This window comes from Miniopterus natalensis, chromosome 4, assembly GCF_054644295.1.
Source record: "Miniopterus natalensis isolate mMinNat1 chromosome 4, mMinNat1.hap1, whole genome shotgun sequence".
Lineage (NCBI taxonomy): Eukaryota > Metazoa > Chordata > Mammalia > Chiroptera > Miniopteridae > Miniopterus > Miniopterus natalensis.
In genome coordinates, this window is record NC_142084.1 from 98,654,553 (window position 1) to 98,723,833 (window position 69,281).

At 58.5% G+C, this 69,281-nt stretch overlaps 1 protein-coding gene across 1 annotated transcript; it reads left to right on the forward strand.

Annotated features, from left to right (window-relative positions):
• The first annotated feature begins 25,582 nt into the window (after positions 1-25,582).
• CARD11 (caspase recruitment domain family member 11) lies at positions 25,583-57,668 on the forward strand. The gene is made up of 24 exons (XM_087816198.1): positions 25,583-25,589; positions 28,656-28,865; positions 30,590-30,727; positions 31,663-31,988; positions 34,622-34,801; positions 35,931-36,083; positions 36,395-36,520; positions 37,143-37,340; positions 40,145-40,321; positions 41,168-41,219; positions 42,723-42,805; positions 43,809-43,909; positions 44,864-44,916; positions 46,680-46,812; positions 47,252-47,453; positions 47,861-47,987; positions 50,092-50,332; positions 50,936-51,032; positions 51,451-51,546; positions 53,069-53,204; positions 54,254-54,433; positions 55,594-55,718; positions 57,032-57,147; positions 57,323-57,668. The coding sequence occupies exons 1-24, from the start codon at positions 25,583-25,585 to the stop codon at positions 57,525-57,527; spliced, it is 3,462 nt and encodes a 1,153-aa protein (XP_087672324.1). The 3' UTR covers positions 57,528-57,668.
• Positions 57,669-69,281: the final 11,613 nt, after the last annotated feature.

Below are 69,281 nucleotides of genomic sequence, written 5' to 3' on the forward strand. Positions count from 1 at the left end.
TACAGGACGTGTTTCGTGGGTTGGAGAGAGGGCCTTCTGCGTTGTGCTAAAACCGGGAAAGAGCTTCACCCATTCACGTTGAGAGAAGCCGTTGAGTATTTGCGCCGACAGGTGCCCCGGGAGCCTCCGACTCCTCTTCACAGAGGAGGAAACCGAGGGCCAGGCTGGGGTAAAAGCCGCCCCAACGCCACGTGACCTGGAACAACAGAGATCATTTGCTTAGCTCGTGAATCTGAAATTTGTGCAGAGAGCTCAGCTACAAGGCAGATCTTGCTCTGTCGCCATCAGCTAGGGCAGCCCCCCGGGGCCCAGGCTCCTGCCCAGGATGGCACAATGACACGGACTCGGTGACGCAGAGATGGGCAGTGGGCTCCACCTGTTTCCATAGATCCAGTAGTTACAGATTCCAAGGGAGGAAACTTAGGCCCCACCTCGGTGAGAGGAGCAGCAGAGCGCTCGGGGATCGGGTTTTAAAACTCCACAGGTAGCCTTTAAGAGAACTGGGATTTAAACATAGATTTTCTAGCACAGAGCTCTCGCCACGATTCCAAATTCGAACTTCCCTCTTGATAGGTCCTTGGGGGGAAATTAGACCCTGTCAGCTTGATCCTGCATAGAAATAAAAATAACCCCATATTTTTGCTTGATGGTGTGAGCTGGGCGCCCGGGGCCTAGCCCATCATCGCGGTCCCAGGGCTGCCCCGGGAGCTGTCAGGCGGGGAGTTTGTTTTGCACAGCAGGAGGAGGTGACAGCCCTGCCGGCTGCACCTTGTCATCTCAGGACTGTCTCTCAGTGAACACAGTCCTGCCACGAGGCCGGACCAAACTCTGCCCAGCTCTGCTCCCCTGCGCCAGCCCAGGGCCTCGCCCCGCCTCCCGCGGGCACTGGGCTGCAGGGCTCCTGCACTGCCCGCCTGGCTCTCTTCTCCCCAGAAACAGTCCATCCGCCTGAGGTGCTGGTTTACGATGGGGGCGGTGTGGGCAGGCTTTGTGTGTGTTTGTTGTTTACTTTGAATCCAACTACAGTGGCCCCCTCATCTGCGGTTTCGCCTCCCGCAGTTTCCTTGCCCACAGTCAACTGAATTGTGAAAACATCTAGTGGGACCTCCGTTCTCAAACTTCGTCTGCTCCGAAAGGCTGTGGGAGAAGCAAATTGTTCAAAAAACGAATCGTATTTTCACCATTAGAAATAATGTAAATTGAATTAATCCATTCCAGACCCCCAAAAGCAAAAAAAAACAAACATGAAAATATTCACAGCACAGTTTCCCGAGATGTTAACAACACCAGGTTTGGCAGTAAACGGACTCACTCTCGCATTCTCTCCTTTGTCGCCGGAGAGACACGTGACTGGTCGTTCTGTTATCGGCATGAAAGGGCTGTTGGGTCAAGAACAGAAGTTTCATTCTACATCCGAGACGTTTTTCCCATGAACCTCTTGGTCAAGAGCCTAATGGCTCGAGATGGGAGACGTTCGAGAACTGAGGTTTGGCTGTAAAGGGGAAATTCCAGACATAAACAGCTCAAAAGTTTTAAGCTGCGCACGGTTCTGTACTCAGATCGTGACGATATCTTGCACCCTCCAGCTCCGTCCTCCCTTTGTCCGGCGTCCCCTCGCTGTGGACGCTCCCTGCCCATTAGTCACTGAGCGGCCTTCCCAGTTATCAGATTGACTGTCGCGGTGTCACAGTGCTTGGGTTCCAACGGCCCTTATTTTACTTACTAATGTCCCAAAGCCATTCAAGTCGCTTTTATTGCAGTCTGTTTTTATCACTGTGCTATTTTATTGTTAGTCGTTACTAATCTCTTACTGTGCCTGATTTATAATCATAGGTCTCTATGTAGAAGGGAGACAGCGTCCATAGGGCTCGGTACGAGCCGAGTTGCAGGCTCCCGCTGGGGGTCCTGCTGTGTACCCCTGTGAGTAAGGGGACTGCTAGAGCTCCAGCGAGCCTTCTGTCAGAGCTGGGATGAGAGCTCAGTTCACCCGCCCAAAGCTCTGTCCACCGCTCCAGACCGTGGCCCTCGTCAGTTCCTCCCAAAGCCGTCTGTCAGACAAGGGCTTGAACGTAGGTTGTCTGTCTGGGGGTCACAGAGCAGGGGAGTGGGTCGGGGAACAAGAGGCGGCCGAAAGAGAAGGGTGTGTTCTTAGGCCTGACGCCACTGTGGGCAACGGGAACTTAATTTTGTAGAGAAACTCTGGGAAACGGGCCAGACCCGTGGCCCAGAATTTCCCCACCCGAGAATCGAGGGCACTGGGATATTATCTATTCACCCGCCTCTGAGCAGCATTAGCTGAGGGTCCCGGTGGCGCACCCGACCTCTCAGACACGCAGGTGCTGTTGGACAGAGCTCTGGAAGAGAGGCTCGGACACAGAGGGCAGAGTGGCTGTAGGTCCGGTGGGGCCCATTCGGCCTTCGTTGATGACAACATGGGCTGGTGGCTGCTTTGGGTTTGGGCAGGGAAGGGGGAGCTAGCCAGAGCGGCTCTGAGACAAGATCAGACACCTGGGGAGCACCTGTCGTCAACCAGGTGGTGGCTCCACCAGTGAAAAGGCAAGTCTCCCGCCTCAGACAGGAGGAGACACGAGCAGAGCTCCACCCCATGTGACACGCGCTCTCCTCCAAGTCAGGGCTTGGGGGACGCGGAGGAAGGAGCCCCGTTGCCGCTGGGAGTCCGGGGAGCGCTGGGCTGGGCCCTGAGGGGCGTACGGGAGTCTCCAGGTGGACATGGTGAGGAAGGGCATTCCCAGCCCGGGGAACAGCCTGGGCGAACACAGGGGCAGGGGACCTTGGGGACCTTGGCATGCAGCTGTGTGGGCTCCATACCTTTTAAATGATAATATCGCTGCGCACAAAAGGACTGGAATCCTCGCTCTTTGCAATTGTCGTTCACGCACTGGGGCTGGAGCTTATCTGCGGCCCCGAGGACGCTCCGTGAGATGAGGCCGAGCCCTCGGGGCGTTGTTGGAAAGACCGTCTTAGGGGGCTGTTTGGCATCAGCACAGTGTTGTCCACATAAAAGGAGATGAGAGGTATCCCCCCCCCGTGGTTTACGGGAGAGTTGGTGGAAGATCAGTGTTATTTCTTCCTTAAACGTTTGGTAAAACTCACCAGTGAAGCCGTATGAGTCTAGAGCTTTCTTTTGTGGGAGGGTTTCTGACAATGACTTCAAGATTTTTTGTAGACAGGTCGGGCTAGCTCAGGTTGTCCATTTCTTCTGAGGTCAGTGTTGGGAATTCGTGTCTTTCGAATCACTTTTGTCCTTACCGTCTGTGTTGTAGAATTTGTGGGCTTAATGTTTTTTATGAATTTTCATAAAAATACCGTCTCAATGCCCAGAGGGTCTCTAGTTACATCTCATCTCCCGTTCCTGATATTGCTAATTTTGTTTTGTGTCTTTTTTTCTTAATCGGTCTATCTAGAGGTTTATGAATTGTGTTGATCTTTTCAAAGAACCAGCCTTTAATTTCACTGATTTTCCCACATTGCTCTTTATTTTCTTCTTTCCTCTACTTTGACTTTTCTGGCGTCTTCACATAGAAACTTAGAGCATTAACTTTAAATCATTCTTCTTTTCTAATAGAAGCATTTAAAAGTATAAATTTCTACCTGGCTTGTGTGGCTCATTGGTGGAGCATTGACCTATGAACCAAGAGGTCACCAGCTTGATTCGCAGCCGGGGCACATACCCAGGTTGCAGGCTCCGTCCCCAGTGTGGGGCATGCGGGAGGCACCTGGCTGATGTTTCTGTCTCTGTCCCTCTCCCTTCCTCTCTCTCTAAAATCAATTTAAAAAAATTTAAAACACCATCAACCAACTTGATCTAATTGACCTTTAAAAATAAAAAATAAAAGTATAAATTTCCCCCTAAGCATTAATTTAGTTGCATGCCACAAATTTTGGTATTTTGTTTTTATTTCTATTCAATTCAAAATATTTTCAAACTTTCCTTTCGGTGTCTTCCTTGATCGTTGGGTCATTTAGGACTGCCATTTAATTTCCCAGTATCTGGGGATTTCCTAGGTGCTTTCAAATTATCAATCTCTAATTTAATTCCCTTGTGTCAGAGAACATATTTTATATAATTTTAATATTTTCAAAGCTAAGGCGGACTTGTTTTATGGCCCAGCATAAGGTCCTGGTGAATGTCTGATGCGCCCTTGAAAAGCATGTGTGTTCTGCAGGTGTCTGCAGGTGTTGGCTGGACTGTTTTGTAAAGAGACGTCCATTAGGTAAAGGTGGTTGAGAGTGCTGTTTAAATCTCCCATCTCCTTGGTTTCTATCTATTTGCTCTAACAATTCCTGAGTGAGGAGTGTTAAAATCTACAGCTATAGCCCCGGCCAGTGTGGCTCAGTTGGTTGCCCGTCGCCCCGCGTGCACCGAAAGGTTGCCAGTTCCATTCCCGGTCAGGCCTCTCGCCCTGTTTCCGCTCGACCCCTGGCAGGGGGCTTGCGGGAGGCAGCCGATCAATGTTACACTCACATCGATGTTTCTCTCTTCCCCCTTTCTCTCGCTCCAAAAATCAATAAACTATTCTTTAAAAAAAGAAATAATTTAAAAATTTAAAAAATAGTAAAGAAATCTACCACTCTTCATTGTGGGTTTGGCCAGTCCTTCCAGTTTTATCGGTTTTTGCCTCACGGGTTGTGAGCTCTATAATTAAGTTCGGACACATCAGGATTGTTATATCTTGTTGCCGAATTGACTCCATTATGACTATTCTAACATCTCCCCTTTGGCCTCGGCTGACGCGCCTTTTCCTGAAGTCGGCTTTCCTAAGATTAATGGCAGATCCCAGCTCCGACGAATAGTGTTCCCGCGGTTTTACGTGTCCCTTATCTGTGTCTTTATATCTGAAGCGTGTCGCTGACAAACAGCATATTGTATGACTTTTCAGTCCACTCTGATACTTTCTATCTTTTAATTGAAGAGTTTAGTGCATTTACATTTACCCCCTAAGTCTCCGTTTCCTTTTCGACGGGCTGTTCTTTGCTTCGGTTTTTCCCCCTTTCCTGCTGCCTGGGGGTTGATCATGTTGTTTTTCGTTTTCCATCTCCTGTCCGCTGACTTGTTAGCTCACCGCCCTGTTTGGTCTGTGTGTGCGCACGGTTGCTCTGCGGCCTGTAGGATGCGTCTCTGACTTGCTCAGCGTCTACCTTGTATTTATATTGTGTCTACTTTGTAACTATGTTGCATCCACCTTGTTGTACGTGTCACTTCACATGCAGTGTAAAGACCTCAACGATACACGTTCATCTAACCTCTCCCATCCCTGGCCTTATTATTACCATATATTTTATTCCTATGTATTTTCTAAACTGCACAATAGATTGTCGTTATTTTTGCTCTCGGGTATCAATTATCTTTTAAAGAAACTACAAATAAAAGCTGTTTCCTATTTACTCACGTATCTACCATCTTTGGCTCTTCAGCTCATGCAGATCTGAGTTTCCATCTGGTGTCATTTTTTTCAGTCTGAAGAGTATTCTTTAATATTCCTCACGCTGTAGGTCAGTTGGTGATGAATTTTTTCAGCCGTTGGTTTATCAAAGACAGAGCCTTCGTTTCATCTTATTTTTGAAAGAGATATTTCCCTGGATAAAGAATTCCACGTTAGACGCTTTATTACAGCACTTTTAAAATGTAGTTCAGCAATCTCAAAAGTAAATAGAGAAAAAAGATACAGTCAATGCAAAGGACTGGTGATAAGAAACAGTTTATTTATTTCTCCTGAAAAACAATGTGAGGCAGAAGACAATGGAATAGTCTACTTTTAAGATTGCTCTTTATATTTAATTTGCAGCAATTTGGTTAAGATATACCTTATGCATATTGGGGTTTGGGGGTTTTTCCCCCTATAATCCATTGAATTTGTTGGATCTGTGGGTTGATATTTTTCATCAGATTTGGGAAATTTTTTAAAGCATTCTGTTCCACAATTTCGCTTTCTACTCTCCTTCTGGGACTCTAGTTACATGAATGTTAGACCACGTGATGTTGTCCCACAGTTTACTGATTCGTTGTTTCATCCTGTTCAACCTCCCCCCCACCCCCCCACCGTGTCTCAGTTGTATAGTTTCTATTGCCCCACTTTCAAATTCACTGATTTTTTTTTCCTGCAAAGTCCAAATGATTAAGCCCACCTACCTACTGTATTTGTAATTCATATATTCTAATCTTTAGGTCTAGAATTTCCACTTGGTTATTTCTTGCTTCCTATCTTTTGCCTTATTGTGTTCATGTTTTCTTTAAATCTTTGACACATTTATAACAGCTGTTTTAAAGTCTTTGTGGGCAGAGCCCAACATTTTTGTAATTTCTGGGTCTGTTTCTATTGACTGGGTCTTCTCCTGGTTATGAGTCCAGTTTGTTGACTTATGCACACATCTAGTAAAATACTATTGAATTCTGGTTGATTTGGATGTCTGAATTTCGTTATCTGTAAGTTGTGATAGCATTTGGTCTGGCAGATGGTTAATTTATGTATGAAGAGGCTTCATTCTTTTTCAGTTTATTTTTAAGCTTCGTTAGGTGCCTCTAAGTGGCCCTTTTCCAGCAGAGAAGGTCTAAAGCTTGATGCTGCGGGCTCCGTGAGGAGGGAGCATGGCTCACCCTGGGGCTAGCAGGTGCTTCCATTCAGGACACACACAGGGTGTGTGCAGAGCCGTGACCTCTGCACGTGTAAGGGACACATCCTCGCACCGTCCACCTGTGCTTGGACTTGGACACTATGATGTGGAACACACCACGTCCACGTGACATTAGTGCTACTGCACCACCAGCCACATGGACTGGGCTGGTCCCCGTCAGGTGTAGGAAATTACCAGTCGTGTTTTACCTTTAGCTCCTGGGGTAATGCTTGGAATAGCCCATTTCTTCTCAATAGGACTTCAGTGCTTAGTGAGTTCTGGACTTTGGATTTGGTTAATGAACTCCTGTAAGGATGGTAAAGCTACCAAAATTGAGCCCCTGCTATATACCAGGTGTGTGCTTTACAAAGGCTTTTAATCATCACGAAAATTCCACCCACAGTGGGGATCCTTAGTCCTATTTTACAGGTAAACCATTTACAGATTATTTATAGATTCCATGCTCGGAGAACCCGAGTCTGGGGGTCATGGGAGGAATATAGGTGGGGGTTGAGTGTCCTGTGTTTCATGAAGCGTGGTTCACCCACTGGTGTCCAGCATCCGGCAGAATAACCGGCTCTTTGTAGCGGCTTTTCCTTCACCTTCTTTGCTAATACTCTGGCTTCTTCCTGGTCCCTCCCTTCTGCCGCGGAGAATGGCAGGTGTCAATGGAAGACCAAGCCGGCCTCTTACAGGTCAGAGCCACTGACCCAGAGAGGGGACATCCAACCCACATGCGATTCTCTGCCTGAGTGGGGGTGTTGCTGGTCCTTCCCCACCAGCGGCTGCCTCCCTCCTGCCCAGGCTCTGCGTGGACTCAGAGGGCAGGGGAGGGGAGAGCGGGGCCGCAGCTCCGTTTTACGCGGTGGGCCTTCTCCGCCCCTCTGCGTCTCCGGGCTGCCTTCCACGGCGACTTCATTAGCAGCGAGCTGCTAATTAAATTTCATATTTATGATCAGAAAATAAAATCACTGGACCTGTTTGAAATAGGATTTTATGAGTTTTGGCTGCGGCAGCTGAGTCAGCAGTCGAGGCCCTCGCTGTTTGGAACTGGGGTTTTAAGGCGAAGATAAATAAAGCAACGCCGGAGGAGGCTGACGCCTGGGTTCTCTGGCGGGCCTGGTCCTGAGCGGGGGCCCGGCCTCGGCAGGGCAGACCTGGTCCCTCTAGGAGAACGGCCCCCTCGGACTTGGAGGGGCTGGGGTTTGGGGTGTTTCATCTCCAGGGTCTTGGGGCTCCTGTGGGACTGTTCTCATTGCAGAGCTGGCTGGGTTGGGTTCTTCTTGCCATACTAAGAAAATCCCCCTCACCCACAGCTCAGCCCCCAGCCCCACTGGATGCCACTTCCTTTCACGTGTGACACCCCGGCCGCCTTCTCCGAGGGGACACCCTTTCCTCCCTGGACTAAAGGGACGCCCTCTTATTGGCGGTCGCCGGTGAGAATCAGCTCCTTCTGTGCATGTGGTCTGTCCAGTGGGGAGCGTTTGAGAATCCCAGGGTTAGAAGGGACTTGGAACTTTCCTGGGTCTGGCATCCCTGCCCCCCGTCACCTTTCCCCTGAAACCCCCAGGACGGGGCAGCTCCCCTCGGCTTGCTTTCCGCGGGTTCCAGCTTCCCAGCGTCATCGCCATTGCCTCTCCTGCCCGAGCTGGAAGGGTCAGCTTCTTGGAGTCTGTCACCGGATGTAGGGCCCGCCCTGACCCCTGAAGGCCTCATCTTCACTTAGGTCCATCTACAAAGACCTTGTTTCCAAATACAGTCACATTCTGAAGTCCAGGTGGACATGGGTTTGGGGGATACCATTGAACCCGGTACGCAGGGCCAGTTGTAAAGAGTGAGAGGCCCAGGTGGAGAGAAAGGCTGCAGCCAGGTGTGAGGCAAGGTGTGGGGCGTGCCAGGGAAAGGGGCAGTGTCACTGCTCAGCAAGTAGAAGGCCTGAAATGACGAAACTTACCGGCCCCGTGTCACCGAGGGCGCAGGGGACTGGCTCTCGCCCGCTCCTGGCAGAGGGGGGAACGGTGGCCACTTTGGAAAACCGCGGGGCAGTTTCTCACGGGGTTAAGCAGACCGACCACGTGGCCCAGCCGTCCCGTTCCTGGGTGTTCACTCGGGGGGAACGGCATGTGCTCGGGCAGAGACTGGAACAAGAATTCCCAGTAAGTGAATTGGGAAGCAGCCCAAATGTCCGTCAGCAGGTGAGCAGGTCGACAAGCTGGAGCGGACGCCGGTGGAACAGGCTCAGGAAGAGGGAACAGACCGCGGACAGCGCACAGCTGCGCCGGGCGGGAGACGGCGGTGCCTCGGGCGGGGGCGGGATGGGACGGGCCACAGGGGACCTGTGTAGGGTGACGGCCGGGCCGCATTTCTGGATTGGAGGGATCTCATTTCGGGGGTGTCTTTTCAAACTCCAGCCAAAGGCACCTGCCTTGGTTGCAGGCCGGGTCAGGGAGCGCGTGGGAGGCAACCAGTCGGCGGGTCTCTCTCACATCGATGTTTCTCTCTCTCTCTCTCTCTCTCTCATCCCTCCACTCTCTGAAAAGCAGTGGAAAAAACATCCTCAGGTGCGGACTAAAAAGAAAAAAAGAAAAAAAAAATGCACCAGCTTACCCATCTTACCGAAATTTTTTTAGAAAAGGGAACAGTCGGCTCCCTCGTGACGGGGACCAGAGCGGGATTTGGCGGAGTGGTCGATTCGGGCTGCGTGTGGCGGCCCTCGGAGCGTGGGCCAGACACTAGCGTCCAGCTGAGCAGGACCCGGGGTGGGGGAGGCGGGGGCGAGGGGGGCTTCAAGGAAAGCGGGGGGACTAGTCTCGACCACCCAGGTGTGCGGGCCGCTGGGTCCGCCCACAGCGGGCCCCCGTGTCCCTCTCAGTGCTGTGCCGGCCTGTCCACCTTTGAGCTTCGGCACCGCAGGCCCGCCAGGGGCAGGGGCGATCGGCTCTGCTGCAGACCGGGGCCGGGGGGCCTGAGTTGTGCAGAGGAGGGGGCATTATGCTGGGGTTGGCTCTGAGCACCTCCTTGTGAGACTTTCAAACAGGGGCGTTCTCGGCCCCCCACCGGCCGCCTGCTTGGAGCAGCTCAGCCAGGGGACCGTGGTCTCCTGGGCGAGGTCCGGCAGGGCGGCAGGGCCGGCAGATCTGGGGCGAATGGCGGCTCCTTCCCGTTGCTCCCTCCTTCCCCTGGGGTGCTGCTGGCCCCTGCCTGGTCCCCCCTCCCCCGCTGCCCCAGGGACAGACCCGCCCCCGGTTCTCGGCGGCACCCGTGGGCTCCTCGTCTTCTCCCAGCCTCCCCCCTCCATGAAAAGTCACCCACAGATTCTGCTCAGAACAAAAATAAAAAGAGAAGTACACAGCCCACCCCAGCCCCCACCCCTGCCCCCGCTAAAAATAGAGGCGGCCTCTGCGCCGGGCGCGTGTGCTCTGGGCCGCCGCTCCTGCCGCCTCAGCGTTTTCGGGGGCCGGCAGGCCGTGCGCTAGAGGAGAGGGAATTCAGGAGGAGCGAGGAGAGACCCCGACCCGTCCCAGGGCTGAGCTAGTTTGCAGACACGTGAGTATGTTTCCCAGCCGGCCGGGCCTCTCGCCCTGAGGCACGCGTGTGCCGGGCGGGGGAGCCAAGCCCCTGTTCGGAGGGAATCGGCCGCTGTGTAGTCCGCCCCTCCACCCGCGTCCCTGGCGTTGTCCACACTGTGCGCTCTGACGGCTTCGTGCCTGTTCCTTCCCGTTCCTTAATTTCTTCAGCCACACGGTGGACCCTCACACCGGTGCCGGGCAGCTGGCGGGGGCTGAGCCAGAGGGCTCCCCACCCGTCCCCGGTCGTCAGTGGGGACGGGGGCTCCTGTTCTGGCTGCTGGCTTTCCTGACTCTCTTCTGATGAGGATGGTGCCGAGGGCAGCCAGGGTGCCCTCGGGGAAGGAGTGGGATGCCCTCGGTCCCAGCTGGGCTGGGAGGAAGTGGGCACAGCATCTGTTTCCAGGAGCCGGGGCCCTGGCCGTTAACGTGACGCTCGAAGCTTGCGGCCCCGCAGTGCAGCGCGCCCCCTGGGATTCCCCCCCCCCCCCGCCCCTGGGAGCACCCCTCCGTCAGGCCCTGTGTGCAGAGAAATAAGCCTGTTGTGAAATTCTGACCGTCCAGCCAAGGCCAGCCCTGCCCACAAGCAAAGTGGGATGAGAAAGACGCACTGAGTAGCCGAGCCAGGAGGGAGACCCAGATCCACAGGCCCAGGAGGCAGAGGACCGGGGCCCCGGGGAAACTCCCCCAACCCAGGGTCTCTGGGAGGCCACTGAGAAGGTGCCATGAAGTCCTTTGGCAAGTCCCACGGGCTGGAAGAAACTTCTCTGGCCCCGGGGCAGGGGTGAAGATGGGGGGAGTCTTGCTCACTAGGGACTTAGTCTTCTCTTGGGGTCACACGGACATCGCTGGTTTGAAGACGTGAACTCGGGCGTGGAAGCCTCCTTTAAAATCAGAAGCCAGGGGTAAATTCGTGGTGTCTCGAAGTCACCCAGAGGATAACATCCCCCGAGGCGGAAGTTTCACCGACGGTCGGATGCAGCCCCAGCCTGGCCTGTGACTTACCATGTGACGTGGGGCGGCCGGGTCCCAAGCCTGGCTTCCTCGAATGCAGGCAGGGAGACAGTCCACAGAGGCAGCCGGGCTGCTCCTCACAGGCCCCCCCGCGCCGCTCCCCGCCGTCCGGCGCAGTGTGGACGGTGCCGCGTTTAACTACTGGCGGGTTTATCATCGGCTCCACCCTCCCGCCCCCGGGGCCTTCTCGGGCACCTGATGCCTGAGCTTTCGCTTACCTGGAGAAGCTGGAGGTGATCAGCGAGCGTGAAGATTCCCCAAGTCCTCTCACCGTTACCTTTCAGAGGCTCGGTCAAGTTTCCATCGCGCGTGTGTGGGAAGCGTGAAACATCAGAAAAACACGGCGTCGGATTACTGGCGCCCGGTCATAGGGAAAGTGAAAAGCAGACACCCACCAGCCGCCAACCCCGACAACTACATTAAAGGCCCCTTCGCACAAATAGCAGGTTGCAGGACCCGCCGAGGAGGGGAATCGGGGTATTTCGAGAGGTTCTGAGACACTCTCCAGCTACGTGGAAAATGTGAGTCCCCGTGTTTTCGCGTCGCGGGCTGACGGCTTTCACGCAGGCGAGCCGCCTTCGGGAAGTCGGTCGGGGCCGGGCGCCAGTTGCCGCGGCCTCGGGAGCTGCCGGGAGGAGGGGTGGCCGGCAGGTGCCGAGAGGGCGCCGCTCCCCGCCGCGCCCTGCTGCTGCTTCCCGCCCCTGCGCCCTGCGCCCAGCGCCCAGCGCCTGCCCCCACCTCCCCGCCTTGACGCTGACTTGCTTCATCTCTCTTCCCTTTTCTGGGGGTGCACCTGGGCAAGCTAAATAAAACCCAGAGTTCCTGTTCCCTTTTCTCTGCCCCTCGCCTACCCTCCGCCCCACCTGCGTTGGCTGCCGAGCGGTTTCCTGGACTCAGCGGCCCGCGGCAGTCTCCCCCGATTCCCACGGCTTCCAGAGCCTCAGGTTTGAAAGCCACGGGAGAGCCACGGTGCCACGCGGGCGCCTGCCTCTCGGGGCTCCAGCGTGGCCTTGCCCCGTGTCGTCCTCTCCCTCCCGGGCCTGGATCTTTTCATCTCTTCACTTGAGTCGGTGACGCCCTGGCCGCAGGGCTGCCTGGTGGTTGGGGTTAGTGCTGGTTCGGGACCTGACACCACGCATGGGCTCAAGAAATTGCAGCTGCTTTCATTTTTTATTTTATTAATCGAGGTGACATTCCCACAACGTAAAATTCACCATTTTTAAGCGAGCGCTCGGTGGTTTTTAGTATGGTCACAACGTGCAAACGCCACCTCTGTCTGGTTCCAAAGCATTTTCATCACCCCCAGATAAACCCCGTACACATGAGCGCTCATCCCACTCTCCCCAAGCCCCTGGCCGTCGCCCGTCTGCCTTCTGTCTCTGTGGACTTGCCTGTTCTGGACACTTCGTGTACATGGAATCCCACACTGTGTGGCCTTTGGTGTTTGGCTTCTCACTCGGCAGGATGTTTTCACGGTTCCTCCGCATTGGACGTGGTGTGTGTCAGGGCTTTGTTCCTTTTCGTGGCTGCATAGTACTCCACTGTGTGGATAAGATGCCTTTTTTAAAATTTATCTTTAGTGTTGAAAGTATTACAGATGTCGCCTTTTTTCCCCCATTGCCCCCCTGCATCCCCCCAGAGATGTTTTTATTTTAAAGGTCACTGGCGTGGCGGGTTCAGGGCCACCAGGACTGGGAAGGGAAACTGGGGGGGGGGGGGCGGTGGAGCGGGAACCTTGGTGAGTGCCAGGATGCAGCAGAGACCCCAGAAGTGACCCATGGGGGTCTCTGCCCATTGCCCTCGCCCACCCCACAGGGCACTGTGCCTTGTGGTGGAGGCTGGGCTCCGAGTGCCCCTTGGAGGGGCATGCGGGGGACACAGCAGCCCTGGCCAGCCTTCCTGAGCTGTCGCCTGGCTCTGCTCCTGAGGACATTATTACGGTTAATTACAGCCAGCCCTTGATTATCTGAAGTAACGAGCAGAACAGCCCGGAGCTGATTGGAATGTGGGGCTGCGGGGTGGTTGGGAGGGAGGGGCCCATTCCACGAGAGAGCTGTTTACTTTGCTGTTTACTTTGCCGTTAATTGTGAGTAAAGAGGCCCTTTCCGTGTCTCCCACCTCCCCCTCCTGTCTCCCCCTCAGGAGCCTAACCTTCCGTTGGACACACAAACCTATTTCCCCAGCATCGTGGGTGCTCAGTTGGTGCATTTGAGCCAGCTCCGCGCCTTGCCGTCCCTTTGGCAGAGCCCCCAGCATAGAAAAGCCGACCGGCTTCCCTTTCTCTGTGCCCGCCTGACCTCGCAGGGACGCTCGCTTTGCAATAATCGAGGCAGTAAGCGCCCCCTGCCTTTTCCTTTTAAAAGTGTCTCCCGTGGGCAGTGACGTTGCCACAAGACACGCAGAAGAAGGGGAATGGGGCAGATCGGGGGTCTAGACCCTCCACAAACTGGGTCAGTGATCCTGGAAGGACTGGGAGGTGGCTGTCCCTATTTGTCACTTTCCTGAAAAATAGTGAGACGCCTGTCTTATTTTCCTGCCCCGCCGAAAACTCAAAACCATGTTGGATCCTGCAGTCTCCCGTCACCGGCGTCTCGGTCTTTCGTTTTCTCCCGGGAAGCAGGGCCCGGTCTAGCGTAGACCTGGGTCAGGTGACAGGGCCTCCGTGTGACCTCACAACACTTGTGGCGGAGGGTTTTCTACCCCTTCTGACCCACGGCAGTCTCTTCTGCGCTCGGCCTGCCTCCGCCCTCACTGTCTGTCGCGGGTTTTGTTCCTGAGTCACTCTGTCCCCCTCTGATATGGAGGGAGTGCCCGCTGCGCGTCAGACGGACACCCACAGACAACACTGTCCCTGCTTGTCCAGGAGGCTGTCCTCTGAAGGTGAGCTGGTGACGAAGTTTCTGTCCACTTCCTGAGACCTCCCCCGACAAGGGGGCAACTCGCTCCGAGAGACCCTGGCTGGTGCTGGGTTATCAGTTTTCAGAGCGTCAGGGTCCACGGACCAAACGGAGCCCCAGTGCCTGGAACCTGCTCTCCTTGTCAACGCCACGGCTTCAGGTTCTGGGAAGGAGCCCCAACACGGATCGATGTTTGGGAGCACGCCCAACGGAGAGTCCTCCCGACAGAAGTGGGGAGAGCCGGCCGCTCTGCAGCCCACCCAGTTAGCATGACTGTGTCCCCGCAGGTCAGCAGTGGCAGGGACGCGTGTGCTGGCCTTCTAATCCATGACTGAGGGAGAGAGCAAGACAGATTGGTGCTCGGATCCGAAATGCAGGCGCAGCAGAACCAGCCGGGGACGAATGAAGGGCGTGCGATCCCGGCTGCAGGCTGTCAGGGAGAAACCTCCACGCCTGCGGAGAGAAGGGCCTCCTCCGCCCAAGGAGGGAACCGCCAACGCGGAGAAGGGAGCCCCTGCTTACCCATCGGAAATCAATCCCTTTATAAATATTAAACGCCTCTCTGTGCAGGCATCTTGCGAGGCCACAGGGCACGCAGGAAATAGGAGCTGGGTCCCTGCCCCGAGGATCGTAAGCAACGTGGTGGACAGACAGACAGATGCCCACACCCCAGGTGGGTGAGTTTCTAAGCAGAAGCCCAGACAACAGGGTTGAGGCCAGAATGTTGAAGATTTTCTCTAGATTCTGTTTGGTGTGGAGGTCATTACACGGACACCTAGGCAGACGCTTCCTGCTCCCATTGCGAGCTTGCCACTGGCTTCTGCAGTGGACTGAGTGACACTGACCAAGCGCCCACTGTGTGCACTGGACCGAGTGGCACTGACTAAGCTCCCACTGCATGCACTGGACCGAGTGGCACTGACCAAGCGCCCACTGCGTGCACTGGACCGAGTGGCACTGACTAAGCTCCCACTGCATGCACTGGACCGAGGAGTGACACTGCCTAAGCGCCCACTGCGTGCACTGGACCGAGTGACACTGACCAAGCGCCCACTGCGTGCACTGGACCGAGTGGCACTGACCAAGCGCCCACTGCGTGCACTGGACCGAGTGGCACTGACTAAGCTCCCACTGCATGCACTGGACCGAGGAGTGACACTGACTATGCTCCCACTGCGTGCACTGAACCGAGGAGTGACACTGCCTAAGCGCCCACTGCGTGCACTGGACCGAGTGACACTGACTAAGCTCCCACTGTGTGCACTGGACCGAGTGGCACTGACTAAGCTCCCACTGCATGCACTGGACCGAGGAGTGACACTGACTATGCTCCCACTGCGTGCACTGAACCGAGGAGTGACACTGCCTAAGCGCCCACTGCGTGCACTGGACCGAGTGACACTGACTAAGCTCCCACTGTGTGCACTGCCACAATTCTAAGACGTACGTGCCGCTTGTCCAGTCTTACAGACTGATACGTGGAGGCGCAGAGAGGTTAGGCATTGTGCCCGAGGCCACACAGCAGCAGGGGGCAGAGCTGGAGTTCCCACCCAGGATCCTCCCATTGGGACTCTGTCCTTCCCCCTGGAGCACAGAGAAGCCTCAGCTTGGCCTCTTTATGGGAAGGTTTTGGGGTTTGACTCTTTTTGATGCGAGTAGAATCCCTGCGATCCTTCTGCGGCAGCCCCTCTTGGGGGACCAGTGTCACTTCACACCAACAAGCACAACCTGTTTTAACCTCTCGAGGCAGGAGCTCCATGTTCCTTGTGTGGGGGTGCCCCGCACACAGGATCCCAGCCCCCCGACTCTCTACATCAACAGTGGAAGGAGTCTTCAGAGACGGCCCATCTTTTTTTTAAAGTTTTTTTTTTAATTGATTTTAGAGAGAGAGGAAGGGAAGAGGGGGGGAGACAGACAAACATCGACGGGCTGCCTCCTGCACGCCCCCTACTGGGTACCCAGCCTGCAGCCCGGGCATGTGCCCCGACCCGACTCCATCCAGTGGCGTCTTGGTTCCTGGGTTGATGCTCAACCACTGGACCACACTGGCCGGGCAAGAGAGGTCCCATCTTAACAAAGCCACCGTCACCCAACCCTCAGACCACCCCCCCTCCTGCCTCCTCCCCCCGGGAATCACGCTAGTGACCTGATGCCTGGGAAAACACAGCTCTCCTCCGGAGTCCTGAGCCCCGCGGAGCAAAACAGGAGGCCGGGGCCTGTGTGGGGCCGGGCCTGCTGCGCCTGCACCAGCTTGTGCGCCAGCCCTGAGGCCTTTGGGGAACGAGGCACCAGGCGCCCTGTGCAGATGGACGGTGGGCCTCTGGCCGCCGGGCTGCTCCTCCCGCTCCTGCCGCAGCTTAGGCGCCTCCCCAGCGTCACTCTTACCTCGGACCATGACGGGAGCACCGGAGAGAATCGGATGAGGACACGGCGCCCCCCTCCCCGGTCCCGGATGGGAAAACCTGAACCCGCGTTTCCTACACACTGGCCTTCAGGGGGATTGGAGCGGTCAGCGGCGCTCCTTCCGGATGCCTGGAAGTGTGTCTAGAAGCATCACTATGTTTCCCTGTTTCCACGACATTTCATAAAATGGGCGGCCCTGCAACTGGAAATGCGTTTTAAATTGATCGCCACATCGATTCCAAGCACATTTTCTGTGCGTCTTATAAATGCTGAAGGGAGAGACCAGGGTGTGCTCTGTGAGCAGCGCCCCTGCCCAACCAGGGCTGGGCCCTGGAGATGCCTCCATCAGGGTCTCAGGGGTGGCCCGGGCGCCCCCGCTGCATTCCCCTGGCACATCGCAGAGCTGCTGCGCTCGGACTCGCGTTCTCCGAGCCGAGGCCGGCCTTTGCAGTGTGGGCCGGCCGGCGTCACCCAGGCTGGCTTCTCCTGTCCTCTCCCTGTCACCCGTCTGCGACTGCCTCTCTCACACGCTTCTTTCTCATCCCGATGAGCCTGCCGGGCTTCCTGCCACTGTCCTCTCAGGGTCCCCTTCGTGCCTCCGTTAGTCTGCTCCGGACACCCTGCATTTGTCACTGTGTCTTGTCCTCACCTGTTCTTGTCTTTTTTCTCCTGAACCATCTCATGGTCCATTTCTTTTTCTTACTCTTTTGTCTTCTGTGGCCAGCACTGTTGTTGAATCTGGTGAGTGAGTGAGTGAGTGAGTGAATGGGTGGGTGGGTGGATGGATGGATGGATGGGTGGATGGGTGGGTGGATGGGTGGATGGATGGGTGGATGGGTGGATGGGTGGATGGGTGGATGATGGATGGATGAGTGGATGGATGGATGATGGATGATGGATGATGGATGGGTGATGAATAGATGATGATGGATGGGTGGATGGATGAATGGATGGATGAGTGGATGAGTGGATGGGTGGGTGGATGGATGATGGATGATAGATGGATGATGGATAGATGATGGGTGGATAAATGGATGGATGAATAGATGGGTGTGTGGATGGATGAATGGATATGTGGATGGGTGGATGGACGAGTGGATGGATGGATGAGTGGATGGATGGATGGATGAATGAGTAGTGTTCCCAGCCCCCTGTCTTAAGTCTGCTCTGAAGTGTTCTCATCACCAGACTTTGCAGCTGTTCCCTGGCTGGATGTTGGAGGCCTTGGACCTACCTGCTCTGCCATTTTGACCTTGTCTCCTGCTCCCCCGGGGCCAGTGCCAGCCAAGCAAGAAGATAAGGGGGAGATTTAAGTCAGAATATGGCTCCCATGGAAACTTCCAGGTCTCATTCTTGGCTGCTCTCCTAGTGGGGCTCTTACTTGATGATGCTCGTGACCTTTCCTATGAAATTTGAGGGCCCAACCTTTTCCCTCAGATCCTTGGGGCCATGGGGCTCCCCTGGGAACGGGTTCTCTCTGTCACTGTTCCAGCTCCGGGCCCAGCTGCCCACGTCATTTCCAAACGGCCTTCCCTAGTCCGAAACCACAGAGTCACTCGTAGTTTCCTGCTGCTTCTCCTGGAATTTAATGTCTCTGCCACGTACGCACCTGGGTGCATGCTGTGTCCACCGTGGGGTTGCCTCTGGACTTGCGGGGAGACTCAGCAGAGATGGGGAGAGGTGACTGTGGGCCTGGCCATGCACAAGAGAGTCACAGATGAGCGCAACACAGCCCCCCTCTCGAGGAATCTGCCTCGGGCGTGGAAGCGAGGAATAGCAAAGGATGGTGGTCGGACGGCATCTCAGAGCACCAGCCGGTGCATCCGTATTTCCTGCTCTAAGTCCTTGCAGGTGGACTGATCACCAAATACAGTTCTGTGGCCACAGGATGTTTTATTATAAAACCTGAGGTCATCAGAGCATTTTATTCAGCAACCACGCAGTGTGGTTCATTCCGTCTTGAGACTGGCATGACGAATTCACAGAGGGACCGTGGACTCTCCAAGTTTCTCCCAGCCCAGATAATAAACCGGTGGCCAAGACTTTGAAGAATCTGCTAATGGAAGCGACTTTCATCAGGCCCACGGATGAAGCAAAGGGCTGTCTTTGGAAGCACAGAGGGCTCCTGAGTTGGAACCAGCTGGTGCTCAGTGACTTAAGGGTCCCCGTGGTGAAGGGACATTTGTTGGCCAGGCTTCCAAGGTGACCACAGGAGAGAGTGGCATTTCATTGTGGTCAAGGCCAGGCGCCTCCTGTGGCTGTGCTTCCCAGGAGGGAGAGGGTGGCCTCACGCTGGGACCGGGTTTGGTGTGGCCATGCCTCCTGGAGACCCTCAGGCCTGTCAGTTTGCTGCGTGCATGGTTCTGGAACCCAAACGGAGCCAACGCTCACGAAGAGCTGGCATGATAAATGGGTGCCCATTTCAGAACAACTTAAATCTGTCCTTCCTAACTGTGCTGCTTTTCCGCAGTTCCTCTGCGGTAGGAAAACGAGAGATGCAGGGGAAAGCCGCCCCCACTGATGAGGTGAGAGGTGCGAGTCCTTCCAGAAAGTCTTCGCCTTGGCACAAGTCCGAAGCCACTGGGGAAGGAGCGTGGACATGCGGCAGGGCCTGGGGGGTGGGGAAGGATTGATGTGGCCATGGCCTTGGTCTCTGGGCTCGGTAAGTGGGTCGTGCTCCACCCCTGCCCCTGAGTCCTGACTTCCTACTGATGCTCCCTCTTTTCCTGAAAGATCAGGTCGAGACACTTGTATTCCACAGAAACTACTGGTCACTGAAACTAGTGGATGGAGCACCATGAGGGCTAGCCTGGTGCCTGGGAGAGGATGGGTGGTGCCCAGGGCTGACAGGCATGGCGTGCCCGATGTTGGCCAAGAAGCTTGGCTGTAACCGGAGATGGGGGCGTCGGGAGCGCTGGGAAGAGGGAGGACTCAGAGAGAAGAGGCAGGTGCCAGTGGATGTGGAAGAAGCTGAGACTGAAAATTGAGGGTCCAGCTCAGGATTAGAGGTGGGACCACGGCAGGCGGGTGAGATAAATGGTCCCACCTGGGCACTGCCGGCCGGAACGGCTGAGCAAACAGACGATGGTGTCGTCCGCTCGTTACTGCTTCCCAGGCTCTGCCTGATTACCTCGTGGCTTTGCAACCCCTTGGAGCCACGCCATTTGTTCCTGTCCCCGGCGGTGCTCCATCCACCGGCGGTGCTCTGTCTTTATTGATCACCTGCTTACTCCGGTTTTGTATCTAGGAAACGGAACAAGAATGAATGGACAGATAAGGCAACAGCTGCTCAGACTGCAGCGCTCAGAAGCCCGTAGCTGGTCTTTTAGGATGGTTTTCCTGACTGCAAATTATAGAAACAAAATCAGAATTTCATACATACAAGGGATTTTCTTTTCCTATGGACCAAGGACTCAAAGGTTAGCTTGGACCCAAAGTCCTTGCAGCACCCCAGGCAGACACACTTAAGAGCGTAGCCTTCGTCTTCATGCTCACAAGATAGCTGCTGTGCTTCGGGGCATTGCATCCACATTCCAGGCAGGAAGGCCGGGACGAATGAGAGGCTCTTCTCACCAGATTCTGCCTCTAACCCAAAGAGCCTTCCCAGATGTCTCACCAGAAACCCCCACTTACATCGCAGTGGCCAGGATTGTGTCACACAGCCACCCCTAGCTGCAAGGGAGGCTGGAAACACCGGGGTGTTTTGTTTTGTTTTTTTTAGATGGGCGCAGTGATGCTCCCAACCAAACTGGGGCTCTGCTACTAAGCGAGAGAGCATGGGTATTGGGTCGGCAGCTGGCGGTGGCTGCCACTCCGCTGTGAATCTTAAACGATAATTGCTGCTTTCAAAATATGTAGCGGTGAAGCTCTACTGATTGCTGTACACATCGTAATTGACGGGAAATGTTATCATCTCAATATTTCGGTTGAATGAGCCGAGATAGACAGAGGTGAAGAAGTTAATGGGGGTGCCGAGGGAGGATCCTGCCAGGGGATTTTCCAGCTGCTGCTCTAAGTGTCCTTTTCGTAGCAATGAAGGGACAAGCGGGAGGGGACACACAGGAAGGCGTGGCTCTGGTTGTTTTCCATAAGCTTTAATTCCAGGGCTGTAAGCACCCCTGGCCCGAGTGCTGGTGTGTCCCCGTGTCTTTCTCACAGGCAGTAGATCATTCTTTTAAATGATCACCCCCTCCCCCCCTTTTTTTTTTTTGCCAGAACTCCTTTCAATTAAGTGGAGTTTTCATTGGAATAATTAAACCCTCCATCTCAAGCCGCTGACTCCAATCATCCAGGCACATCAATTAAGCAGAGATGCATTTATCTAACTGGCCGCTGAACCCATTCTGGTCCCAGAGCGTTTGTACGAGGGACAACTCTAGAGAGAAGAGGGGCCTGTCCTATAAGGACAGCTCATTTGCAAAGGGCTTGGCACTCCGTGGATTTGAAGTAAGAGCACCCTGATTGTTTGTTTCACTCAGGATTTGGCTTTTATTTATTCACCCAACAAATGTATATTGAATACCTACTGTGGGTAAGGCCCTGTGCTAAGTTCTGTGGGGCAGACAGACATGATATGGACAGGTGGCCGGTAGCTGAGCCTCTCTGAATCTGTTTCATCTTCTATAAAATGGAAATAGTCGTGGCTGCCTCATAGGGCGGTTGTGTTAAATGAGATGATCCACGTGGCGTCTGCCTGCAGCAACTACGACACACCTTTTCATAGACAGCTGTCAGAGGGTGTGCTCCAGCAAAACAAGGGGGTAAAACAGTAAAGAGGAAGACATGGAGCCCAGGAGGCAAGCGCTCTCCGTGGTTGGATGAGATACTGTGCTTAATGTTATCCATGGTGATGGCTAGTTAACTTGGGATCAGATGACGTGGAATCAGCGAGGGCTGAGTTGGAATCTCTGCTCTGCCACTTAGCAGCTATGGGATCTCACCCCATTATTTACTCTCCGGTCCTACCTGCTCATCATAAAATGGGAACAAATAAAACCTGCCTCACCACACTCCTGTGAAGGTTGAGGGAGGAACCATCTGTGAAGTGCCCCGAACATAGTGAGTACTTCTGGCTCCCGAAGGGGTGACCTGTGTGACAGGCATTATGAAAGGTAGAACGTGGCAAGTGTGCAGAGAAGGGAGGTAACTGTCTTATCCTTTAGGCTTTAATACATTGTCCATATTTCCAACTATTGACATGTTATTTTTTTATTAATTTTTTTTACCAAGATAATGCCTATGTCATGCAGAGTTAAAAAGTTAGGTAGGCTTGCCCTGGCCGGTGTGACTCAGTGGTTGGAGTGTCAGCCTGAACACCAGAGGGTCGTGGGTTCGATTCCCAGCCAAGGGCACATACCTAGGTTGCAGTTTCCATCCCTGGCCCTGTTCTGGGCTCGTGTTGGAGGCAACCAGTTAATGTGTCTCTCTCACATCAGTGTTTCTCTCTCTCTCTCTCCCTTCCACTCTCTCTAAAAAGCAATGAAAGAATATCCTCGGGTGAGGGTTAAAAACCAACAATAATAATAATGTTAAGTGGGTTTATAATGAAAATGTCAGTCTACCACCACCACCACCACCACCCCCGGCCATCAACATCCCCAGCCCTGACCCCCAGCAGCAACCTCTTCTAACTGATCTTTGTAATTGTTTTCCTGTCACTATACTTACCTCTTTATTTCTAAATAATATTCATGCATTGCGTATAGTGATGCATCCATTCTAAGTCATTACCTGTTGGCACACTGCTCGGTAGATGAGCACTCGGCTGTCTTCCTGTACCCCACTGCATGCACTCCCCTTCTCCCAACGCATTTAGGTCAGTTTTTTCTGTTACATTTTCATGACTAAGTAAATACCATTTATGTTGAAGCAAGTCATGTGCTCTAATAGTGTTTCCTTTCTTTTTATTTTTCCCTGGAGTTAATATTACCTCTTTTTCTTTTCATTTGCTGAGGTTTTTTTATGTACCTGTCCTTAATTTTTTCCCATCTGACTCTCAGACCCGTCCTTTGCTTAACAATATTATTTCCTACATTATCAAATATACGAGGTGATCATTCAGTGTTTTCGCCCTGGCAGCCTCCCTCTTGTGGGCCCTCGATGGTCCTGCCATAATCTCGGCAGCTGCTTTTTGCCACATCCCTCTCATCCTGGGACTTTTCTGGATGCTTCGTCCCATTAGAGTCTCTGTTTCCTGGGCTCCATACCTTCCTCTTTATTGTTTGATTCCCTCATTTTGCTGGAGCACATCCTCAAGTAGCTTTCTAAGAAATGGGTACTGGGAAATAAATGTTTAGAGTCCTTGCCTTTCTGAAAATAATATTCTATCCTTACATGTAAATAGTTTGGGGGGTTTACAATTCTAGGTTTAAAAGTCCTTTCCATCAAAAAATGTGAAGGTATTGCCTTATTGTCTCCCAGCTTCTGGTGTTGCTGTTGAAAGCCCGAGACCAAAGTTACTTCTAGTCCTTTGCAGGTGACCTGGTGTTGTTTTTTTCTCTGGAAGCTTTTGGGGTTTCTTATTTGCTGGTGGCCCGAAATTTCATAGTGATGTTCTGAGAAGGTTCTTTTCCACTGATTGTAGTGCGTGCTCAAAAACTCTTTAAATCCAAAGATTCATAGTCTTACCTTTGGAGAACCTTCTAATATTATTTCTCTGATAATTTCATCCCTTAATTTGTATTATATCCTCAATAGATATACAAGAAAGGAAATAGAACCTCTGTAATCTCTTTCTAGGATCTCTCTTTATTGGATATTAGACCTTCTAAGTTGACCTCCTCCCTCCTCCTTTGTCTTCCTTTTCTTAACTTTTTTATTAATGTTTTGGGGAGACTTCTTCAACTTTATCTTCCAAATCTTCTATTAATTATAAAGTTCTGCTACCTTATTTTAATTGCCAAGAATTCATTCTTCGTTCCCTTTTTATAGCATTATTTTATGGATGCAATATCTTATCTAATCTCTTAATGGATTTTAATGATCAAACTGTGTTTTCTAAGGTCTTATCTTACTCTGTGCACTCCTGCTCCCCGCAGGTTTCCTCCGGACTCTCCCTTTCTCACGGAGCCGTTCCTCGAACACCACGTGGGGGTGTTTATTCTTAAGCGGGGGCAGCCGAGACAGGGTGACAGGTTCTGCTTGTCGGCTAATGGGCTTCGCGCGGGATGAATGGGCTTCCCAGATCGCCCCTGAGTCCCACTCTAATAACTCACTGAGCCATCGATCCCTTTTTTGAGAGGCAATAGCTCTTTTTAACCCTGAGCCAGTATCTGCCGTCTTAGAACTTGGTTTTACTTCTGTTTTCAGCTTGTGTGTTGAAGTGATATTTCAGGGAGCGTTTGTACGTACACCTTCTGGTTAGAGGCATTTAAAAGCAGACTTAAAAAAAAAAAAAAAAAGGCAATCCTAGGGTCTGTGTAGTAGTGATGAAGAGAAACATGGGTCCATGCTGAGTCGGACGTGCGCGTCGCCCGGCTTGGCTTCCTTGGCTGCGAGGACGGTCACTGCAGTCCTAAGAACACCCCCATCTCAGCGAGCCCTTGGGGTTCGTCCGTTATGCTTAGGAAAGTGCTGGAACACGGTCAATGGTCTGTGAGCGTCAGCCCGCTGGCTGTTAAATACAAGTCAGCCCCTCGGGAGCCGTATCCTGCACATTCCTCCCGACCTCGGGTTCTCCTGAGGGGGGGTGATCCAATTCTAAGGGCAGGCGTAGCAAGTGCTGCCTCATTCCCGGCTGTCCTGTGCCTCGGTTTCCCCAGCCTGTGCCGACATGTCGGGCGGCTGTACCGACCTGTGCAAACCTGTGTTCCCTCTCTTGCAATGAAAACCTCTCTCACAATTCAATTTTCAGAGGAGCCTCTTCTGATGGTGAAAGAAGCACGTGTTTCTTTTTCTTTAAAAAGCAGCAAAGTATCCTTTGCCTTTGCCGGTGGCCTGTGGACGGCCTTGCTGGCATTGGCTGGGGACTGGGCCCTGGAGACCAGCCCACAGCCCTCCCCTCGGTGCCCGCAGCCCTCCCCCTGATGCCCTCAGCGGGCAGCTGCCCCTGTCCCGGCCTCCGCGCAGGGAGGCTGTGGGGACACCAAGGAGACAGTGTCCTCCGGAGAAGCCACTTCCCCGGGCACGGGCCCGTGACAGCTCACTCCGATCCGAGCTGACACGCGACGAGAACAGCTTCTGTCAGCTCTGGGAGAGCTGGTGTCACCTGCGATTAATCCTCAAAGCCAAAATCAAGCAAGTCCCTGATTAAACAGTGGCGCCCCAGGGTCCCCGTCACTCCCGAGCGGAGCCGTCCTGAGCACCTGCCTGAGGCCCCCAGCGGTCAGGGCAGGTGGCAGGACCCCTCCTCACCTCCTCAGGTTCGAGTCTCCCCTTCCCCCTCCCGGCCCCCCTTTCTCCAGAGGAGATCTGGTCCTTCCCTGTCAAACCCACAGCCACGCTGAGCTCCTGGGGCGCCGAGCGGGGCATCCCACGGCCTGTCAATCACCATAAGGAGGGCCACCTTGGGGGAAATTACCAAGTGTGCCATGTTCCTGCCCAGATCCACGGCGAGCCACGGGCTGGAGACATAACTCAGAGTGAAGGGAGCCCTTCAGGGCTCAGGAGCGTGCTTGCTGCCCTTCACCTCACGAGTTAGGAGCTAATTGGAAGGTCTCCACTCGGCACACGCTCCTCTCGGTGCTGTGGAGAGACCTTCCCCCGCCATGAGTAACCCCCATGCCCTTCTCTAAATCCCAGGGTCTCAGAACCCGGGGCCAGTGGCTCCCCAGGCTGCCACCTGCTGGAGCCAAGGCCCGTTCTCCCAGCAGCTCCTGGGCACGGTCCCCCCCACGCAGCACTGTCCCCTGGAGAGGTGTCTCCTCGGCATCACTGTGAGCCTTGAATGGCTCCCTGGCTCTCCGACCTCCATTTCTGCGCCAGTCAGATTATCTTTCCTTTTACAGATCCCGGCCACCGCAGCCCCAGGTCCAGGAGGAGACTGGCTCGGGGAGGGACGAGCCCGGGCCAGGAGAAGTGAAGCTCAGACCTCAGTAACAGGAGGGAGCTGCCGCCCTGAGCACCTGCTACATGCCGGGTACGTCACACTTGCCATCTCCTTCCCGTTCGACATGAATAGAGTGAGGGTCACCGGAGACATGAGGGGGGCAGCGAGGGGAGGTCCCATTAGAGGGGCGCAGGGAGCAGGCTCTGAAGCCAGCAGGATTTTGCTGGATGGTCGGACAAGGCCAGCGTGCTGGGGACACAGTCGGGAGGAGACCATGGGAAAGGGCAGGGGGCAGGGCCTTGGGGTCAAGGTAACAGCAGCAGGGAGACCCTTAGCTACCACGGAGTTTGTGGATGGACTAAGTCCTCACTTTTAATCACTTTAAATCAGTTGTTGCTCAAAACAGCAAATACTCCAGCCCTCAGGTCCCATGTAGCAAAGGCCCACGCAGAACAGCTCACATTAATCCTGAGATTATTGAAGGTCCACAGCAAGGACCGGACACCATGTGCTAAGACCAGAACCCACGTGTGGCCAGGGCTTACAGGGGCCGGGACTGGGGTTACAGACCCAGAGAGACCACCCTGCCACTGCTCACGGACCCTCAGGGCCTGTCACAGCAGTGTCACCCAGCGTCACCTCCCTGCCTCCCTCCATCCACTCTGCCTCTGCTGTAGCGAGGCCCAGTTCTAACCTCCACAGCCGTCCAGATGCCACCCTCTGGCTCAGCTCCCCACAGCCCACTCCCCTGACCACTGTCTCTGGCCCACGTGGAAGCCCCAACCCGGCACGTGGACCGGTCCTCCCTGAGCAGGTCAGTGGGCCGAGGTCAGAGGGTATAATTGGCATCATCGAGATCTCAGGGCCGTGGCTGCTGCGAGGGTGTGAGCAGGGAGGCAAACGCTGGACATCGCGTATCCACTGCCCTAGACTCGGCTGTCATCTTCCATTTGCACAACCTGCCCCCACTTTAGATGCCAAGGCCCAGGGGCCACCCATGCTCTCCCTGGAGGGCTGCAAACCGGGGATCCTCACAGCTTGCAGAACTCAGCAAAACACTATACTTCACCTTATTTTAAAGGAGAAACCACGTGGAGGTTCTATCGGACAGGGTCTGGATGGGTCCCGAGTGTGGGGCCTCTGTCCCGTGGAGCTGAGGTGCCCCTCTGAGCATGTCCGTGTATTCACAAACCTGGTAGCTCCCGGAACCCCGGTGTTTAGGGATTTTTTACTGGGATGTCGCTGCACGGGCATGGACTGAACTCAGTCTCCAGCCTCTCTCCCCTCCCCAGAGGTTGGGCGTGGGGCTGAGGGTGACTTCCAGTCACTCGCTTGTTTTTCTGGCCACCAGCCCAGCCCCATCCTGAAGCTCTCTAGGGGTCCCTTCTCAGAGCCGTCTTATTACACACAGGAGACACTCTTCCCACATGCAGATTCCAAGAGTTTTAGGACCTCGGTGCCAGAAACCGGGACAAAGACTTAAAATGTCTTTTATTAAACTACATGTACGTATTCTGAAATTTCCTTTTTTTAAAAACAACGTGTCTTGGGGTGTTTTCATGCCACCACATCCATCCCTTTAAAACATTCCTCCGTGGTACAAGGGGTCGTGGACTCTTTCCTGGTGGATGGTCAGGATGTTTCCATTTTTCCCCATTAGCCATAGTGCTAAATGTTCAAGTCAAAAATCAGAGGAAAACGGATAAATGATTTTGGTACATGGTTGCAGCGGAACGTGGTAATTTTGGTACATGGTTGCAGCGCGCGTGCAACAGCTGGGAAGGAGTAAAGCTCTGGGGATGCAGAGGCTGTCACACTGACAGCTGAGTGAAACAATGTTACTCAAGGACCTGCTGTAGTGAAGTGTCCAGAGAAGGCCGATCTGTCGGGGGTGGGTTAGTGGTTGCCTGCGGCTGGAGGGGCGAGGATCGGGGGGAGTGGGGAGTGGCTGCAGAGCGCGTGCGGAGTTTCTTTTGGGGGCAGTGAAAATGTTCTGAAATTAATTGGGCAACTCTGTTCATAGTCAAGACCTCGGAGCTGTATGTTTTTAAAAGGTGAGTTATATGGTACATAAATTATATCTCATTAAAGCTGTTTAAAAAGGAACAAATTAGACATATATCAACCTAAATAAACCTCAAAAAAATGTAGAGGGAAAAAGTGAGTTGAAAAGGGCAACAAGGAGGCACAGAGCATGACACCATCAACGTGAGACTGTGAAACAGAATATACTAGCTCACGTTGTATTTGGAAAGGACAGTTCTTAGGAAGGTGTAAAAACTTGGATTGGAAGAATATAGTCCAACTGCAAATATTTCCCTTCCTGTAATTTTTTTAAAATATTATGGCTTATCCACCCATTGTTTATGGTGCGTGTGTGAGGAACACACAGCGGTGGGCAGAGGTAGCTCTACAGCTGTGAGCTCCTGTGATGATCGTAGCCTGCCTGTCTTTCTCCATTTGAACAACTTTAAACCTACGCTCGCCCACCCCTGTGTATCTACATGTGTATCTCTTTCTTTTAATTTTGCGTTTATTGATTTTAGAGAGAGAGAGAGAAACATCAATGAGAGTCATTGATCGGCCTCCTCCTGCACGCCCCCGACTGGGGATCGAGCCCGCATCCCAGGCATGTGCCCCGACCGGGAATTGAACCATGGAGCTAAGGTGCCCCTCTGAGCATGTCCGTGTATTCACAAACCTGGTAGCTCCTGGAACCCTGGTGCTTAGGGATTTTTTACTGGGGTGTTGCTGCACGGGCGTGGACTGAACTCATTCTCCAGCCTCTGGATCCCCGATCACCTGGATCCCAGGTTGACGCTCAACCACTGAGCCACGCCGGCCGGGCTTTTATTCATTTATTTTTAAAGAATAGTTTATTGATTTTGAGAGAGAGAGAAAGGGAGAGAGAGAAACACCAATCGGCTGCCTCCCGAGCGCCCCCTACTGGGGATCCAGCCCGCATGCCAGGCGTGTGCCCCGACCAGGAATCGAACCAGCCACCTTTCGGCGCCCGGGACGACGCCCAGCCGACTGCGCCCCCCGGCCGGGGCTCCGCTTGGCCTTTATCACCTGACGGATCACCCCGAAGGGCCTCGTGGGGCTGTACACCTGTTGCGCGGCTCTGGGTGAACCGTGCTCGTGTCCCTGCGGCAGGAGGGGGCCCCGAGGTGGACAGCTGCATGGAGGCGCTGAAGGACGAGGACGCCCTGTGGGAGAGCGTGGAGTGCCACCGCCACGTGCTGAGCCGCTACATCAACCCCGCCAAGCTCACGCCCTACCTGCGCCAGTGCAAGGTCATCGACGAGCAGGATGAAGACGAGGTGCTCCACGCGCCCATGTTGCCGTCCAAGATCAACCGGGCAGGTAACCTCGCGGCCCCGGGGGTCCCCCCCGGCCTTCCCTGTCCCCCCCCAGCTGTGCACAGAGCTGGGAGGTCCACGGGCTTGGATGGGGGAAGGACGTTTATTCTCCTAACTGACCTGAGATGCAGCGTCCCCTCCGATGGTGAGCGTAGGTGGGCGACAAAGCCAGTGATCAGCGATACCTGCAGCTCTGTCAGCCAGAAAAATGACAGCTGTCCTCAGAGCGCACGAGGCCCTCACAGGCCTCTCCCCGGGTCACTCATGCTCACGCCCTCGAAGCCGGAGCAGCCAGCACCGTCCCCGAGAGGCGGCGGCGTCCAAGGCCGGAGCCAGCACGTGTGCTCCTGGGCCATGCATTTAACGCAGGTTCCTCCGAAAAATGTGCGCACACGCTCTGAATGATTATAAAGGCAGTGTTTATTAGAGCACGCTTCATTTTCAAACGGGAGCTATTAGCTGTTAGTGTGCATACGTTTTGGGGGATGCCCCATATTTGATAGCTGTATTTTATTAACACCCTTGGTAATCCAGTGCATTTTGTCTGTTAAAAAATATTATTCTGAGAAGGGGTCGGTAGGGCGGCCCTAGGCGTCCACAACACTCGATTACGTTCACGAAAGGTGAAAAGTACGGTTTGTGAAACTCGGTTTTATATATAGGGTTTCCCCCCCAAAAATGTGTACACGTAGCTCAATTTAAATGCATTTTAATAAATAAATGTAATTTTAATAATTACAGTGCCTTTGTAATTATTCAAAGTGCGTGTGCACATTTTTGGGGACACCTGTATGTATGTGTGTATACACACATACTTCTCTATTTGTCCTTGTGTGGGCCTGAGGTCACGGTATAAAATGTATATCTCTCTGTGGCTCGCAGTTTAAAAGGTTTGGAAATGACCCTCCCACAGTGCGACTGCCGGTGGGCAGCCTGTGGCCGTGACTCTCCTCTGTGTACACGACAGACGTCACTAACCACAGCGCATCTCCCACCGAGCCGGGCAGTGACCCACTCTCCTGCCCGACGCCGGGCTCCAGGCAGCCCCGCCACACGCCCCGCTGACCCGGGATGAAATTTGCTATCACGCCCGTCCTGGGGAGAAGGTAGAGTTTTAGGGCCTCCACGGAAGAAATGCCTGGAAATAAAATATTTAAGGAAGGGTCACGAAATGTAAACAGTAAGTGGAACCAGTAGGGTAGAAAAGAAAACTGCTGGGCAAATTCCATTTAGGTTAAAGATGTTCCCAGGCGAAGTGATAATCCCAGAGAAGAGCAGGCCGCTGCCTGCGACTTCCCCTAGCTCCCCACGCAAATATTTGTCTTTCTGCTGAGTCCCAGAGAACCACATTTCATCCTGTAATTGCTATTGCACCTCCAACCTCCTTCAAGCTCAGAGGAGCCCGTGCCAGCCCGGTGCGTGTCAACCCCGGTCGGCTGGGAGGCTCTTTGAGACCGTGGGCTTCCTGAGGCTGTAATTCCGTTTATCCTGGCTCTGCCGATTCCTCAGAGAGAGGAAACGAACACCCGCCGAGTCCCCGCCGAGGGCCTGGCGCTTCGATTTACATCATCTGGGCTCCGAGAGACGACTCAGGAGTGACAGACCGTGGTGACGCTGTCTTCTTGGAGTTCACTGAGGAACACGAGTGCGGGATGGGACTAGACATGGGGATTTGCGTCCAGTCGGGGGGCCTACTCTTCTCATTGGGCGATTCGGTCTTTCCCCCAGGCCGGCTGTTGGACATTCTGCACACCAAGGGCCAGAGGGGCTACGTGGTCTTCCTGGAGAGCCTGGAGTTTTATTACCCAGAACTGTACAAGCTGGTGACTGGGAAGGAGCCCACCCGGAGGTTCTCCACCATCGTGGGTGAGTGGCTTTGCCATCGAGAGCGTTTGGACTGTGGTAGGAGGTGTGTGTGCCCACTGGTGGGACAGCTCTGAAGCTGTGAGTCTGTGACGTGAGGACAGTGCCCCTGAGCCACACGTGGGCTGCCCACCCCTTACTTCTGCCCGATCGTGAAAGGGGCAAAGTGAAGTGAGAGCCAAGAGAAGGGGGTGGAACTTCCCCACGAATGTCAGTGGGCAGGACAGGTGCTCACAGTGCCCCCGGGTCCTGTTCTTGCCGCCTCTCTTGCCGGCATCCCTGAGCCAGAGCCCCTGGTCGTCGGGTCTTAACTTTCCTAAATATTCTTGCATCAGTCTTGTCTCCATCTCCACGCCCAGCCCAGCCCAGCCCTGACCCCTACAGCCCATGGGCTCTGCCCCCTCCTGCTCGGCTTCAGCACTTTCTCCACTCCTCCTGCACCCCCCGACCCCTCTCAGTGGTTGTCCGCCTTCCCTCTGGGGCCCCGGGTCTTCGATGCAGGAGCCCGTGGCCGGCCCTGCTCAGGCTCCCAGCCTCACCCTCCTGCCTGCGCCTCTCCCTGGGCTCCAGACGCTTCCCTCGGTTCCCCAAATGCGCCAAGCCCCCCTCCCCCGTGTTCCACCTCCCTGGAGGGTTTTCCCTCCACACGCAGCCTTTCAGCTCGGCCGCCAGGAGCCCCTCTAGGCCTGTGCCCACCCGGCGGGACCGTCCCCTTGCGCACTCGCTCAGGGCCCTGCCCTGCCCGGTCACCCTCTCAGTCCGCGGCTGTCCTTGTGCCCTCGCCGCTCCCCTTGCGTCTGTCTCCCCGACGGGCCCAGCTCCCCGGGACGGCGGCTACTCTGCCGCCCGGAGCCCCGTGCCCGCGGGTCGGGTCGAGAGTGGGCGGCGGGCGGGCGGGCTGGCGGGCGGGGCCGCAGCCTGACCCGCGCCCCCCGCAGTGGAGGAGGGCCACGAGGGCCTCACGCACTTCCTCATGAACGAGGTCATCAAGCTGCAGCAGCAGATGAAAGCCAAGGACCTGCAGAGATGCGAGCTGCTGGCCAAGTCGCGGCAGCTGGAGGACGAGAAGAAGCAGCTGACGCTGACCCGCGTGGAGCTGCTCACCTTCCAGGAGCGCTGCCACAAGATGAGGGAGGAGCGGGACAGCTACAACGAGGAGCTGGTCAAGGTCAAGGACGACAACTACAACCTGGCCATGCGCTACGCCCAGCTCAGCGAGGAGAAGAACATGGCCGTGATGAGGAGCCGCGACCTCCAGCTCGAGGTGAGGCCAAGGGCGCGCGGGGGTCGCCCCGCATTCCGCCTGCCTGCTGGCGCTGAGCCCCCCAGGCCACCCCCACCCCCAGCGCTCAGCTCAGGGTCAAGGCCCCGCTGCACCGGGCACATGCACGCACCACGCCAGGTCCACCAGGCGCGTGTGCAGAGGGGCGCAGAGGGACCCCTGGCAGAGCCCACCCTGCCCAGGAGCCCCAGGCGCGTGTGCAGAGGGGCGCAGAGGGACCCCCGGCAGAGCCCACCCTGCCCAGGAGCCCCAGGCGTGTGTGCAGAGGGGCGCAGAGGGACCCCCGGCAGAGCCCATCCCGCCCAGGAGCCCCAGGCGCACCGCCCGCAAGTGCAGACATGCACACGCGGACCCAGGGGGTCCTCCCTCCTGCTCAGGGGCCCAGATGCACTAAGCGCGTGTGCAGACGGGCGCACACAGAGGGTGCACACAGAGGGTGCACCGGGCCAGGGGGGTGGGAAGATGGGAGGAGCCGGGGGGAAGGTCCGTGAGGAGGTCCACCTGGCGCCTGTCCCGTGGAGGCAGGAGGGCCTTGAGGCAGGACTCTGCCCTTCAAACCGCGTGCCCAAAGCTCAGCGTGCGTGCCCAGTTGGAGGGCTAATGCACTTATCAGGGAACGGTCCACCGGGCGAATAACTGATGCCATTCATGAGTTTAACGCCGACGTGGAGACCGGGAAGGGTATTTGCATGAGGAGGGGAGGGGGGGTTGCTATTTCAAGTAGGATGGTCGGGAAGGTCAATGAGGAGGGGACACCTGCACGCGGAGACCCGAGGGCCAGGAGGGGCCTGCCGGGCAGGTCTCGGGGTAGAGCTAAAAGCAGCCGCAAAGGCCGCTGGTAGGGGGCGTGCTTGGTGTTTTTCTGGAGCCAAGCGAGCAAGTGGCATGAAAAGAGGTGGGAGAGTTGGCCGGGGTCCAGATCATGGTGACTGGTAAGAACTTCGCAATTTATTCCAGTTGTGATGGGAAGCCACTGAAGGATTGAGAGCCGGGGAGTGACAACTGATTTATTTCTAGAAGGATCACTCTGGCTACGGGGTGGAAAATAGACTCTCAGAATATTTATTAAGCACCTGCCACGTGTAAGGAACTGTGCTAAGCACTGTGAGGGACACGGGGATAAATAACCTGATTTCTGGTCAGGTCACTTACAATTGAGTTGAAGCAGACAGATCTGTAAACAATGCGCTGGGATTCAGGTGAACTGAGTCTGTGGCACGGCGGGCAGTAGAGTTTCTGTTAAGGACATGAGCTTTTAAATCCTATAGATCGGAGATCAAATCTGGCTTCTGGCTTCTTTACCAGACAGTTGACTCTTGGCCTCAGTTTCCTCCTTTGTCACTGGCAATACCTGTGGCCTCAGGTCGCTGAGACTGTGCACCGTGAGGCTCTGGGAAAGGGGCTGATCCAGTCCCAACCCACCCGGCTGGCTCTCCATGCCCACTGGGTGCACCTGGGCACCTGGACCCGGCACAGGGCACTTGGGTTGACCTTCCAAGATGCTCACGAGGGTTTTTTCCACGGTCACTAAATGGTTTCTGTGCCATTTTACCCAGGATGTGGGGAAGTTAACCTGTGGTGGGGACTTACAAGTCTCTGCCCTAGAACTTTCCCTTGTGTTACGTTTCCCTGAAGATATATTAATAGCGAGAAAGCACGTCTAGAACCGAAAGGACCACCTGGCCATCGGAGTCCGTGGTCCTTTCTCAGCCCCAGGCTGCCTCCCTGCTGCCTCTTTCGTTTCCCCCCCAGGCCATGGGGGGACAGCAGCCGTCCTTTCCTTGCTAAAGCCACCGCCCTCGGCCTGCCAGATAGCCTGACACCCACCTTTCCATAAGCCTGGGATTGAAAACAGACGCCCCCCCTTTGGTGCCTGCCTGCCTTGCAGCCCTTGAAAACAAGGCCTTTGTTTTGAGTGTCTTACTGAGTGAGGCTGACCATTTGGGGGAAGCGGGCGAAGGTTCGAGAAGTCTTCGGCCCCAGGTCCCGGCACATCTCCGAGGGTCTGCCCAGCTCATCTCCAGGCGTCCTGTTCTCAGCTGTCATCCCTGCCTCCAGCAGGTCCCTTAGACCAGAGGGCCTGTGAACTTAGGGTCCAGAAGGTCTCGAGCTGTCCTTTGAGCAGGAGCGCCATCTGTTCAAATAAAACCTGGTGTGAAACCCAAGCGGGCAAAACACGAAAGCAGGGCTGCCCCGGGGGGGTCAGAGTGGGCCCAGAGCCCTGAGCGAGTCCTGGGCTGTGTCTTCTCTCCCGTCCTGGACGCTGGGGCCCCTCGGGGAGTCCTTGAGGACCAGAGTTTGAAACCCGCCGTAAGTGGGCATCGCAATGGACAACACGCCCCTGGAATCCCAGCTGGGTGTCTTTCACCCTCATCTGTAACAGTCACCCGGGAATCGTCTAGGGGACAGAGACCTTCGGGATGGTTCCAAAGGGGCGGACCAGGGGCTGTCCCACACAGGAGGCGGAGGCGGTTTTGCTGGGAAGTGTTTTGGGGGCCTTTCTCCGCCGCCCCCGAAGGAGAGAAGGGGCGTCGCTCGGGCTGCGCCCTCGGTGCAGGGGCCTGGGGCAGCCCCGCCTCCCGCGGGCCCTGCCCACCGACCCTCGGCCTCTGCAGATCGACCAGCTGAAGCACCGTCTGAACAAGATGGAGGAGGAGTGCAAGCTGGAGCGGAACCAGTCCCTGAAGCTGAAGAACGACATCGAGAACCGGCCCAAGAAGGAGCAGGTGCTGGAGCTGGAGCGGGAGAACGAGATGCTGAAGACCAAGATCCAGGAGCTGCAGTCGATCATACAGGTGAGTGGGGGGGGGGGCAAGCAGGTGACCCTGGGAGGCGGCGGGTGACCCTGGGAGGCGGCGGGTGACCCTGGGAGGCCATGGGGCGGCGGGTGACCGCAGGGCCACCAGCAGTCCACCCACCCAGAGGCGCCTTAGTTCCTCCTCTGTAGCCTGCGGGTGACTCCACCCTCTCAGACACGTGACGTTACGTGAGGCAGCGCCTGTGACAAGCTTCCTTAACGGGCACACTCCACGAAAACCAGTGCCCTGGGCACCGTGAGGAGGGTACAGCCGGGAGGCCCGCTTGTCCTTAAAGGTCCCAAGAAACTCGCTGTAGCCGCGTGTGGTGCTGCTCAGTGGTTAGAGCGTCAGCCACGCACCGAAGGGCCGCGGGTTCGATTCCTGGTCAAGGGCATGTACCTGGGTTGCAGGCTCAGTCCCCGGCCCCGGTCAGGGCTTGTGCGGGAGGCAACCCATCAGTGTGTGTCTCTCATCAGTGTTTCCCTCTCTCCCTCCCTCTCTCCACTTTCTGTAAAAAAAAAAAAAGAAAAGTGGAGAAAATATCCTTGGGTAAGAATTAACAAAGAAAAACTCCCAAGAAACTCGACAATAGCTCCTTGTGGTTGATTAGAACTCCGAGTGCCTCCCGGCCTTTGTCAGCACAGAGCCGTGGTGGGGACAAAGGCGGTCGCTGTGGAGCGACCGCCCCGAACACATCTGAGGAGAGGAAGGCGGCCCCCCGCCCGAATCATCGCCCAGAATGGGCTCCCTGGGTCCGGGCTCGGATTCCGAGCGGAGGCTGTGCCTGGTCTACCTGGGGCAGATTAGTGGAGATTTCGGGGGCGGCATCGCGGACAGACCAGCCCGTCGGTCGTCGCCTGTGAAGTGTTCGGAGGAGCAGCTCCCCCCTCGGCCCCGATGAGAGCTGGGGCAGAACAATGGGCCTTGGGATGTTCCCCAGCAGAAGTGGGTTTTATGCCTCTTTCCAGGTGATAAAATTCTTAACTAATAAGCTGCTTAGGGACCCCAAGGGACAGTGATTCATGTCTCTGCTTCCCCGGCACGATACCTTCTGGTCTGTCGCTGTCTGTCGCTGGCCTTTTTTGGTCCCCTGCCTTCTGGGCCCACCGTGTCCCCTCCCCCCCAGGCCGGGAAGCGCAGCCTGCCGGACTCGGACAAGGCCATCTTGGACATCCTGGAGCATGACCGCAAGGAGGCCCTGGAGGACCGGCAGGAGCTGGTCAACAAGATCTACAACCTGCAGGAGGAGGTCCGCCAGGCGGAGGAGCTGAGGGACAAGGTGGGCACCCACGGGGCGGGGCAGTGCCTCTCGCCGGGAGCCCTGGAACGGCCCCAACCCCACGCGCTCCCCGACCCCTGGGATAAACTCCCCCGTGTCCAGCAGAGCACCCGGCTCACCTTCCCACAGTGTCTGCGCGGCCCCCCCACCATATTCTGCGGGACGTAGTAGGTCGGAGCGGGTCCCAGCTCACTGACTGGCCTGCCGCCGGGGTCCCCGCTGGTCAGATAGCCGATGCTCAGGGTGGCCGGCCTGACCCGCCGGTGGCTTGGTGAGCGTGGTGACCCCTCCCCGCCTCCCGCCACCCTCAGTACCTGGAGGAGAAGGAGGACCTGGAGCTGAAGTGCTCGACCCTGGGGAAGGACTGCGAGATGTACAAGCACCGCATGAACACGGTCATGCTGCAGCTGGAGGAGGTGGAGCGGGAGCGGGACCAGGTACGCGCGCCCGCCGGGACGTGGGGACCGAGGGCCCAGCAGGAGTTACCCCTGACTCCCGCTCCCCTACTTCCATTTCAAAGATGAATTCCAAGCAGAGGCTTTCAGAGACCACAGGCATTTGAGTATTGTGGGGCCTGAGCTGGACTCGAACTGCTCGTGTAACAAGCGTGGTCTTTAGATGCCTGATCTCTGGAGTAGGTGGCCGCGCTCAGGCCCTGTCCCTCGGGTGTGTGACTGTCCCTCGGGTGTGTGACTGTCCCTCGGGTGTGTGACTGTGGGCACACAGGCACCCTGGCAGCCTCAGTGCCCTCATCTGTAAGGTGGGAAGAATAGCACCGCCTCGGGGACAGGGCGTGGGCTCCAGGTGAGCTCCGAGCACGGGGCCTGGCTCCCAGCCGGGGTGTGTACCGGTAAGGAAGGCAGTGTCTGCACGGCCCCCACTACATTACCCGGCACATAGTCGTCTGAGCCCATCTCAGTAAACTGACCGGCCAGCTGCTGTGCTCCCGGGAGCTGGGGCCCGGGACCGAGCAGGAGGCGGCGAGGCCGGCGCCTGGGCTGGGAAGCGGGCGTCCGGGTGGAGCCGGGGGAGAACCAGGCGCCCTGTCCCGCCCGGCAGGCCTTCCACTCCCGGGACGAAGCGCAGACCCAGTACTCGCAGTGCTTGATCGAGAAGGACAAGTACCGGAAGCAGATCCGCGAGCTGGAGGAGAAAAACGACGAGATGAGGATCGAGATGGTGCGGCGGGAGGCCTGCATCGTCAACCTGGAGAGCAAGCTCCGGCGCCTGTCCCGGGACAGCGGCACCCTGGACCAGGTGGGCGGGCGGGCCCTGCCACCTCGGGGGGGCTCGGAGACGCCCCCTTTCCTACCACCCCGAACAGTCCAGGCCCTTGAACCTGTGTCTGCGCAGCGATGGGCAGAAACCGCTAACACCCGAGTTAGAAACTGCAGGGTGAGACCCAGCCTGGCCGCTTGCCAGCTGGCGATCGCAGACAAGCCCTTCCCCAGGTCGCTCCAGCTCCCTCTCTGGGGACTACGGTGGGGCTCCCGCCGCCATCTGATGGGCGCCGGGTTAGGCTGCCTGCTCCCGTGAAAGTCACTGGTGCCCGTGAGGAACGGGCATTATGGGCAGGCGGAAGCTAAGGGCGCGCGGCCCAGCGGGCCCGGGCACACGGATGAATGAGCGCTGCCGTCAGAACAGGCGGCATTATTGTAGCTGTGGGTCTCAGCAGGTGTGTGGGCGCAGGTCCCGGCGCTGCCGGCAGAGCGGGTGGTGGAAGGTGCAGCGTGGGTCCCATTGAGGGTGGTGGAAGGTGCAGCGTGGGTCCCAGCGAGGGTGATGGAAGGTGCAGCGTGGGTCCCAGTGAGGGTGGTGGAAGGTGCAGCGTGGGTCTCAGTGCAGGTGGTGGAAGGTGCAGCGTGGGTCTCAGTGAGGGTGGTGGAAGGTGCAGCGTGGGTCCCAGTGAGGGTGGTGGAAGGTGCAGCGTGGGTCCCAGCGAGGGTGGTGGAAGGTGCAGCGTGGGTCCCAGTGCAGGTGGTGGAAGGTGCAGCGTGGGTCCCAGTGAGGGTGGTGGAAGGTGCAGCGTGGGTCCCAGTGAGGGTGGTGGAAGGTGCAGCGTGGGTCCCAGCGAGGGTGGTGGAAGGTGCAGCGTGGGTCTCAGTGAGGGTGGTGGAAGGTGCAGCGTGGGTCCCAGCGAGGGTGGTGGAAGGTGCAGCGTGGGTCTCAGTGAGGGTGGTGGAAGGTGCAGCGTGGGTCCCAGTGAGGGTGGTGGAAGGTGCAGCGTGGGTCTCAGTGAGGGTGGTGGAAGGTGCAGCGTGGGTCTCAGTGAGGGTGGTGGAAGGTGCAGCGTGGGTCCCAGTGAGGGTGGTGGAAGGTGCAGCGTGGGTCTCAGTGAGGGTGGTGGAAGGTGCAGCGTGGGTCTCAGTGAGGGTGGTGGAAGGTGCAGCGTGGGTCCCAGCGAGGGTGGTGGAAGGTGCAGCGTGGGTCCCAGTGAGGGTGGTGGAAGGTGCAGCGTGGGTCTCAGTGAGGGTGGTGGAAGGTGCAGCGTGGGTCTCAGTGAGGGTGGTGGAAGGTGCAACGTGGGTCTCAGCGAGGGTGGTGGAAGGTGCAACGTGGGTCCCAGCGAGGGTGGTGGAAGGTGCAGCGTGGGTCCCAGCGAGGGTGGTGGAAGGTGCAGCGTGGGTCCCAGCGAGGGTGGTGGAAGGTGCAGCGTGGGTCTCAGCGAGGGTGGTGGAAGGTGCAGCGTGGGTCCCAGCGTGGGTGGTGGAAGGTGCAGCGTGGGTCTCAGTGAGGGTGGTGGAAGGTGCAACGTGGGTCTCAGTGAGGGTGGTGGAAGGTGCAACGTGGGTCTCAGTGAGGGTGGTGGAAGGTGCAGCGTGGGTCTCAGTGAGGGTGGTGGAAGGTGCAGCGTGGGTCCCAGTGAGGGTGATGGAAGGTGCAGCGTGGGTCCCAGTGCAGGTGGTGGAAGGTGCAGCGTGGGTCTCAGTGAGGGTGGTGGAAGGTGCAGCGTGGGTCTCAGTGAGGGTGGTGGAAGGTGCAGCGTGGGTCTCAGTGAGGGTGGTGGAAGGTGCAGCGTGGGTCCCAGCGAGGGTGGTGGAAGGTGCAGCGTGGGTCTCAGCGAGGGTGGTGGAAGGTGCAACGTGGGTCTCAGCGAGGGTGGTGGAAGGTGCAGCGTGGGTCTCAGCGAGGGTGGTGGAAGGTGCAGCGTGGGTCCCAGCGAGGGTGGTGGAAGGTGCAGCGTGGGTCTCAGCGAGGGTGGTGGAAGGTGCAGCGTGGGTCCCAGCGTGGTTGGTGGAAGGTGCAGCGTGGGTCTCAGTGAGGGTGGTGGAAGGTGCAACGTGGGTCTCAGTGAGGGTGGTGGAAGGTGCAGCGTGGGTCTCAGTGAGGGTGGTGGAAGGTGCAGCGTGGGTCTCAGTGAGGGTGGTGGAAGGTGCAGCGTGGGTCTCAGCGAGGGTGGTGGAAGGTGCAGCGTGGGTCCCAGTGCAGGTGGTGGAAGGTGCAGCGTGGGTCCCAGCGCAGGTGGTGGAAGGTGCAGCGTGGGTCTCAGTGAGGGTGGTGGAAGGTGCAGCGTGGGTCCCAGCGCAGGTGCGCGGGCGCAGGGATGCTCGCTGCCCAGTGCCCGCCAGGAAGGCCTGATCACTGGCCTCATTTACTGACCCGGACAGGCAGCTGAGGAGCTTGCCTGAGGACCCCACTAGTCAGTGACCTGGGGAGACGGGAATAAGACCCACCCCTCAGGGACTCACATGGCCCTGGAGGCAAACCCAGGACCCTGGCATGTCAGCAGGGTTGTAAGTTACGCACTGAAGAGGAGCCGTGTAGCCTTAGGAGGGGGCTAGAAATTGGGGAGAGGACGGTGGCAAGTCAGATGGAAGGGGCCAAGACCCGCTGGGTGCAGTCCCGTTACTGCTCCGGGCCCTGGCCTGCGGGAGGCGGGGCGAAGGCTCGTGAGGAGAGAGGGAGCCGAGCTGGCAGGTGGCCTCGGCATCCGGCTAGACTCGGGTCAGGAGGACGCTTGGGTGTCCGAGGGAGTAGCGGTTCCGCCAGCAGAGCCGTTTCGTGGACTGGCTGCTGCTGCTCGCGCTGCATCCCCCCCGCCGGCTCCCCTTCGTCTGCAGAGTCTGCCCCGGAACCTGCCAGTGACCATCATCTCCCAGAACTTTGGGGACGCCAGCCCCAGGACCAATGGTCAGGAAGCCGACGATTCTTCCACCTCCGAGGAGTCGCCCGAAGACAGCAGATACTTCCTGCCCTGCCACCCCCCCAAGCGCAGGATGAACCTGAAGGGCATCCAGGTACCTGCAGGGGGCGGGGGGGGCGGGGCCGGTGGGGCTGGAGCCCTGGAGCCCTGCACACGCCCGGCACGGGCTTCCGGTGAGGACAGCACCGGACCCCAGGCACACCGGCCTGTCGCAACCCTACGGACAGACAGCCTCCGTGCACACGTTTACCTGTGTGTTTTGACAATTCCCTCGTTTCTTCTAAATGCAGTGGGGGGGAGAGAGAAAGGTGTGAGCATTATTTCCAAATTCACTTGTTTATTCAGCAGAGAGGGGCGCGTGCCAGCCACACGTCGCCTGAGTGATGGCGTGATGGGCGCGTTAGGGAGCGGGGGCTTCGCAGTCACCCGTGGGCACTGCTCAGTGTCAGTGTGTCCGTGGCACAGTGTCTCCCGACGAGGAAGCACGCCCGAGGGAGTGAGACTGTCTCCTGTGAGACTGACATTGCCCTGCTGTCCCGCCCCATCCCCCCAGCACATCTGAGGTCAGCGGGGGACCCAGCACCTGGCCCCCAGTGCGGCCCAGGCAGCGGCCCAAAGCCTTGTCCTCCTAACAATGCCGCTGTGCCGCGTGGTCCTGCGCCACCCAGCGCTCCGCACCCACGCCTCCCTCTCGGCCGCTCTGGGCCCCAGTCCCTCTGAGCCCGTCACAGGCCTCCCCAGGGAGAGCCTGTCTGTACCAGCAGCTGTTGCACTGCCCAGGAGCCGAGCCACCAAGATGGGCGTCCTGCGCCTGCTGCGATTCCGGCAGCCGTGTGACAGGGGACAGCGCAGGCTCGCCTCCATTTATTTACCTCCATCTCTCCGGTGACATGTGTCTTGGGCCGTGTTTGATTTGTCCTCTGTCTTCCCCCCCTTTCAGCTGCAGAGAGCCAAGTCCCCCATCAGCCTGAAGCGCGCATCAGATTTTCAAGGTTAGCGAGACGCTGGGTCCCTCTCCTGTCTGTCGCTCCGATGAGCTCCGTCCATCTGTTGCTCCCACTGTAGCGATCATTCAAGCGGGGTAAACCTGGGACGGGCCTCAGGGTCCCAGGTGCTGGGGTGTCCACGTAGTAATTAATGTTCACTGTCACTGGGCGGGCCGGAGCGGCCCCGCAGCCACATCACACCCCCCCTGCGGGTTCGTCTGGAGCCCCAGGACCTCAGCTGGACTTGGAGTTTCTGCTCCTGGCGCCTCAGCCATGGCTGCTCCGAATTCTGGCTGGGCCCTCCTGGCACACGGGGCTGAGGTTCGTTCACTAGCCCCTGGTTCTCCAAGACACACTGTCTCCAGAATTTCTCTCGCTGGTCCTTGCCGTGGCCCCGGCGACTGGCTAGGGAGGGTTTGCCAGGTGAATCGAGCACCTGCTGCGTGCCAGGTACCAGCAGGGCCAGGTAGACGCAACCGGAGCCCATGTGCTCAGGGCCGGCAGTGAGGGGTGGGCAGTGCTTTGGACAACGGGAGAGCTTGGAGGGAGGTTAGGGCAGGATCTGTGAAGAAGAGGCCATTTCGGCTGGGCCTGGAAACGGGGGAATTTCAACCGGTGGACACGGTCTCCAGGGAGCCCCCCAGGACGGGGTGGAGCAGAGGCCGGGCATGGAGCCCAGCACCCGCCCTGCTGGAGCTGGAGCGGACAGTGAGGGCATGACTGCAGAAGCAACAGGGCAGCGACGGGCCGGGCACAGGGACCTCGGAGGGGCCGGGAGGAGGGCGGAGTCACGGGGTCCAGGTCCAGGTCGCAGATCATTTTCCTGGGCCTGGTGGAAGGCAGAGAGCGCCTCTGCTCACTTTCCCTGGGGCCAGATCAGGTGTCTTGGGACCTTCTTTCTCCCGAAGGGAGGTGTACAGGGCCCTGGGCCCTCCCCACGCCTTCTTGGCCCCTCCCCACACCTTCGTGGCCCCGCCCCACGCCTTCTTGACTCCTCAGGGCGCCTTAGCACCTGCCCAGTGAGAAGTTCTGGGGCCCAGGGAGGTGCAGTGTGTGGTTCATCCCCTTGGGAAGCCCACAGGCAGGGTGCATGCCTGTCCGTCTGTCTGCCCACACCCAGCTAGGGGTGGGGATGCAGATGAGAGAGTTGACCAACCCCTGCCGCTGGGCAGGGCTGTGAGAAGTGTGCGGGAGGCCCAGACAGCCCCTGAAGAGGCAGGAGGGGGTGCCCCCATTGGCCCAGGGTGGGGTAGTGGGAGGGACATTCCTGCTCCCCCTGGAGAGTGCTGGCGGGGGACCCTGACCGAGGCCGCCCCGGGCCTGGCTTGGGGCAGGGACGTGCTGGTGAACAAGACCAGGCCTCCCTCCAGGAGCCTGCGGTGGGGCAGGGTCATGAGAGAAGAGAGCAAGGCCCCTGGGAGAGAGGAGCCGGGCCCCTCGGACAGGACAGCCCCCCAGTGCTGAAGGGGCCCTCAGTTCCCTGTCCCCTCCCCTCCCCTCTCTGGACAGGGCGGGGACAGGAAGAAGAAAGCATGGACGCCAGCCCCAGCTCCTCCCGGTCCCTGCCCATCACCAGCTCCTTCCCCAAGATGGTAAGTGTGGGCCCCACCTCCCCTCCTGCCCCGGCCCAGCCCCCCAGGCGGCCCCCTGCTTTCCTGCGCCAGCCCGTGGCAGCTCCGCTCACCTCCTGGGGCTGCCGCCCCGGCCTCCTTATGTTTATTTAAAGATGCTCCCAGGCCTCATGATGTATTTCCACCTCCCGGCCGCCTCCTCTCCCAATTTAACACTTGGAGGGAGGAAGAGAGGGGCCTCCCAGGGGCTGTAGCGAATTACGCAGGCTGCAGAAAATCCGCCTTAACTTCTCAGCCCCTGGCAACCCCGGCAGCCCGAGGGGGTGGGGGCCCCGCCGCCGCGGACAAAGGCCTGGTGCCCCTCCCCCAGCCCAGGCCCCCCCCACACCGCCTCAGCTGCCACCGCCTGGGCAGGGCCAGCCAGGGTCTCAGCCACGTGGAGTGCCACGTCCCCCAGCCAGGCAACAGAAGGCTTGGGATTAGCAATTCTAACCCCAGGGGAAGCCCTGAGAAGCTTGTCAGCTCCGTTTCCAAAACCAGGCCCTGGGGAGCGGGGGGAGTGGATTTGATAACAGATGACTCCTGTCTGGTTGCAGCTCCGGGGGCTGCAATCTGGCTCTTGTTAAAGGCAGCCCTTGCCAGGAGCCAGCAGGCCTGGTTTCAGAGGTCACTCCATTGCCCCCACGCATACCAGCCCCGGGGCTTCATCCGATCCAGGGCAGGTGCCCACGCCCCATGCAGCCCGGGGTCATGGCGCTCAGCCTGCGCGGGGTACAGGGCCCCGGGCCTCGGTCATTCCCACCCGCGTCCCCCCACCGTCCCGGGGCAGGAGCTGTGGACAAGCTCGCGCCCCAGGCTGAGAGCTAGGCTGGTTCTCTGGCCAAGGCCCCACCGAGCACCAGCTGCGGGCGCCCACTCCCACATCCAAGTTAAATTTCGTCCCTGTGGGTACGATAGCTGTGCCCGCGGAGGCACGGACGTCTGAGCGTCCAGCCCCGTGACACACCTCCGTGTGCATCTGCAGCAGCCCCACCGGAGCCGGTCTAGCATCATGTCCATCACCGCTGAGCCCCCGGGAAACGACTCCATCGTCAGGCGCTACAAGGAAGACGCGCCGCACCGGAGGTGGGTGGCAGGTGCCCGGTGCCTGCCTGTGCCGCTCTGACCACCTCACAGTCCTCGGGCCACCCGGAAAGGGAGGCGGCGAGGTGCCCATTTTACAGATGAGGCTGAGGCTCAGGGAAGGGACGTGGCTTTCCCAGGGTCACCCAGCCAGCTCTCAAATGGCAAAACCTATGCCACGTTGCCCCACGCCACCCAGAAGTCAGGTTCCTCCGTCCCGTGGCTCTGGGGCTTGGCTTTTTCTGCCAAAGAGTGAGAGGCCCCAGGGATGGCCCCCAACTCCTGCTCCCTGCCCCCTTCCTCACCCTTGGACACCATCAGCGTCCCCAGCAAGGAGAACCACAGCAGAGGCGCACCTGCGCGTCACACATCTCCAATCAGCCGGGTGTGGGCATATCACGCAGTTGGAGGTGGCTGGGGATTCGGGAGGGCCCAGAGCACAGGGTAGCGGGCGGGGCTGGATCCACGTCTCAGTCCTGCCCAGAGCCTGGCCCGGGCCTCCTTACTCTGTGGCGAGAGCCTCTCGTGAGCAACGTAGAACCCGGGACAGGCTGGCACCTCCCTCCCCGCCCCCGGCCGGGCTGAGGATACGAAGCTCTTTCGGGCCCATCACGCAGCGCGGCCCCTTCCGGGACTGATGGGCCCTAGGGCCCCTGTGTCCAAGGAGGGTTCGTGGGGAAGAGCAAGTAGCATCAGGGACACTGCTCACCCGCTCCACGTGCCCCTCCTCGCACCGCGGGCGCTCGGGACACCGGCCCTCCCAGCGGAGCGCCCGGCCTTGCCCGGCCCGCCCGGCCCCCCTTGGCCCCGGCCCTCCCTCCTCCTGCTGAGTGCTCCCGGCCGCCCTGCGCTCTCAGAACCGAGGCCTCAGAGCTGGAACGCCCCGGAGGCGCCCACCCCTGAGCAGCTGCCCACGCAGCGCGGGGCTCACGGGCGCCCGTCCCCGGTGTCTTGCAGTGCTGTGGAGGAAGACAACGACAGCGGCGGCTTCGACGCCCTGGACCTGGACGGTAGGCACCCCGGGACCCGAGACGCGGGGGTGCCGAGGCCACCTGACCTTCAGCGGAGAAGGGCCACGTCCCTCACACCCCAAGCTCCGGCGGGGAGGGCCAGAGACGCAGCCCTGCGTATAGTCAGGGACGTGGGGGGCCAGAGAGCAGGGCCCGGGCGCTGTCCGCGCGTACAGGCGTCTGTCTGTCCGCGTGAGCCGCCTGGGCCGGAGGAGCCTGTCCTGTTTCGTGGGCAGCAGGGACCCCCAGCCACTGCGCGCCCGTCAGAGTCCGGGTGGGAGTTCTGTCTGGGTTTTTGAGAGAGACGCCCTCGTGGTCGTCGCCGGCACCTTGGACGTGCCTGATCCAGTGCGATGGACTCCCCGTGACTCTGCAGAAATGCTGCTGTTCTCATTTTGCAGAAGAAACAGTGTTAGATGAGGGAAAGCGGGCGGAAGGCCGCCTGGAGGCAGGGAGACCTCTTCAGAATCCATATATTAAGCTGCTAACCAACCTGAGCGGGACAAGTAGGCTTGGGGAGGGGGAGATGGGCAGTGAGGTGGGGCAGCAATTAAGGTGCTTTCTCATTCCCTGAGAGGAGGCGTGGGCAGGCGAGCTCTAGGCAGACCTGGGCACGTGGTAGGTCTAGACCGGCCGTCGGGGCAGAGCTGGGGGACCAGGGCATATTCCCTTGGCCAGAAGTGCCCTGCAGGGAGCGGGGAAGGGGGCTCGGTCTCCAGGGAGAGGCCCGGTCCAGCCCCACACATGCTGAGCCCCATGCCTTGCTGGGGCCTGGTGCAAGCGTCAGGACACACACTCATGTCCCCGAGTCCTGGCCAAGGCAGAGGCACTGGCAGAGCTGGGGACGCAGGCGGCGGGGGGAGCAGTGCAGATTTTCACACCTGGAGCACCTGGCCGGCGGGTGGCAGGGTCCAGGCCTCTCCAGATGGCTCTGTGCCCTGGGATGGTGGCAGCGTCTCCTGACCCCCCGGCTGCCAGCGCAGAGATGGCTCCCCCACCGTGCCTCTGCTCCTGGCCAACGCAGGCTGCCCGCAGATAAAATGAAAGATTAGTGGCTCCCCTTAATTGGGGACCATCAGAAGCTATCAAGTGTTAAAGAGAGGTTAGCACCTAATGGACGCTGGTAATGAGAACTGGAGGAGTTTGGAAAGGGGACCCGGAGAGAATTCCGGGCAGCCGTCCAAGTGCTTCTGCAGCATCGGGACAATTTGCCTCTGCAGAGGAGCCTGCTGTCCGCCCAGAGCAGGGCCTGCAGGGCCTCGGCCCGAGCTGTGCCGAGCGGGCCTCTCCCCTGGTCCTCGGTCCCGCTGAGTGGGGAGCAGGGGCTTCTGCTTGGGTCCAGACCTCCGCCTCCCTGCCCTGCCCCAGTCCCCTAGGCCCAGAAGCTGGTACATGGTAGGGAGACCTCAGGTAGCCCCAAAATGAAAACACGGAGCCCAATTCAGAAACAGAACTGGCACCTAACAGAGGCCGCCTTTTCCAGGCGCAAAAGTGGGTCCTTAGAAACCAGATAGCTGGCAAGCTTCCTACACAGAGGGGCTCCTGGGGGCTGGGGGGGCTGGGCCCTCTGCCTCTGGGGTCCTCGGGGACGCTGACTGATGTGGCTCCTTCTCCAAGCTTCTCACCCAGGGGAGAATTTCCCAGGAGGGGCCCAGGGCTCGGGGCCCAGGCCGACCTTTCTCGACTATCCCAGCAAGTCCGGGGCCACCCTCTCTGCTCTGCCAGCTGCTCCTAGTTCCTGAGGGGTCCCTGTCCCTTTGCAGATGACAGTCACGAGCACTGCTCCTTCGGACCCCCCTCCATCCACTCCTCCTCCTCCTCCCACCAGTCCGAGGGCCTGGATGCCTACGACCTGGAGCAGGTCAACCTCATGTTTAGGAAGTTCTCTCTAGAAAGGTACTGTGGTCACACTGGGATGGGGTCAGAGACGGGGGTGAAGCCATTCATCCCCTAAACCCCCCCAGAGGGGACCATCCATGTCACCCCTGAATTCTGGAATCCAAGTCCCAGAATCCTAGCACCCCCAAATCAGAAACCACTTCCCCTGACCCCAGATCAGGCCCAGAGGGGAAGGGGTTTGCCTGGGGCCACACAGCTCGGGGGAGGCAAGGAAGTAGGACTGTGGTGTCTGGCTGGCCCTGGGCCCTGCCCAGGACACACCAGACGCCTGGGCCATGACCTCGGTCTCACCAACGGCGTCTCCGTCGGTCACTGCCCGTGTCCAGGAGCGACGCTCAGCGCGTGGGTGTTGGCACAGCTCTCTCTCTCTCACGGTGGCATGTCCCCTTACCGATGTCCCCGTCCCAGCTGCTGACTCCTTTTGTTTCCTGACCAGACCCTTCCGGCCGTCGGTCACGTCTGTGGGGCACGTGCGGGGCCCGGGGCCCGCGATGCAGCACACCACGCTGAGCGGCGACAGCCTCACCTCCCAGCTCACCCTGCTCGGGGGCAACGCGCGGGGCAGCTTCGTGCACTCGGTCAAGCCGGGCTCCCTGGCGGAGAAGGCGGGCCTGCACGAGGGCCTCCAGCTGCTGCTGGTGAGGGCTGGGCCGGGGGCTTCCCCGCGTCCTCTGCCCTGCTGCTGGGAAGGACGAGCCCCACCGCCCCTAGCCTCGCGTTCATCCGGGGCCTCTGGCCAGGAGGGAGCGGGAAGGTTGCGGGGCTGTCGCTTCCTCCCCAGCAGCCCCTCTCCAGGCCCTTCTCGAAACTCCTCGCTCGTGTTTCTAGAGCCTGTACCCACGCGTGTGCAACAAGCCAGCACACGCGTGCTCTGGGGGGTGGACGGGAGGCAGGTGTGCCCGACGGCGTGGGGAGCTCTCCGCCCTCAGCGCCCCCAGCTGCCGGGTGTTGGGAGCAATGCTTTCGCTGCCCGGCGGAGCAGCCCCACCCCTGCAGCCCTGCAGCCCTGGCCGGAGCCCGGGTGTGACAGGTCTTTGCTATCCAGCTTGAAGGCTGCATCAAAGGCGAGAGGCAGAGCGTCCCCCTGGACACGTGCACGAAGGAGGAGGTGCACTGGACCATCCAGAGGTGCAGCGGCCCCGTCACACTGCACTACAAGGTCAACCAGGAAGGTGAGGCCCCCAGGCTCCCGCACTCGGCCTCGGCCGGCAGGACGCCGGGCAGGGTGGGCCCCGGACACGCGTCCTCTGCGACTCACCTGTTCAGTGGGGGGAGCAAGCTGGCCCCAGCCCGGTGGGGGGGCTGATGGGGCAGGTGTGGGCCGGTCGGCAGGGAAGCGCGGACGGATGTGAGCACACGCGCGTGCACACCTGCCTCAACCCACCTCCGGCCGCCCGCCCGGCGCACCGTGGGGACTGCAAGTCCAGCACAAGCGGACGGAGGCCGGGGCTCCCACCCGACGGCCCTGTCCCTGCCCGGCCCTGCTCACCCTTCCGGCCAGGCTGAAGCTTGCTTCCTGTGAGGCTTCCCAGCCCTGGGGTGGGCATCGCTCTGGGCTGGCCGCTCTGGCCACACTGCGGGCCAGGCCTCTGTGCCATGTTACCCGGGTCCAGGACAGCCGGGCCTCACCCCCCTCTCCGGCCTGGCCCCTGGCAGCTTCCTCCCCGGCTCCCTCCTCAGCCAGGACTCCTGGCAGCGAGCGCCGAGCTCTGTCTTCCATTCGCCACGGCCGAGTGCTTGTTCTCACCTCTGGGTTTTTCCTGCATGATTATCTCTGCAGCTGGATCTTATTTTTAACCACCAGGCTCATGAATGTTTCAACAGAGCATAAATAGCCACTTTCCCCCAGCCGTTCCCGCTGCCGCCTGCCCTCCCACAGTCCTTCCCGGCAGTGCCTGGTTGGTGCCGAGGACGGTGATGACGCCCTGTCCCCGAACAAGGCCCCCCTCCTCTCACCTGGGCCTGGCTTTTCAGCCCAGCAGGAAGGTCCTGTGCAGTGCCCCCCAGAGCTGTGCAGCAGAGTAGCCCGAGGTCTGGAATTCAGCAAAGGAAAAGTTCCCTCCGGCAGGGCCCTGTTTGCAGGTCTCTCCTCCCAGGCGGCAGAGAGCTCAGCTAACAGTTGGCATTAACACGGCCCGGTGGGTGGGAGGGACCCAACCAGGACTCCCCCATTTCTCCCTGAACACTCAGATAACCCTGTTGGCTCCAACATTTCTGTGTGTGTGGTGTGGACTTTGATGAATGATATCTGGGCCTGGCTGTTAGGACCGTCTGAGCTGCCACTACGTTCCTGCAGCTATCAGGGATGATCTGGGGACTGAAATGATGGGTTTATGTCACAGGCATCCACTTTGCGGCATTTCCTGTATTCGTGTTTCGTGCCCTGCTTCCTTCCAAGGGGATTTGTAAAAATTTACACTAAAGAACAGCGGTGTTAAATAAGGTTAAAACAACACGTGCCGTGGTCCTACCACTTTAGAAAACCACTTGGCAGTATCTGCTAAAGCTCAATATATGCACAATCAGTGACCTGATAGTTCATTTCTGTGAATATATTCAAGAGAAGTGAGTACATACGCCCACCAAAGATACGTATAAGAATGTTTATAGCAGAATTATCCATAGGAGCCCAAAACTGGGAAAGCACCAATGTGCGCACCAGAGAAATGAGTAATCAACACCTTGTGGAATACTATACAGCCATGAAAAAGAACACACGCTGCTACTTTGCAGCAGCATAGAAGCCAGGCAGGGAAGAGCACCTCCCATTGGCTTCCATGTATGTGAAGTGGGGCACAGCTGGCCTGTGGCGATAGCAGTCAGGGTAGCTGTCCCCCGTGAAGGGTATCGACAGAGGGGCATGAGCGAGGGCGCTGAGCGGTCCTTGCCCAGGTGTATCCATTTGTGGAAATTCAAGCTGAATCCTTAGTGATGATGCCTTTTACTGTGTGTAGGTTATGCATTGAGTAAAGGGGGGGAAATCACTAAAACACAGGCACCGTGCAATGGCGGGAAAGGCGTGGAGGTTGGAGCAGAGATCCTAGATTTGTTGCACCTTGGCCCAAAATTGAGCTCCGTGCTTCCTGGAAGCCAGGACAAAGAGGGAAACCCATCAATGACACAGCTACTAGTTCTCTGGGAGGACAGGCGTTTCTGTGGTCACCGGCTCTGAGCTGAATCAGGGTGTGTTACCTGGGGGTGGCGGCAAGTGAATGTGCGTCTGGGCAGCGGGAGGCCCGAGCCTGTGCTGCTTTGACTGGTCTCCTCCCGCACCAGGGTACCGGAAGCTGCTAAAGGACCTGGAGGAGGGCCTCATCACCTCGGGAGACTCCTTCTACATCCGGCTGAACCTGAACATCTCCAGCCAGCTGGACGCCTGCTCCATGTCCCTGAAGTGCGACGACGTGGTGCACGTCCGGGACACCATGTACCAGGACAGGCACGAGTGGCTGTGTGCGCGGGTCGACCCCTTCACGGACCACGACCTGGACATGGGCACCATACCCAGCTACAGCCGGTGAGGCCAGGGCCTGGGCGCGCTGGGGCTGGGCAGCCCAGCAGAGGGGCTCACGGGCTGTTTTTGCCTGTTGAACAGCGAGGCCCCGTTTCCTCCTCCTGGAAGCCCTCCCTGCCTCCCCAGGGAGGCTGCTGTCTCACTAAACCCCAGAGCGGCCTCTCTCAGACATTCTCAGACAGCTTGGCTCTGGATTTTCGCCCTCGAGTTCACCAGTCCTTTCCTCCCCAACATGGGACCGTAGTTACACAAGCAGTAGCCAGTCACCGCCGGGGGCCGAGCACCAGCCTCCCCCTGGTTAGACACACAGGCATCCATAAAGCGTCTTTAAACGCTAACACCATTGCTCAGGCCAGCCCTCCACAGGCGGCCTCAGTAGACCCAGTCTACAGATGAGGAAACTGAGGCTCACAGAAGTTAAGTGGCTTTGCCTCAGCACCACTATGGTGGCTCTGGAGGCAGGATTCGAGCCCAGATTCGAGGCTCTTGTCCTCCCAGGGGTATCCCTAGGCCTCAGAGCTCACACCCTGCACAGGGCCCCTGCACAAGGCTGGCCCTGGATCTGTGCTGACCCTGAGGCTCCGCCCTCCCCTCTCACCTCCCCAGAGCCCAGCAACTCCTCCTGGTCAAGCTGCAGCGGCTGATGCACCGGGGCAGCCGGGAGGAGGCCGACACCGCCCACCACACCCTGCGGGCCCTCCGGGTAGGTCGCCCTCGCCTTGCCCGCTCCAGAGCTCCTCCTGATCTGTGGGGGATCACAGACGGGGCAGAGAATTGCAGGGGATGGAGGGTCCCAGGGGACTTGGTTCTCAGGAGCAGGACACCCCCACCAGAAGGAGCCCACCCTGCGACCGAAGGGCGCGGTGATGGCTGAGCCAGGGCTCTTGTCTCCATGGGAACAAGCCTTGGGCTTCTCTTGGCCTCCGAGCTGCTCGCTGCTGGGACGCTGATCCCACGACTGGCACTTCTCCCTGTTAGCGCGGAGTGGGGTTGGCGACAGGCCTCTGTGGCTTGGCAGCACTTCTCTGCGGTGTGGCGACAGGTGTCTGGGGCGGTTCTCAGTGCTGCTCCCGTGTCCCGCCAAGCCCGGCGGGTCTGACTGACGGGTACACTGCTTTCAGAACACCCTGCAGCCCGAAGAGCCGCTTTCCACCAGTGACCCCCGAGTCAGCCCCCGCCTCTCGAGAGCAAGTTTCCTCTTTGGCCAGCTCCTTCAGGTGAGCCCTCCAGAGCGCCTGCGGGCCCCTCAGTCCCGTTTGCCGCGGCCCTGCCCTCTCCCTCCGAGAAGAGGCTGCACCGTGAGCCGGCAGCGTTTCACCTCTCCCGTCTCATGTTATCCTCACAGCGACGGTCACTAGACAGAGTCTGCGCCTGTTGAAAGCAAACCCCACTTTCGTAAAAGACTTGAGGAAACTTATGGCTAAAAGAAGCTTAACCTGGCTGTTAAAATATTAATGGAAAAACTAGAAACCGTGTATCAGGAAAGGAAAATGAACATTTCAGATAGCTGGGTCAGTGTAGTCCTTCAGATTGAGCATTAAATTTATCTCTGAGCATCCTGGCGGCCAAGGAAAAAAGGGAAACCCAGCAGATTCTTCAAATCTTACCTAACCACTGAAATATTTTAGCTCTTTGGGACCAAAATAATTGTCCCTTATACTTCCAAAAGGACTTTTTTTTTCATAGATCATTATCTAGGGTACATTGAGTAGCAGAGTAGGTGATATCTTCAGAAGAGAAGCGCATAAATTCTGTGAAAGCCTTCGATGTGGCCATTTCCTCAGCCACTATTTGACAGAGCTGAGGGAGTAATACTAAGATGTGGCCCTGTGAGGATGTTTTTGTGTAGGTACTTTGCTAACATGTCCCTCCACTGCTCCGTCCTGGTGTTAGGACATAGGAAACCCAGAGATATGGTGAACAGTGTGACCCAAAAATCCAGGTGGATGCAGACAGGTAGCAGATGGTCGCTTGCAGAGGTAGAAGGGAGCCCTGGTAAAGCCTGAGGCATCCTGAGGGCAGGACAACTAGAGAACACACATGGCTCACATATCACACAAGCTGGAGCCCAAGGGCTGCTTAACAGCAGAGCAGACAGAGACCCCAGTTCCCTGGGCTTTCCTCCCAGTTCCCTGGACTTTCCTCCCAGTTCCCTGGATTTTCCTCCCTGCAGAAACAGGATGTGGAGAGACTCAGTGGTCCAGGGAATGTGGGATCCTAGGTTCTGTGCCCACCACTGGGGCAGCCCCCCCAGGTTTCATCTCTGAATTTGGGAGAGAGCAGGCCTCCCCCGGAAGAGCCAAGGATAGCAACGCAGGGAAGGGGCGTGCAGAGAGCAATGTCCTGCCCATGTCCACCAGGCGGGCGCTCTGGGCTGTCCTCCCCGCCGGGGCCTTCAGCGCTGGGCACTCCAGGTCCCCAAGCGCCTCAGAGGCCAGACCCACGGTTCGCGGGATGCAGGTGGGGCCGCGGGAGGAACCGTGGGGTGCTGTGCAGGACCAGTGCCCCGGGCTCCCGGCCGAGGTGAGGAAGAGAGTGAGCATTTGTCCACTTGGTCACCTATGACACCCAGACATAGGGACCCGCAGGCCTGCCAGGTACCTCCTGTGTCCACAGGGGAAGGGGCGGCCCAGGCCCCCGGGCAGAGCTGGGGCCTGAGCAGAGGCCTGGGCTGAGGCCACTCGGTCTGGTTAGATGCAAAAGCTGGTCAGCAGCCGTCCCCTGCCCTTGATCCCCCAGTTCGTCAGCCGGTCAGAGAACAAGTACAAGCGGATGAACAGCAACGAGCGGGTGCGCATCGTGCCCGGGAGCCCACGGGGGGGCCTGGCCCGGCCCTCGCTGGACGCCTCCAAGCTCTTGACCGACAGACAGGAAGGTATGGCGCTGACCATCTGGCCCCTCCCCCCGCAGGCCCAACAGTCTCAGGGGTCCCCGAGATGGGGGCTGGGATGTCTGCTCCCTCCAGATGGGGGTGCTTCCCAGGGCGGATCCGCCTGGCCTGAGCCGGAGTGGACACAGCCCCCCAGGCGGCATCCCTCGCAGCCCATCCCAAGGAATGCCTGCTACAGTTGGTTTGAGCCCAGGCACGGTGTTAATTGGAGCTGTTTGCTGTGGAGTGTTTGCTTATTGATTTCTGTCCCCTGTGCGTGCTCTTGCCATTTATCAAGCCAGTGAAGGGCCACCAGGGCACTGTCCCCTGGGCAGGGCCCGGCCGTGGGCCAGAGGAGGGCCTAGGGCTGTTGGTTCAGACACGAGGCCAGGGGACAAGCCTCTGGTTTCTGGGAGGTGGCTCCTCCATCTGCCCGGGGCTCCTCCACACCAGCCGTGGGGAATCGAAAAGGTGGAAATGAGGCCGAGTCGCTCCCTGCCTCTGTCCCTGTTGGCTTCCCAGGGCTCCTGAAGTAAGCCCCAAGCCCTCTGGCCAGCCCTGGTGGGCCCCTCCCCTCGTGGGCTCCCGCCGTCCTTTGCTCCTGGCATCCACCCTTCCTCTGCCCAGATGGGTCTCACTCAGCCTCCTCACTGTCCACACCCCTCCTCGGAGCAGCTGTCCCTGACCGTCCACTCCAGGCCCTTCCTCAGAGCTCAGCACCATCCAGAGTGACCAGAGTTGTGTTTGTTCCTCCCTCCTTGCCTGCCTCCTGCCACCACAGGCCCTCCTGGCACAGAGTGCTGAGGGGCAGGGTCGTGTGCCCAGCTCACTGTCACCACCCGGCTTGCAGCACGGGGCCTGGCCCATGGGTCACTTTGTAAGCTTTCCTGGACAGCCTGGGGCATCCTGGGCCCCACAGGCTTGCCAGCAGGTGTTTTCCAGACCCAGCCTCCCACGTCCCGTTCTCCTCCAAAGGGCACCCAGGGCCTCTGTGCCCCCCACCCAGACCAGGCAGGCAGGGGTCTCACAGCCAGCCCTTTTCTGTCCCCTCCCAGAGCTGGACCCCGAGAGTGAACTCAGCAAGAACCTCAGCCTGATCCCCTACAGCCTGGTGCGCGCCTTCCACTGTGAGCGCCGCCGGCCGGTGCTCTTCACGCCCACCATGCTGGCCAAGGCTCTGGTCCAGAAGCTGCTCAACTCGGGGGGTGCCATGGAGTTCACCATGTGCAAGCCAGGTGAGCGTGCCCCCCACGCAGCCCGGGGAGCCATCCATTTCCTCACTTCCTCCAGGTCCCATCACTTAACCAGGGCTGGAGAAGCTGGAGGGGCGATGGAGAGGCAGCACTTGCTCTGGCCTGGTGTGGACAGGAGGTCTGGGTACCCATGCCAGCCTTTCCAGGCTCGCGGTGCCCAGAGCCGGAGAGCAGGTCTTCCCTTCCCCATTTTACACTGAGGGTGTTAGGGTGAGGGTCACAGGATCAGCCAGGAAACTCAACATGGGGTCCCCACTCTGGGCCCTGACGTAGGAGGCAAGTCACCCCGTCTCTGGGGACTTCTGCATCCTCATGTGGCAGGGAGGCAGTGATGGGTGGGTGGATGGGTGGATGGATGGATGGATGGGTAGATAGATGAATGGATGAGTCAATGGATAGATGGATAGATAAATACGTGGGTAGGTAAGTTTATGAATAGATAGATGAGTGGATGGATGGATGGATGGATGGATGGATGGATGATGGATGAATGGATGGGTGGATGGGTGGATGGGTGGATAGATGAGTGGATGAGTGGATAGATAGACCAATGGGTGATGGATGGATGGATGGATGGATGGATGGATGGATGGATGGATGGATGACAGATGGGTAGATGGATTGATGGATAGACAGATAGATGAGTGGATGGGTAGATGGGTAGGTGGGTGGATTGATGGGTGGTGGGTAGATGGAACAATGGATGGGTGGATGACAGATGGGTAGATGGGTGGGTGGATTGATGGATAGATAAATGAGTGGATGGGTAGATGGGTGAGTAGGTTGATAGATAGATGAGTGGATGGGTAGATGGGTGGGTGGATGGGTGAGTAGAGCAGCCAACCCTTCATGATAGGCAGCTGGTGATCAATATTACAACACAGTTCCTGAGCTACTTTGTCCAATGAAACTTCCTGCTAAGAAGCCAAACCAGGAGTATTTACTATCCAGCTATTCTGTGAGCTGCCGTGAGGAGTGTCCTCCATCACAGTCTGTTGTAGGAGATGGGGTTTATTTAAATGTGGCCAGAAGGGGATCGGGCCATGGAGCTCTGTCCAGCCCAGAAGGGGGAGGCAGTTTGGACAGGACACTGGACCCAACAGCGCCGCGTGCCTCCCTCAGGACTGCCCCTCTCTCCGCAGATGTTGTCACGAGGGACGAGTTCCTCAGAAAGCAGAAGTCGGAGACCATCATCTACTCCCGAGAAAAGAACCCCAACACCTTTGAGTGCATCGTTCCCGCCAACATCGAGGCTGTGGCGGCCAAGGTGAGGCAGGGCTGGGGGGCTGGAAGGGTGACGCCTGCCCAGTTATCCCTGAGGCCACCTGGGCCCTGGCCGAGCTCGGGATCCGGGCCGGCTCTCAACTCCTCTCTCCCCCCTCCACGCCTGGCCCCGGCCCTCACACGCATTTGTACTTTGAAACCTCCTTCTGTCCCTGCGGCTCCCTGGTGCTGGGGTTCTAGTTCGCATTGCCTCGGGGGATGTGTTTGGCTGTGATAACAAATGCCAGAGGTAGAGTGTGTCCAGGCGAGAGCTGGGAGGGCAAGTGGGTGGCAGATGTCGTGTTCGCCAAGTGAGGGAAAACTGGGCACTGGAGGGGTTGAGGCAGAGACACGGAACAGGTGTCAGCATGCGACTTAAGTCTCCTGGAGCCCGGGACGTGACCTCAGAGGCCCTCAGCACTGAGTTCTCCCGGTCCAGGGCCTGGTAAGCGCAGCTCCCGACCTTGGGCAGTGACCTTGGGGTAGCAGGCGCGGGTACCCGGCCAGGAGCTCCGCCTTTGCCGCCCAGCTGATGGTCACTGCTGTGCCATCGGCCGGCCTCGAGCCATCCGATCCTGGGGTCAGAGCCGTGGCCGTTCGGGGGGCATGGGCGACGGGTGTGCAGGCTGGGGCCGCGGTCCCGTTAGCTGAGAAAGTGATGGCGCCGGACAATCCGTCCGTTAGAGGCCCAGGCATCGGCTGCGCTGTAGGGATGGGGAGCAGCGATGGGAACTTTGGGGGGGCGCCAGGACTTGGGAGGGTGCAAGGGCTGTTGTTTCTGCCTCCGCACTGCAGTGCGGGCCCAACAGCACCTCAGCTGTGGAATTAGCGGCGGGGCAGCCTGGCCCAGGAGCACGTGCGGTTTCCTGCACTCGCGTCTGTTTCCATGCAGAGGTGGTTTTTGAAGTGACACCTTCAGCTGCACAGGGACTGTCCCTTTTCAGAAATGATGAGCTCGCGGGTTCCGGGGACCCTTGCAGACACCCCTGGAATGCTCAGCCGCCTCACCTCTCGGGTGTTCTCCACCCCGTGCCTAGTGCCAGGGACGCCTCTGCAGGCCGCGCGGAGCAGCTGGTGTCCTTGACGCTAATTTGACTTCCGTTAAGACTCGTTCAGGCGTCGTAGTCGCGGGGCCACAGCAGACGGGGACAGATGTCCGCATGGGGGGGGCTCATCTCGAGGAGAGTGGGTCTTGCAGGGACCATTCCCTAGTTGAGCCCCTTGCTCTCTGGGCTCTCACCCGGCCTCTGCCCCAGGCCCCACGCAGGCTGGAGGAGCAGGCGGGCCCCCGGCTGACCCTGGCCTCTGTGTTTGCAGAACAAGCACTGTCTGCTGGAGGCCGGGATCAGCTGCACCCGGGACCTGATCAAGTCCAGGATCTACCCCATCGTGCTCTTCATACGGGTGTCCGAGAAGAACATCAAGAGGTTCAGGTAGGGCTCTGACCCCCAGGCACCCCGAAGCACCCCCTCCCCTCCTGCCCCCACCACGAAGCCTCTGGGGGCCCCACCACGGACAGCTGGCCCGGCGGCCTGGCCGGTGGTGAGGGACGGTCGGGCCCGGCCCCGTGCAAGGCTGTGCGACCCCCCCCCCCCCCCGTGCCCGCAGGAAGATGCTGCCCCGGCCCGAGACCGAGGAGGAGTTCCTGCGCCTGTGCCGGCTGAAGGAGAAGGAGCTGGAGGCGCTGCCCTGCCTCTACGCCACCCTGGAGCCCGACATGTGGGGCAGTGTGGAGGAGCTGCTGCGCGTCATCAAGGACAAGATCTGCGAGGAGCAGCGCAAGACCGTCTGGGTGGACGAAGACCAGCTGTGAGCGGCGCCGGAGTCCGAGCGCGACGCGGGAGGCGGTCTGGGCCCCCCCAGGCGGTGCTGCGGGGCGAGGGCGTCGGTGCCCACAGAGCCGCCCCAACCTGGGGGCTCCGTGCCACCCGGGCAGAGCCCCTCCAGGGCGCCCCAGGGGCACGGACACCTTGGGATGCCACAGGGGGCAGTTTATTTCGCCGGGGCTGACCCAGCCAAGTGGTGCGGCCCTGCTGGTCCGAGCGGGAGGCAGGGCCCACGGGGGACACAGAGCTGGTGGCCCCTCGGGAACCGGAGCAGCCATTGAATGTAACGTGTGGAACAGGCGTGCCACCTATGATGCAGGGACCCCATCGGCGAGGCGCCCACCTGTCCGTGGGACGCACGACATGCACATTCCCAGGCAGGACCAGCCTGTCGGGCGGGAGGAGTGCGTCATGCTGTTATTTTTCTTGCATTAAAATTTCTCCATTCCCTTGTTTCCAACCATCCTTTTAATTGAATAGTTTGCAGAGGTGTTCGGCCCTTGCCGCCTTCCAAACTGCATCCCACCGCCAGCGAGCATAGCTCAGGCTCCGCGTCACGGCGGGTGGAGGCAGGATGGCCTTCCTTCCACGGGCCCGATGGACACCTGGGCGTGGGGCTAACTGCCAACAGCACCACTTTGACTAAGATGAGCCCTGACTTGGACGATAAATTATAGTTGCCCTGGGAAAGGCCCGTCCTGGGAGGTCTGGGTGTCTGTGCCCCTGTCCCCCCCAAATCCAGCCCTGAGGCCAGGCCCCCCTTACTCAGCTCTCCCCCACGTGTCCGTCTGTGTGCGTGGTGCTCCCACCCGCAGCCTTGCTTCATCTTCAGTCCAGGAGGGAGCCTTCAGGGCGAGGCCTGCTAGAGGGTGTGCTCCCACCACCCAGGAGCTGGGGGGTAGGGGGTCATGGCAGGAAAGCTGTGCTTCCCTCCAGAGCAGATAGCAAAGGCCCAATGGGTTCTAGAACCATGGTTCTCCTTGACCCCCTTCATGCAGACTTTGAGTATGGGCCCAACAGGGCACAGGGCAAACCAGGCCAGCTCGAGCCTGGCATCAGGCTGCATGTTGAGCAGTTGGTACGTGGTGGGCTGGGGTCCAGACCCAGGTCTGCGTGTTTGTGGGATCTGAGGGAGCAACTGCTAGTTGACAACCCAATATCCACACTCCCTTCCTTACTAACAGAATCCTGATTTTTCTCCTGGGAAACTAATCTAAAGGGCATAGTTGCCAGCCTCCCTTGCAGCTAGGGTAATTGAGCAAATGTAAGGTCAACTTGGGGGGAGAGACAATGCAGACCAGCAGCCCTTCCTCCAGTTTCCAGCCTGGAATACAGACTTGATGGCTGGAGCCCCAGCAGTCATCTTGGGTCTTTAGGTGACCTTGAGGACGGAAACCCTGCAGGCAGGTTGGTGGGACAGAAAGACAGAAGGAACTGGAGCCACTGAGGGTACTTTTGAGCCCAGGACTGCTGCTTGGGTTTCTTTTACACAGGCCTGAAATTTTATCTTGTGTTAAAAGGCTGTTATTTCCGTTCTTATTTATTCATAGCCCCAAGGAATTCCTAAGCGATACAGGAGCCATCCTCTCTTTTGTAGTTTCAGATTCCCGGGGCATGAGTTGATCTCGGCTAGATTTTGCCACAGATATGAATTATAAATAAAAGAACTCTTAATATATGTCTCCTTAAAAAACACACACACAGTACTGTGCAGCATTTCAGTCCTTAGAAGACCGGTTAGCACCAAGCCCCTGGAGGTGGTGTGAGTGGTCCTGAGAGGGGGCTGGTCCTCTCCTCCCTCCCTGACCCATCTCTGCACCACCTGTCGATTTGCCAGGGAGGGCGATGCCTTTGAAAGCAAGAGGCCTTCCTCCGAGAGCCAGTTAGCGATACTTCTGTCTCTGGAACAGCACAGGAGCTGGGGCAGTGCTGGGGCTGAGGGGCCACGATTCCTGGACCCAGCGGCTGTAAATCAGGGGCACATCAGCCGCCACACAAGAGGCATGAGCTGGAAGGTCTTCTGCTTCCATCTTTTCAGAGCTTTAGTTAAACAGTAAATTTTCCCCGCACCCAGGCGATCGCGTTTCCACTCGGAAACCGCACTTCCCTGTAAAGTCCTCAGAGCTGAGGGGACAGGCGTGACTTGGAAAGCGTCCGGAGTCAGAGGCCTGCTGATTTATTCATATTTGTTTATTTAACTTCAGAATTCTCGGGTTTGCCTGCAGAATAACCAAACTTGAGGCTCACTTATAATTTGGGGGCTGGGGGATGGACAAGGAGGGGTGAAGATAGGCCATGCCTGGGGGGAGATCTGAAAAGGATTTGTGGTGGGGTTTTAGCCAGGCTCCAGATGCCGGGCCGGGCCGGGGGTTGTATATATGTTAATAAGAGGAGGTCAGGAGTGAGGGGCTGTGTTTTCTGTCTCTCGGTCTCTCGCTGGGTGAGCTGATGAAGTCTGCGGGAGGCTAGGGTTTGGCACTCGGGGAATCGGTCCAAGTGAGGATTTCAAAGGGGACCCCTGACATCATCCACGCTCTGATGTGTCAGCAAAGGCAGCCCTAAGCTGCTGGGAAGGGAGAGTGGGGTGGTCTGTGGGGGGACGGACCACACAGAGCTCCCTGCGGCAGCAGCTCGAGGGATCGCCCAGAGCCCGCGCTGTGTCCTCTGGAAGCAGCGCAGGGCTCAGGGAGGCTGTCCTGAGGCGCGGCATGGGCCTCGCTGCCTGCACAGCGAGCCTGGGCCCCAGGCCCTGGCCAGGAGCCTGGGCCAGGCCGATAACAGCAGTGATGAATGCTTGGTCTACCTCCGAGGACCCCAGCCGTGCATCTCGGGGCCCCGAAGTCGCGTCATCCGTGTAGATCCACACTCTCCTGGGGAGAAAGTCCTGGCTTTCTCAGATTCCCAAGGGGTCCTGTGAGCCCCAAAAGATGAAGGACCATTGCTTGTGGGTTGGCCAAACACTTTTATTTATTTATTTTTTGTTTATGTATTGGTCCCAAAACTTCTCCATTTTTATACAGGAGAAAACTGAGGCTAAGAGGTTAAGTAACTTAAGGTCACACAGCTGGTGAGCTGGAACTGCACCCGGGCCTGGCCGACTGGCCAGCCGCAGGCTGTATTTGGGGCCCTGGTGGCCTCTGTCCAGCCCCTCTGCTCTTCCAGTGACGAGAACTGGTTGGTGTTCGGGGCGCTGGCTGGCTTGGGGCCGGGCCACGGGGCGGTGTGATGGAGAGGATGTGGGTTTCCTCTCCTGGACCAAGGCAGCCGGCTCAGGCCCGGCAGTGCCACCTGAGGAGGCCCCAGTTGGGGTGGGGGAGGGGTGCAGGAGGGGACCGTCTCCGAGCCTTGGCTTCAGGCCAGCCCGCTGCCCTCAGAAGCTGCTGCATCTGCTGGCTTTGTTTTTCTGTGCATCTGTCTGGGTTGCCACCCAGCCCAGCTTTGCCGCCTCTCCCAGATGTGTCCTTGGCAGTGCCACCAAGGGCAGCTAGGATGCTAGGGCTGCTTCGTGGGGAGACAGGCTCCTAGCACCTGCCCCAGCCCCTCTTATTACCTAGAATGTTCTGCAGGGACCCTGAGCCCTGAGGGCCTGGGGCCAGAGGACTCTGCAGAAGGGGAGGGGGCCGTGCCAGCTGGGGCTGAACCCTGGCTTTGTAGTTTCCATTTCAAACCCCAAGAACCCAAACTGACAGCAACAGGAAGTGCCCCCCGGCACCGCTCCCCCCCTGTCCTGTCCTGTCCTCCCGCCCGCCCCCACTCACCAGGCCAGCCCCCAGTCCCGACCTGTCACCTCTCAGGCCAGCTGCAGGGAGCTGGGGACCTCAGAGCAGGAGGCTTCCCGGAAGGCAGGGTGGTTCACCTTGGTTTTTAACCTGGATTTCTGTATCTGTTTTTAATAGATAAACTACTCGCAGAGTTTAGAAGCCACACATTATAAAAGGCCATCCATTTAAAATTCTCACCTCTGCACGGTCCCGATCCCCCAACACACAGGAAACCGCATCTGTGACTGTCACAGGTGCCCTCCTAGAGCCTCTGCACAGACCTGTGCTGGAGAGTCGGTCCCCCTTCATCACCGGACGGCAAACCTCAGCCACGCTCTTCCGTACTTTGTGTTGTTTTAACCTGAAGCATGAGTCTTAGGCCCACAGGCCGTCCAGCTGTGGGAAGGCCTGGGCTCCTCTCCACCACTGGTGCACGTCCCTGTCTCCTCCCCTGACCTCCCACGACCCAGCCCCTGAAGGGTTAATGCAGGCGCAAGGGGGAACCAGGGCCTGCGCCTTGGGGTCCCTGTCCCTCCTTACAAAGCTGAAGGACTCTGTCTGGGCCTCTTGCAAACTTTCCGATGTCACCCCAGAACCAGTCTGATGACTGCCCAAGCATCTCTGGGGGTAACCTGGACTTGGTCAGCCACTATGTCCGGGAGCTGGAGCAGGGAGGTGGCAGGTTGGGGGTGGTGCTTGGCGGCTTCAAATGGCACCCACTTTCTGGACACCCCTCTGGTGCTCAGCAGAGCAGACAGGGCTCAGCTGGGCAACAGTCCCGGTCACATGGGGTCCTTGGCCGGCACAGGGACTGGCTCAGCTGCAGGCTGCTTCCATCACACCCGGGCTCTGGCCTCGGCTCAGCTAGGCCACGGCCCGAGCCTGGCACGTGGCCTCCAGGGAGGGGGTTCTTTCAGGTGACTTGGGGCTCCCAGAGGCAGTGTCCCCAGGAGATCCTTACAGCCCCGCTGAGGAGTCCCGGACCACACCGTGAATCACGAAGGCCAGCCCCGTCCAAGGGGAGGGGACCAAATCCTGCCTGTGGTCGGCCGTCGCAAAGGATTTTGCAGCCTCATTCAGCCCCCCGAGCCCACAGCCCACCTCTGGGAACGCCTGGGGAAAGAGCAGCAGACACCCTCAGGGGGCAGAGCCAGCGGTGTTCTTTGCAGACCCCCGCCTGCCCCCTGAGCCGCTGCCTGGGAGCCCCGAAGCCCCTCCCGCTCTGTGAGTCCGGCTTGGCTCCTGGCTGAACCTTCAGGAAAGGAAAGAATCCCAGAAAGACACCAGAGGGACAGATGTCCTCGCTGGCAGGTGGAAATGCAGCTCGGGCCGAAGGGAGGGCAGGGCTCGCCACTCCTCCCTCTGTGGCCTACCCTTGGCTCACACCTAACGTTTCTCCTGATGCAATCGTTTCGTTGAATTTTATGCACTTTTTAAAAATCGTACACGAAGGTGGACGACACTTTTACTCACGGCTGACGCGTGGGGGTCTCCACCTAAGGGCTCCAAGCCCTCCTTCCTTGCAGGTTGGAGCCCAGGCAGCCCCTGCCCTCCACCCCCACAGTGCACAGCGGCGGCCTCGGTCTCCACCACGGCCCAGTAACGTGCTCACGTAGGCCTCTGGGCACCGCCTCAGCTGATCTGGGCAGGGATGACCCAATTTCTCTGCTTTGGGGGCCCTAGACCTCAGACCTCGAAAACACCCTACAAAGTAGCCGTATGTCATTTCAAAACCTGGCACCGATCTGAGCCCCTGGGGAATACCACCCCCATTTAACAGGTGGGGCACCGAGGCTCAGAGGGGCCTTGCTGCCAGGAAGGGGCAGAGCTGAGATTTGAAGGGGGAGCCTCGGGACGCTTCTCAGAGCTGCCTGGGGCTTCTCTGGTGTAGGTCACCCAGAGGTCACAGGGGCAGGGTCAAGGTCAGACCGAATTCAGGAAGGCTGGAGGGCCAGCCTTTAAGAGAGTAGGCACCGAGTTGAGGGGCTGTGGGAGAGGCCCAGGTACTGGGGTAGGTGGGGCTCTGCTTGGTTCCCCTGTCCCTCCACCAGCCACTCACCTGCTAACCCTGCACCCCTCACTCCCTCTACTGCCCCCGGTGCCAGCCAGACCCTCTGCACAGGAGCACCAGTCCTGGGTCCCTGGGCCCCCCCGGGACTTGCCCTCCCCTGGCAGAGCCATCCAGATGGCACCAGGGCCAGTGGCAGGAAGTCTGGGGCCCTGGGGCAGCGAGTGGGTGGGGGGCGTCGGGGAGAAGGTTTTTGGCTTTCTGGTTTGTTTGGATACTAAAATTAGCCATTTGTGAGTGAGGGGGCCGAGGGCTCACACGCTTCTCAGCACATGCTGCCCGAAACCCCAGGTGCTTGTCTGAAATTGTACTGAAAGTTTCCGGGCCGCCGCCAGGCTGACTGGAAATGAATCTAACACAGGAATTTCTTTCTTTCCTGTCACATGTCATGTTCAGCTCCGAGGCTTTGAGCGAGGCTCATGTCTCCCCAGCACTTAGGTAGCCAACTGGACGTGAGTGTGTATGTGAGGCTGTGAAATTGCGTGTGTGTGTGTGTGTGTGTGTGTGTGAGGGGCAGGGAGACAGAGGCTCACCGTCGCCCTTTGCACCAAACAAGAGCCAAAAAAGTTACGCTGCAAATAGGAGTCAAGTAAGAACAGCTGGAGCCAGTCCCGGCGCCCGGGAGCTGGGCGAGGGGCCAGGACGGGCAGGGCAGGAACCGGCGGAGAGGGCGCGTCAGCGGGCCCAGCAGGCAGGCGGGGTGTTGGCCTGGGCTCGTGGCTGCATCTGTGGGACCAGCGTCCTGCAGCATTTCGGGTCATGATCGGGCAGCCGGATGCCCACTAATTCCCGGGGTCACTGCCATGGGAAATGGTTCCTTACCCCCCTGCAGATTTTAGGGGTGCGGAGAGAAGTCGGGAGGGGGTGAAGGAAGGAGGCGCACCCGACGACCAAGACTTGGAGGAGGGAGCAACTCCGGTGTGCGTGTGGGAGTGCCAAACGCCGCTCAATGGCACCTGGCCTTCGCACCTCATCACTGTCACCCTCCGGGACTCACGGAGGCCACCCGTTCGTGCTGCTGCATCTGTCGAAGGTTTTTCTTTACTTTGCTTTTGTTTTTTCTTCTCGCTCCCTCTGTGTGCATGACCGTGTGTGCGCGGCTCGCGCCTCGGTAATGAGCTTGGAGGCCGGGAAGGCTTCTAGTGCCCACTAGTGGCGAGAAGGACTCCACTGCGTTGTGCGTGGGTGTGAGCGGGTGTGTGCGGGTGTGTTCTGTGTGTGTGCCATGTGTTTGGGTGTGTGCATGTGCATGTGCACAAAGGTGTGTTTTGCTGGAATGTACATGCATGTGTCTGGTATATATGTGTGCGTGTGTGTTCGGGTGTGAGTGTGTGCATTTGTCTGCATATACACTGTGCAGTTGGGTATGCATGCACACATGTGTTTGAGGTGGATGTACACTCAATTTTTGTGTATGCTCATGTGCATACACACGTGTGTGTTTGGGTAGGTGTGCACATGGGTGTGGGTGTGTGCACACACATTTCTGCTGGAGAGTGGAGTGTCAGGCTTATGGTGGGTCACACATGGGCATGGGTGCTGGGCTCTCAGTCACACGTCACACATATGTACATGGAGACCCCACCCCCAACTTTCCTCCATCGCCCCCTGGCCAAGTTGGTGGCCTTGTTCCCTCCAGGCTGTGACTGCCACCTGCCCCCCAGTGTACCCCACCCAGTTTAAATTCCCCCAAACAGACCCCTGACAGCTTGGCAAGCCCAGCCCCCCTCAGACCCTCCCCTCAGACCCACTGACCTGCCTTTTGGTCAGAGTCACAGGGAGCGGTGAGTGGACCCCATTCCCCTGACCCCGAGTCCTGTGATCCTTGGTGACATAAATTTCCCAGGATTGAGCTTTCCCTGGCTCTGCACAGACATGGCCTCACCCTATCACTGCCAGGGCACAGATGTCCGGCACCAGCTTGCTGGACCATAGAGCTATTGATTTCCCTTCCGCGAAATACCACGGAGCCAAAGGGCAGGCTCTTCTTGGCCTCTTCCGTCCCCCGAGTGACCCTCTTCGAGGCCTGGCTCACCCAGGAGGTCCCCAGACCTTAAACATCATGTTGATAAATCCTGCATCCTTTCCGCTGGCCCAGGGCGGCTGGTGTGGAGGAGAAACCTCTCCAGGGCCCCGGTGATAACCGGCCCCCCAGTCACAGGGTTGGAGCCTGGCTGCACCACTCAGGACTCTGAACCTGAACAGGTGCCTCAGTGTTTCCAACTGTGAAATGGGCATGGACTGTGTAAGATAATCTCACCTCCACAGTGGGCCAGACACTTAGAACCCAACCTGCTGACCCCTCCAAACACCGTGGGTCAGGCGACGTCAACATCCCAACGTAGGAAGAGGAAACAGGCTCAGGGAGGCAGGGCCTTTCCCAGGAAACTGCAGGAAACCTGCCTCTGGGATTTGCAACCAGGCCAGTCTCGCCCGGAAGCGCGGGCTCTGCAGCGCCCCCTGGAGCACGTGATGAGGCGTGCACGCCGCAGAGAGGGAAGCGCCGCGGATGCCGCGGGGCAGCACCCGCGCTGAGCAGGCCCTCAAGAGGCTACCTTAATGCGGTGATACGCAGCAGCAGGCTGTAATCTGTGGACACCTGGGAGAGGGGAGTGGGGGCTCCCAGAGCCCCAGGTTCACTAACCCTCCCTCCCCCGCCATCTCCACACCTGGTCCTAGCACCTTCCAGTTCCCACCGGGGGCGGTACAGGGACCCTGGGCTCCTGGAGCCTGCTACAGGTTTACACCTGAGCCAGGCAGGTAAGACCAGAAGAGGGGTAATGTATCTTGCTCAAAACTCCTCCTGGACTGGCAGAACCTTGAAACTTTCGGGAGCCGATGCCACCCCAGGGTGCCCATCCTCCTGTCCTGTAGGATTTGGCTGCAGCCCTCCAAACCCACAGAAGGGACCCCATCCTGGGGCTGAGCCCACCTCTGCCCGGGCACCCCCACCCCCACCACAGGCGAGGACATAAATTAAAATTCAATTTCATTAAGCCAGCACGCAATCAATCCCTGGCCGGCTAACAATGCCAGGCGGGGCGCTTCCTCCACGGCTGTAACTCACTTGGCCTCCCCCGCTCTTGTTCGCAAACTGCTAGAGCTGCACTTTCCGCCCGAATTTATGGCGCTGGCAGCGTCTGGGGCCTGAGTTACAGCTGCAGGTTTGGAGGGGGACTGCATCATTCTGCACCTAATCCTCCGGCCCTGACAGCCGGGGAGGGCCTGTTGTTCTACAGGAGCCGGGCTTTGTTCTCTGGCCGCCAGGCCCCCAGCCACCAGGCCCCCGGCCACCCACCCCAGCCAGAGGCCCACAATCCAAAGTCCAACAGTTCAGCCTGTGTTGGTGCCAACACCCAGCTGTGCGCTCCCCGGTGTAATCCCGCAAAGGACTGAGTGCTGGGACCCCATTCCACAGACCTGCAAATCAAGGCCCAGGTCTGCTAACAGCGCAGCTCACAGCTTAGCCTCTGCACCGGCAAAACACTCGCCCAGGTGCAGGCCGACTGCGGCCGTGGGTGCCCACAGCAACATCACCTGCAACGGCCCCAGATCAGAACAAAAGAACAAGCTCAGCTGGCCACAGAGCAAAGACATATGGGACCAATTCTGGGCTTGTGAGCAAGAGCAAGACAGCTCTGTGTGTCCTGCCAAAGTGTATGGGCACATGGGAGCAGCCGCCAGGAACAGGTATGTGCAGTGCGTGGTGAAGCGCGTGTACGGAGAACGCAGGCTGTGTGCACAGAAGGGGGGGGTAGAGACACATTGGGCGGGGCCTAGCGGGGACTTGTGCAAAGTGTAGCCCTGGGCAGCACCTCCCCACCTCCTTCAGAAACGCCGGCCAGGCCTCCGCCTCTGCCCACAGCCTCCGGGAAATGGGCTGGTGATTCCTGCCCTGTGAGGGAGTTCCCAGAATCCTGGAGCAAAGTATGCCCCCCGGGGGGGTCAGTAAAAGGCGGTTCCCTCCGTGTTTCACAGTCTTGTTTTCTGAGAACCAGTGTTGATCAAAGGGGGTTTGTATCCCTGAGGGCTGCAGTGCCCAGACAGGATTCCTGCCCTCCAGGGACTCACAGGCTCAGGAGAGGGCAGAACCCAGTGCTTGGAGTGAGACAGGGGCCCAGGGCAAGCCTGGGCCGTGCTCCAGCCAGGAAGCCGAGGAGCCTGCGCTCAGGGGAGAGCCCGGGAGGCCGGGTGGGGGAGGGGAGGGGGCGGCATCTCAGTCCCTCCCTCGCCATCGGCACCTCCACCCGAGTCCAGGTCATCACACCTCACACCAGACACAGCCAGGGTCTCTGAGAGACGGTCCACTCCGGGCTCCTTCGCCCTACTCTCCTCTCCGCGGCCAGATGGAACTTTCTAGTGCATGCAGATGTGGCCTGGTCCCTGTGCAGCACAGACGCCCCCTGGGCACCCACTGCCCTCTGGACAGAATCTGCCCCTCAGTCTGGTCTCTGCTTCCTGCCCCAACTTGATCCACTCACCCCCTACACATAGGTGCACACACACACACACACACACACAGGCGCGCACAGTCACACTTGCACACGCATGTGCACACTCACACTCCAGCCCTGGGGGCACTTTGCTTGTCCCCGCCCCCCGTGCTCCTCCCCTGCCTGACTAGTCCCCACACCTTTAAAACTCAGCGGGGCCGAGGCTGCCTCTGCCCCTGCGCCGGCCCCTCCCGCAGGCCCACAGCTGGCTTACACCCCCCTGAAGCCGGGCTGCACCCAGGACCAGTGGGCGGTCCCCTGTGAACTCCGGAGGGAGACTAGCACATGCTGGGGCGGGCACATGGAAGCTGTCTGGTCAGCGCCCAAGGACAGCTGCCTGGGAGACTCATGGGCCCACAGCCAACTGTGTGGGTCCTGAACTGAAGCTTCGCCTCTGTGATGAGATTTGAGTGTAGTTGTTACTGCGGCTCAGATCCTCCCCCAGAAGTCCCCTGGTCACCGTCCCCTCCTCCCACAGCCCCCGACCTTCCTCCAGTTCACCCTCAGCGGCAGTACAACCCCCACCACATGGCTCCAAGCCATAGCTCATGGGGGGGGCATAGGAGCCTAGACCCCACTGCAAGGGGCCAAGCGCAGGGTGGGGGCAGGCGTTGGATGGAGGGACGTGAGATGGGCATTCCAGGAGGGGGCACTGCACAGGAGATGGGACGGAGGCAGAACTGACCCGTGAGGAGGTGTCAGGGGACACAGAGGGGCTGGCTGACTGGCGAGAGCAGCAAGGGGAGGCAGGAGGTCCAGGGAAAACGTCACCCAGTAGTCAGCCAGCCACGTGGCCCACGGCACCTGCCCTGTCACCAGAAAAATCCTGAGACCCGGTCCCCAGCCTGGATATTCAGGGCCCTAGGAGCCATGCGGGAAGGGCGGGCTCAGCAACTCGGACCAACGGACAGTGCCACCCTCCCGCTTCCAAGGTGACATCCCTGGGCCTCATGTCCTTCGGTGGGAAAGGTAGGCCACCCCAGTGGGGCCAGGATGTTCTCTGCCCCCTTACTCGGCTCCTTTGTGAGCTGAAAGGTATTTTCTCTCGTTCCTCATTAACTCCCTGCCACCCTGCTTGCAGTCAAGGCTGATTTATTGGCGCCTCTCCCCGAAGGCAGGGAAGGGCCAGTCCGTCTGGGCCGCGTGGACTCCAGCACAACATCTCAATGAAACACAGGTCCCTCATCCTGTCAGCATCCTGCCAGCTCCCTCCGTCTCCTGCCGCCGCATCCGGGCCACCGCTGTAAATCACCGCTCTCTCCTATAACGACACCCTCTGCCCCTTGGCCGCACCCGCCAGCCTGGCTCGCGCTCTGCCCAGCGACAGCCGCTGCTCACTCCGTAAACAAACAGGCCTCGGGGACGCCTGGAGAGGGGGATCAGACAGAACAGTGTCCCTTCAGGGGCCACCAGCGTCGG

Bases quoted from the DNA above. Each gene is read 5' to 3' on its own strand.
- CARD11 (XM_087816198.1), top strand. The intron at 36,521-37,142 runs GTACGCGCGCCC...CCCGCCCGGCAG, and splicing joins TGGAGCGGGAGCGGGACCAG to GCCTTCCACTCCCGGGACGA. The intron at 55,719-57,031 runs GTGAGGCAGGGC...CTGTGTTTGCAG, and splicing joins TCGAGGCTGTGGCGGCCAAG to AACAAGCACTGTCTGCTGGA.